This window comes from Lissotriton vulgaris, chromosome 9 (assembly GCF_964263255.1).
Source record: "Lissotriton vulgaris chromosome 9, aLisVul1.2, whole genome shotgun sequence".
Classification (NCBI taxonomy): domain Eukaryota; kingdom Metazoa; phylum Chordata; class Amphibia; order Caudata; family Salamandridae; genus Lissotriton; species Lissotriton vulgaris.
The window spans coordinates 991,857,371-991,929,459 of NC_141697.1; the positions used below are offsets into that span (position 1 = coordinate 991,857,371).

General features: G+C 44.8%; 1 protein-coding gene across 1 annotated transcript; it reads left to right on the forward strand.

The window, feature by feature from the left end:
- The first annotated feature begins 34,639 nt into the window (after positions 1–34,639).
- LOC147692691 (suppressor of cytokine signaling 5-like) lies at positions 34,640–58,340 on the forward strand. The gene is made up of 2 exons (XM_086938869.1): positions 34,640–34,775; positions 56,716–58,340. The coding sequence occupies exon 2, from the start codon at positions 56,820–56,822 to the stop codon at positions 58,188–58,190; it is 1,371 nt and encodes a 456-aa protein (XP_086794995.1). The 5' UTR covers positions 34,640–34,775; positions 56,716–56,819; the 3' UTR covers positions 58,191–58,340.
- The last annotated feature ends 13,749 nt before the right edge of the window (positions 58,341–72,089 follow it).

Sequence of the window (72,089 nt, forward strand, 5' to 3'; positions counted from 1 at the left end):
ATTCCGCTTAGGAAAACAACTAAAATGAGCCAGTATCCTTACACCAGAAAGGCTCGCTGTGCATCTTTAAATTCCATGCTTTGTAGGAATTGAGTGAAAGTTCATCAACACAACACAAACGATTACAGGTAAAGTGTAGAGCAGCCCGAGAAGTTCTTATGCGAGCCACAGTTCTAAAAGTTTAAAAGAGCATAGGGTCCCTCTACCAAGGTATCTCAGGCTAATACATGCATTGGTTAGTGTGACAATTCCTAGCTTGATAGTCCGCCTAATGTTCAAGTAACCGCCACGTGTAACTTAAAGTGAGCTCTGCTTAGGACTTGGATTTCAAGTACAAGGTGCCTCACCTTTATTTACCCTAGTGTGCAAAATCTGCCATGTGCTGGTGCAAATACGCCTGCTTATATAACTCTGTGCAAAATGCAATATTATGGAAGGCCATAGAGGGGGGCCGTGATCCTACAATGTTAAGGGTAGTTCTAAAACGCTGAGTGCTAATGCAACAGACAGAGATAAAATAGAAGTGTCAATGCAAGATATTTTAAAGATGCAGAGAGAGCATGCAAGCATACCCTGTTAACCAGACGTTGTGTTTATTCTAAAAAGCCACCTTCTACTTATAGAGTTTGGCCGTCCTGGTGCAAAGTGTCATGGTGTATATGACTGGGCAAAGCACACTAGCCTATTGTTCTAAAGCGCCATATGCTGATGCCTTAACGCAAATCAATATACTCAAGTAAAATGCCAAAGTACCCTGTTAACCATGCATAGTCACTGGACTATTGTGACCTTTTTTGAGTTTTGCAAACATGCAATCAGTCCATATCTTCCCCATTGCAGTAGACTCAGTGTTTGTGACTGGCGGCCCCCATTGTTAGACTGGCCTCTTGTAGTAGCCTGCCAGCTGCCGAAAATAACTTGTTAAACTGAGTTTATTCCTTTGGAACCACTGTGGTGTAGATTAGCATCAGAGCCTCTTAACTTGTTCTTGTCCCATGCTGCACCAAGATTGGCCTTTGGTACTTTCGCCTCTGTTGTAGCAGGCCTGTGCAGCAACATGCAATGTGAACAGCTGATTCAGAGTGTATTGGCCCTGCCACTGTTTCTTCCAGTGAGCCCTGTATTACCATTTAGGTGTTGTTAAAAGCCTGATTGCTAGTATGTCATTAAAGGCTTGTTTTCCAATGGCTGCTCTCGGATGTGGTTGGCAAAGGATAGCTTTGTGTGATGTCACAATCCCCTCCGCTCCTCTAATGTTTCTGCTTATTTTTATATCAAGTTGTCTTGATGCCTTCCTGCCATGTTCCTTTAGCTTTTTCTTTAATTGCACTGTAGTGATTGGGGGATCTGTCAAATATACCGAATCCAGATTTAGTGTAGTTCTGACCGAGCCAAGGTACTTTGCCCTATTGCTTTTTTTGTCCAAAAGAATTATGTCTAATGCACCTCGTAAGGACTCTGGATCCGCCCTGGATACCTGGAGGTAGAATTTGAATATGTATGTTTTGCACTCAATTTCCATGTTCACCGGACTAAACTCAAGACGGATCAATGTCCGCCGGGTGTTTTTTGGAATACCGAATATTTTCCTGCACGAGGCTATGTGGTTGTGCTCTAGTGGCTCAGTAAACCTGCCAGGAAAAGCAATGTGGCCGTAATTTATTGATGGTAATAGTTTTGCCCCTGTGACTCTTTGGATCGCCTCTGTCAAATGACTGCAAGCCTCAGTACAGTTGTCTTTCTATATTATGCCACTTACAGGCACAACTACAGCCAGCACATACATTCACCAGGGGTGCTCGGCAAAACACTACACCCTCCATGTACTGTACTTCTTGCAGGTTCAGATACACCCAGTATGTGCACTCACAATGCATGCACTGTGCAGCACTACATCTTTCATATAAGGTACTCATCAAAGATAAACATACACCCAGAACATGCACTCACCATGAGTGCACTGCACAGCCTCAGCACTGCACTGGCCCTGCAGTGTACCCTTCCCAGGTACACCTACATCCAGTGCATAGTCACCACTCCTGCCTGACCTGCACAGCACTTCAAATCTAAATGATGTAGGGCAGGGGTGAGTTAAGCACACAACAGCAGAACTTTAAAAAGTGAGTGAGCCTGTAAGCCTCACTCCTGTGACACAGGTTAAAAAGGACCTGTCCCCTCCTACTGATCACTACACAGTGTGCTACTACCACCACACTCATGCTGCCTAGCTCCTGGTTAAAGTAGTAAGCTCCCTACCATTATGAGGGTAGGGCTTTGGGAGCCCCTTCGGTCCAACAAGACTGTAGTCCAAGAGAAAGGCCTATGTCATGGAGCAGATTAAAGATCTGTGTTTACATATGACAGCAAACATTTGCACTAGGGATCCAGACAACAGTACACTTGGGCCCCCAGGGCAGGGGTACACGTTCATTACCATGCAAAGGACTTGTCTGTCCCAACACCTTAATTCACACTGACCCTAGAGGAGACTCAGTTAACAGTACACACTATAAAAGAGTAAAATCTTGCATGAAAACAATACGGAAACAATACATCCTCGAAAAAGCAAATTGTTGTATATTGTTCTGATGATATCCTTAGATGTCCTTGTAACCAGTGATGTCACAATGACAGAGGGGGTTGTTAAGATTAAATGGGTGACACTTAGCTAAGAAATGCTGTGGTTGAGGTTACATTAAAGGGTATACTTTACCTTCGACTGTGTGTCTGCATCTTTGTCACAGTTGCGATGAGGGAAATTTGGAATTGTTTGCAGCCTCAACACGACGGAGAAGATCTACAGCTCACTACCTGATTCGTGTTGGCCAGCTGTTTCATCACTGTGTTATTTGCTCATATCCTTGTGGTACAGTAGCTGGCTGGAACATCCCTCTGGCCTGCCTACTTGGGGCGGATGCTTTAAAATAAATATTTTTATAACCACATTTTATTGGTTTTAATTTGAGCATGTACATCAACACAACATGATAACATCACATCCATACCACACCAGGAATAGAATATGTACAGTACAAAACCTTCTTGTGTTTTATTTAATAAACTATAATAGTGTTCCAAAATATAAAACATCCAAGGCTATACACAAGGTGCACCTGACAAATGACTTCCCTATTGGTTCACTAATAGCATTCTTTTTAGAATGGGGACGGCATGAAAGTTTCCAAGATCATGTTTGAAAACTATTACTGCTAATAAATGCCTATCAATGCAGTGACAATCTGATTTACTGAGGTAATACTCTCATGCATGTTAATAAAATACACTTGTTTGCAAAGAGTTTCAAACTAAAGGTGTACTTAAAACTAAAGGTGCTCCGAAAGATAAATTGTCGTGGGCACTTACTTTTCTTCCTTAGGGTTACTTTATATGCCCATTTGTTTTGCAGCTCTCTGAATTTTCCTGCTCTGTTAAGTGAACAGCAGCTCAGTGCTACTGTTCACTAGGTGGCCGCAATATAAGGTCAGGAGAGCTGCATGCGGTGCCGTGCCGTACTTTGAGTATCGCAGACTATAGTGTCTAGACTTCTAGTCTATTTGTCAGGGCATTGAAGAAAATGTTTATGTTAGTATTAATCAAGAAAATGGGGCAATACGATGCACTGTTATTCTCTGGATAACAAGCCTTGGGGGGGGCATCATTATGGTGGCTAGATATGATTCGAGGGGAAGAAGCCTTTCCATACTGCCTCCATAAATAAATTGCGCAGGTGCAGGGCAATATTGTCACAAAATTCACAGTAATGTTCGAGATCGAATCTGTCAGACCTGCCATCCTTAGGGTGGTCTTCCCCCAAACCCTTTGCCTGCTTATCCCCTCATTTTGCTGTATCGTTTTGTCGGCCCTAGGACTCTGAGCTCTTTACCACTGTTAGCCAGTGTTAAAGTGCATGTACTTCTCCTCTAAACATGGTGACATCAGTGTATACTCAATTAACATATTTAATTTACTTGCAAATTCCTTGTAAAGTGGTATACCATATTCCCAGGGCCTGTAACCTAAATGCTACTAGTGGGCCTGCAGCACAGGTTGTGCCACCCACACGAGTAGCCTTTCAAACCTGTCTCGGCCTGCCATTGCAAGTATACTGCCATTTTGACTTGGCATTTAAAATCACTTGCCAAGCCTTAAACTCCCCTTTTATTACACATAAGTCATCTCTAAGGTAGGTCCTAGGTAGCCCTAAGGGTGGGGTGCTGTGTAACTAAAAGGTAGGATATGCGCTTTTAAGTTTCACCTGTCCTGGTAGTGACAAACACCCAAATTAGTTTTTCACTACTGTGAGGAATACTTCTCCAATAGGCTAGCATTGGGAATTCCTTAATACACTTTTAAGATGTAATTCCTGATTAGAAAGGAGTAGCTACATCATGTTTCATATCTTTGAAATGGTAATTATAAATCCTCTTTACTGGTAAAGCTAAAATTAACATTACTATGACTCTTTCAGAAAGTGGACATTTCTCTACTGTTACTGCTCTGTGTGCCTTGAAGCCTGTCTCCCATACATGTCTGGGGTGGGTAACAGCTATACTTTGTGCATTCCCCTCTAGACAGCCAGAAACATAGGAAGTGTGGGTGTAACAAAGAACTCATCTGCATTCTGAGAGTTCTTCCTAGGCAGGAAGAGAGGAGGGGAGCGGACACACCTGAATAGCCAGTGTTCTGTTTCCCACACAGACAGCTGATTATCCCCTACTGATGGTCTGGTGCCAGGGCTGGAAGGAAATGGGGACCTGTGCACTTCAATGGCATGCTTTGAAGGCACTTGCTCTACAAAGGCACAACTGGGTATAAGCACTGGGCCTCTGACCCTACCAAGACAGTACACAACTGGACCTGTGCAGAACTCTGCCAGGAGTAAAGACTGCTTTGCTACAACAATTGCCACTCTGCCTGATTGCTGCTCTGGAAGAACTGTTTTCATGCTTTGCTGTGCTGCTCTGTTGATCTCTGCCCTACTGAGGACAAGGACTCATCCCACTTGCCGCCATGTTCTGAAGTCTCAGGGCCATTAAAGACCTCTTTCAACCCTGAAACAGCTACTGGACTCTGACATCTGTGAGTCCTGCCCTGCAAAGTAGTCCTAACCAGTCCAGGGCCTTTGAAAGGTGACTTCTACTACCCAGAACCATCAAAATCGACGCAGTGACGACTTTGCGCCAATCGGACCAGACACATTGCCCTTGATACAGGAGGCGATCGAAGACATTGCTTCAACAGCCTGCGTGGCTCAACAACCATGGACTGAGTGGCTCGATGAGAACACAGTGCCTCCATCGTAAAGGGGTTCATCGACGAAGCCTTTATCACCGTACGTTTGTTATGTCTTTATTGTGGCAGCTAGAACTGTAAATAAAATACGGTGGTGTGACCTGGATTAAATAATCTCCTACTCCACACGCATCATGCGTGTGGAGTAGGAGATTATTTAATCCCGGTCACGCCACCGTATTTTATTTACAGTTCTAGCTGCCACAATAAAGACATAACAAACGTATGAATCATACTGAAAAGGAAAAACCTTTTTTATCATATAGGAGAGAATACAAAATAATCATCAAAGTAATCAGGAACACATAATAATTCTGGTGAGGCAGTAATTCTAGCTGTCTGAAAGTCTATTATAGCAGTGGCGCAATATTACCTAGCATGGTGAAGATCATAAGAACACCCACATACAAGGTCAACGACCTGTATCAACCTTGATGGTTGGAACATCCTTAAAACAAGCCTGAAGGAGGTTAGACCTGTGTTAACCCTCCGAAACGCGTTGCTCTTTGGCCCATGTATAATATGTTCCTATGAAATTGCTTGTGCAGTATATGATTTCTTGTCATTGTTAAGGAATATATTTATTGTTATTCTATGAATTTTTTAAATCAAAGATAAAATAATTTTTATACATACTGTTTTTAAGGTATAATATTGATGTGATAGTTTTCTGTGCAGAATCAAATTAATAAATTCCTTCAGGAATGAAATAATGTTTTTAATGATATTGTGAGAATTATTCTTCTGGCAACTCAATATACTGACCCACTGTGACTGGAGTGTTAGTAGCGTAAGAGTGAAATTTGTATGCGGTTTGTGAAATCGGTATGTTATAATCCCAAAGGGAATTGTTTTTAGACTTCAAGTCTTGTGTGGTGTCCTATCCCTTTGGGTTTTTGGACCCCTCTCTTTTTATTTGGAATTCCAATAGAAGCCCATGTTCATACCAGAACATGGACTTCTATTGGAATTCTCAAGGGCATATTATCAAGCCCATTATCGCCGCTTTAGCAGCAGTTTTCTGCCACTAAACCGGCGATAATTTTAACGCCATCCTTGATAATATGCCCCTTTGTGCCTTGATTGGTAAGGGCCCGATTCACAGAATGAACTTAAGACTCAATCCTAAACCTACAACTATATTGGTATTCACAGAATGCACTTACTACTTTTGTCATTCACAGAATGCACTTACTACTTTTGGTATTCACAGAATGAACTTACTACTTTTGGTATTCACAGAAGTTAGGATTTTGTCTTAAGTTTGTCTTAAGAGAAACTTAAGACAGACTTAGGACAAACTTAAGACAGACTTAAGTTAGGATTTTGTCTTAAATCTGTCTTAAATATGTCTTAAATCTGTCTTAAGTATGTCTTAAGTCTGTCTTAAGTTTGTCTTATGACAAATTTAAGACAAAATCCTGACTTCTGTGAATACCAAAAGTAGTAAATTCATTCTGTGAATGCCAAAAGTTTTAAGTGCATTCTGTGAATACCAAAATAGTAGTAAGTTTAGAATTAAGTCTTAAGTTCATTCTGTGAATCGGGCCCTTAGTGATGCTGGGGATTAGCTTGGAACCCATCTTCCCAGTGGCCAACCAGTAGAGGAGTTTCCCGCTATTGTCCCTATATTCACAGATGTGCTGAGTGTATTCCCACCAACATCGATGAGCTACATCTAACCCAATTTGTCGCAATGAAGCTATATCGAGTTTGAGTTGCTGACAGTGTTTTCGAGGTATCAGAGAGACGTTTTTTCTCTATCTCCAGGATGAGGTTCAAGTTTAGTTACCTGGCCGTGTTTACCTTTTTTGACTTGTTTGAGGCATTTTTGGCTACACCCCTAATCGTGGCCTTACAAGCTACCCACAGTTTACCTGCCGTTGCTATTGATCCCTCTTTCAGTTAAGTTCCGTGGCCAGGTGCTTTGTGAACTGGTCAACCACAAGGAACCAGGTGCTCAGGTGCCAAATCAGCCACTCATGGTGTGCGGGGGCCCCATGTGGTGGGTGAGTGACTGGTAAATTATCTGATATCCCTCTGGGGAGGATACTCGCTGCCGTCAAATGCATCATATCAGTGTCTGGAAGGAGCAGGAGGTCTATATGCAAAATATATGCCAGACACTCCACAGAAATGAGTCCATCCAGGTCAAGGGCCACTTAGATTTCTCCAAGCTATGTCCTGTGGGGGTGGGTCATAATGAGTTTAGGTCAAGGTTAGGCAAAGCGTTAAAGTTACCCCCAAGGATTGTGACCCCTGCAACAATACCTATTAGCTCACTTTGGGTTTGTATTGGCAGGTGGGGCAGTATGTAAATGCTAAAAATGTTATGTTTCCCTTCTAGCGGGCCCTCCATCTCCACATAGTGACCATGTGGCTCCTGGCGGATCCCACTTTACTACCAGTGAGAAGTGTCTCTGTAGGAGTATGGCCACTCCTCTGGTCCCTCTAGTGAAGCATGCATGGAAGATGCAGTCATTGCCAAATCTGTACAGGAAGGCACAGTTAGTAGTCACTAAGTTGGTTCCTTGTAACAGCAGCATGTATGGTATAAGCCTTTTGCCAAAACAAAGTACTGATTAGTACGTTTAATGCAGTCTAAGAGGCCTTTAATGTTTCAAGATATCACTTGAAAGTCAGCCGTAGGACTGTGGACTGGTGAGTCGTGAGGGCTCTCACAAGCAGAGACCATCAACCTGCAGAGCCGTGCAGAAGCATATACTGTGTGGTTGTGGGTGCGTGTGAAAACAATCAGGTACAATGAACTGTGACAAACAAGAACTTTAAACTGTTCGACTTCCCCCAAGCCCCCACCCCACACTTCAACACCAGTAACATGTTGCCCCTGAACCTCCAAGCAGTACTATATAATACATTTTAAGGCATTAGATGTGGACCTCCTCCTAAGCAGGATCATATGCCAATCCTCGTCAGAAGTCCTCTGTGAGGGATTTTTAAAATGAATTTGTTTCTAGTTCATGACCGTAGTTCCGAACCCTGATTAAGCAGCCTGTCTTCGGGTTTTATCCTAGGCTACGACCTCTTTTACCCTAGGGAGCCTTCCCCCACCAAGGTGGCAACATGGAAGTTCTTTTGGTCTACGCGAGGCTCCAGGTAATCCTGCATAAAGACCCGCCTCTCATGGGCGGCTGCGGTCAATGTAGGAGCAGTCTGGAGATCTTCTGCACTTTCTGCGACCCCTCCAGTTCTTCGGCCTCCTCTGTGGTTTAGGCATCAGGAAGAGGTTTGTTGTAAATGAATCTAGGACCCTAGTGTAATTTTCCCGATTCATGCCCTTATATAGGTATAAATTACCCAATCCTTATATAGGCATAGAAATCATTACCATACTTGGACTGAGCCTATGCAGCCCAAATACGGCATGGCTACTTCCACTAAGTTCTGAGAATCAACAACGATTTCTTAGAAAAACCCACCTTCAGCATCCAGGGACTTCCCCTCGCCTGAATACTAATTTATCTAGGAGGTCATGGAGTTTTCACAGAACTGGGTCTTTGAGTGACGTTATTAAGTCCAATCATACGTCAAACTCGGCACCTTCAAAGTATAAATATGCCTACATTTGCCCAGACAAACACACGGTGGTTTGGAGCAGATCGACTAACTACTTGCCCGACGCCCTGCAGCAGCAAGTGCCGAAGGAAGCCGACCCTCCAGCTGACGCACTGAGAGACTCTGTCTTTTCTCCTGCCAAGAAATCCAGCTCCAGTGTTTCCAGGCTACCCTTGCGGGTTGCTGGGAAATCGAGTCCTGAGAGAGAGATACAAGACCTCCTTCATTCTAAAACCAAGGTACGGAGCTCATTAGACCTTAGAGAATTCTTGGAATAGATTCTTGGCAAAGAATACTAAACTTAAGCTACACCTCACTTTCTTCTTCCCTTGTACTAGACTTAGGTTAGGTACACTGGGGTAGGTGTATTTTAGAAGCACCAATTGAGTACTTTTAGTCATTATTTTACTACTGTATTTATTTTTACTCGTTTTAGGCAACTAATGGCTTAGAAACCATATCATGCTTTTACAGTACTACTTTATAATACTTTTCGTATTATATACCTTGTACTTTATAACCAGTATTACGATGTAGCAGTACATTTCTTATGCTTGAGAAAGAAGACTGTTCAATAAATACTTTTTATTGAAAACGCCCGTCTCTCTATTTTCTCAGCACCTATGGTGAAACGAAGCATGCATGATTGACTGAGTAAAATAGTTATCTATTGTTTCTGCGACTCTAGAGAATGATTTCTTATTCTTGGGAAACAAAGTTGTCATGTTTATACAGTTGTCAGTAACTAATCCCTTCTTGTGAATTCGAGAAAGTTTCTAGTGACCTCTGAGCTAGCTGCCACTCACAATTAAGTTTAATATATACGATAGACCTAGTCGACCTCAGTCCTACGTCTAAACTATAGTATATGTTATTCCAATGCGCAGAGCCTATTGGGAATATAGGAACTACACTACAAGGTCAAGTGTCGGTGACGGGCCATCTCTAGTTCTGAAGCTCAAGGAGGTGGGTGAATGAACCCTATCTGCATAGGTTCACTAGATGGTTGTTGTGATCTATACCCTATGTTAACCTTCTCAAAAAATCGTCTTCTACCTTTCACCTCTGTTCTCACTCAATCTGTGATCAATCTTTAGAGTTAATTCAATTCATTTGTCACAATCTGTTGGTCTTTCCGGAACTTGAGCTAGCATATCTTTAAGTTCAACATTTAACCCTTGATAAAATAATGCAGCATGTTTCTCTGTAGGCCAAGAGGATTCTAGAACTAATCATTCAAAACTGGGTGAGGTATATTACTAAATCTTTCTTCCACTGTTTTAAATCTAATAATTCTGATACTACACTTTGTGTAAAATCTTGTCTATCAAATACACAGCGAAGCTCATCCTTAAACTTATCAACATTATGAAGTAAAAGATTATCTTGTTCCATCAATACCATAGACCACTGCGTCTTCTCTCAAATAAAACAGTATAAATGCTACCCTAGATTCTGGTGTGGGAAAGGCAGGCAGCTTACAAAGAAAATGCAAACTGCACTGATTAATAAACATATTTAACTTAGGAGGGTCTCCAGAGGAGTTGCAAGCAGAATTTGTATAGGCAACACAATGTGTGGACCTGACAGAGAACTAGGATCGATCAAGATTGTGGGAGTTGCACTTGCTGAAGCCTGACGAGGTGGTGGTGCTTGTGAAGGGCATATTTGGTTAATTCTTTGAGACAGTTGTATAACTTGCTGTTCAAGCCAATTATTTTCATTGCAAGCTTATAATGTCTCCTTCTGCAATTATGCTGTTGCTTGCCCTATGTCTTTTTAGGAAAAGATTTGGGGATTCATGGCATTGAGACAAGAAAGTCTCTGTGGGCTTCCCAAACTGACACAAATTCAGTAATACCGGTCTTGTTGGGATGCCACAACTGCCACAGTACTTTCCAACTTGCCTTACCAGAATCCACCGCTCAAAAGCAATTCACTATTGGCAAGGTGAAGCCCCAGTGGTGGTGGTGGGGGAGGGTGGGACTGGGGGTCACTTTGGGGAAGAGAAAAAAGACAGCGGCTCAGATGTATGTCTCACAGGAGTGCTGAGTTTCTAGTCTCTCTTCAGTGGTTCTCTAAAATAAAAGAATAGTATTTTACTGAGCGTATGATTGTAAATTGGATCATTCTCTTACTTGGAATAATGTTGTATCTCCTAATTGACATCTATTTTCTCAGCTATTTGATCTCTAATGTATTAATCATACATGGCAATCTGCAAACTAAACATATACTTGTAATGTGTGAACAGAATTGAATACACTCAAATTGTCAATAAGTGTTTACACCCACCTCTTTACTAAGGATACTTGAGAGAAAAGAAAGGCTAATAACACAAAATCTGTTAAACAAATAATTCTCCTCACACTGAAACTACTAAGAGTCAGCACAGAACATTTCTAAATAAATCTTCGAAGACTTTAAGTTAATTAGGTGTCCTTCCAAATGCCATGATTTACGGCTGACAATCCTTTCACTTCTAATCACAAATTAAACAAAGTGAACCTGTAAGTTTATACAGTCTTTCTCCGGATGTCAAGATAAATAGACTTCACTACCTCGTAAAACTAAACTTCCAACTAAATAATGTTCACAAAACAAATATGCACTTGCAGTTCTTTATCAAACTTACTTACACAGAACATGGAGTTTTAGGAAACTCGTAAAAGTGTTGTCCAGCTTCTTTCACTTTGGGACAGCTTAGTTCAAACAATTTCTATTTTAAACAAAGACCGAAATCTTTGATTTAAATGGATTGATCCAATGGCCAAAGGTTCACACATTTAAGTCTTTGGCAAAAATAATTCAAAACAATCCTACCACGCGTCTTGGGGTCAAGGTTACAAACCAAGAAAACATGAAATCGTATCTTCTGCTTGAAAGTACTCTTGAAGCACACACAGAAATGGCAGTCATAGGAAAGAGTAACATTTTGCGGCAAATGGTTCTCTTAATACAACTTTCAAACGGACTACTCCCTCCAACGTCTCTTGAGACAAATCTGACTTCCTGAAAAACTTGTCTAAAGATTGTATACCAATGTATTCAACTTTTGGGAGCCACGTTATTAAGAAAATCAACTTTAATTTTGTCAAATGTCACAGCACCTCTGATATTTTTACATAGACAATGTATGATCTGTTTAATGTGATTATTTCCTGTCACAATATGCAATTTTATTAACAATACTGACAGGTGTACTCATGAAGGCTCGCGTCCTAACCTCGGGCCCGGTCTCACGGCCGTGTAGGTACCTTTTGTGGAAATTTTTTCGGGCCGTGGACCTGGCAATAAGCAGGTTTATTTGCGGGGAGTCGCCGGGTGTCAGGTCCCCGATCGTGAAGAGTTTCCCCCAGCCGCGAGCCCATGCGACGCTGTAGAATCGGCACGCATACTTAAATCCCTCACATATAGGAGGAGAAACACTTGGACGTTCCAGTGTCCCGATTACACATAAGGTCGTAATCTTTTTTTAGATATTTTGTCTACCTCAGGTGGCAGTGAAGCCTTAGCGTGCTTTACCCATGTGAAGTAGTTATGTATGGTCCTGATGAACGCTGAGCCGAGTTTGGGCTCGTATTAGCAGAAACATGTCGACCTATATTGCTTTTTTGTTTAGGACTGGGTGGTTCAAACTAACATAACCACTTTCCTGTCCGACTTTTCTCACTAAGATTTTTAATGAAGTTAGAGCTACCCCCTTAATAAAATAAATTCCTTTCAGGGAGTAGTCCATACTTCTTTTAATTTTTCAATCACTACTTTCTGAAAAGGACCCATTGAAGACAAATGGCAACCGACTGTCTTGTTGGTGCCTGAGGGTTCTTCTTGTGGCACTCTGCATGCAACCCTTACTGTTTGACTGTTCTTTGTTTGGAATAACTTCTTTACTTGGTGGTAGCTATTGACTATCCCTTTACTCTTTTAGTCACTCTTCTGTTGATTTGTAATTATTTCCTGTCACAGTCACAATATGCAATTTTATTAACAATACTGACAGGTGTACTCATGAAGGCCCGCGTCCTAACCTCGGGCCCGGTCTCACGGCCGTGTAGGTACCTGTTGTGGAAAATGACACCACTTACTCATCAGAGGGTGAGTTCTTAAGATATTGCAGTTTATAAGCAGAAAAAGCAAACCCATCAGCTTGCTTGCATCCATGCAGTTCAGCTTCAACCATCAACTGTCGTTCAGCAGAATTGCCGAGTTGGAATGCACATATGCAATTAGATGTAGGAACACTTGCAATAGAACATTCTTATAAAAGTATAAGCACTGCTCACTTCTTTGATGTGCGGGCCACTTCAGCTGCCTCCTGATGTCAAGCAGCCACGTCGGTGGAGCACACCATAGGAGTCTCAGTGTGGTGTGACGGGCATTGGTAGCAGACTGATTAATGATGGAGGAGGTCCAGGAGCATTACTAGAATGCGTCTGCCATCTTGGTCTCCTTGCAATGTGCAATTTCACACAAGTATTGAAGGTTAGTCACATCTTTTGAAATCTGAAAAACACTTTATATGAAATTGACCTACCTGACTTCAGTGGGTTAAAAGGAGTTTTGGAGCGCATGCCTTTTTCTCTCAACATCAATTTTCACTGCTGGAATGGCATATGCGCGAGCCTCAAGGCAAAACTCGTCTAACATCCACAGGAAGTTTAAAACACAACTTCTGTGTTCCACTGATGAGGCCACAAACTCTTGTTTATGAGAAAGTGCGCTTTCCTGAATGTGGCGTCACGCAGTGAGTCAGATTGAGTTTCTCACTCGTTTGCTTAGGAAGGGTCCAGTAAGCATGGAGAAGCATAATACTGCAGCCGCAATTGTCAGAAACAAAATATTTTGAAAGGTAAAAAATAGAACTGTCTTTTTTTTACCTGCTATATTACTAAAGGTGAGCCAGTGTCTGTATTCCTCTTTAACTGGATTGCAATCTGTTTTCAGCTGAAATTATCAGTGCTGTTACTCTGACATGAGGGCACTTCGGAAGATATTTCTTCATCCTTGTGGTACTCTAATAAACATAACGAATGAGGTGCTGACATTTAGTGAAGACGTCTGCTTATTACTCTATATGTACCCTACCATCTGAAGTGACTGAGAGCTGAGTTTAGCACTCTTCAGGGCATTGAGTTAGTACAAGTTTGTAAGTTTTTATTTCAGAAGTATTTTTCATAGGTAAGTCAATACTTGGTGGTTATTACTGGAGTGTTATTTATTGAGAATTTAAGTTTATTAGTAAACTTCATCTTTATCTTCAGGAATTATTTTTTTCTTTTTCTCTTCAAATTCAAAGGACTATGTCAAACGTCATTACATCTCCTTTTTTTCTCTCACATCCTGGTGAACCAACTTTGGTACGGAGAAAATGGAAACAAGTTTTTGCTATCTATTCAAGAGTTTGAGGTAATAATCTCACTGGACCAAGAAGATTTGTACTCTTGACCCACAGTTAAGGAGCTGAAGCACAAGAAGTTCTAGAGACCTTATGAGAACTGTCGTAAGAAGATGGGCATGGCCTCAATGAGTCTGAAGTTACCGTAAAAAACTGGACTTGCATTATCTACCCCATATCAGCACAATTTTAGAGAGGCCCCATTTAGATGTGTGCATGTAGACGTTATCTCTTTGGAGGAATATTGTACTGCATCACAGAAACTGACATCTTCATGGAAATGTGAAAGAGCAGATAAGAGACCAGAGTACATTGCAAGCTGGACAAAAAAAGGGAGGAGCTATGACTCTAGGATGAGTCTCATTGACAAAACGTGTGGAACGCATGTTGAATTGTGTGGAAGAGTTGCAGACAATGCTAGAAAAAAGGCTGACGTGAATGTGGCAGAAACAAAAGGGGAAAGAAAATACTATAATTTAAAGGAAACTGTTTCCGATGTAGTAAGGCTGGTCGCATGGTTAACTGGAGAGAGTTTCCGGCCTTAAAAAAGCAGTATCTAACAAGTGTGCCAGAAAAAGTAACGTTTTAAAATATTGAAAGAAGGGGCGTGGCTGACAGCCGACCAAGATGGCTGCTTAGCGCAGAAGCTCCGGGGAGTTTGCAGGCCTTCCTTGAATCCGTACATGAATCCGGACTCACACTAACCCCCAAGAGCCAGAGCCTGGACCCGCGGCCGGGCAGTGGCGGCTGAAGTGACTCCGGTAAAAATCTGCAGCCGGGAAGTCGGGGAATTATTGACTGCGGCGGAGCGGCCTACCTGCAGAGTGGAGACCGGGGGCTAGAGTGGCCAGCAACGCCGCCACAGGGTGCAAGTAGCCCGGTAGGCATACAAGGCCACCGCTAGGAGGGAAGGCGCGGCCCGTGGAGCGGCTGAGGGAGGCTTAGCAAGGTGCCGACAGCGAGCAGCGGCTGGCCTGCACCACCATGGAGAACGCAGCGCAGTGAAGCATCGCAATTTCAGACGCGGACCGAGGTCCGAGTTGGTCGCACGTCATCCATCGGAAGGGCTTGGGTCCCTACAGTGAATCCTCCCCCCCGAGACCAGTACTCGCACGCCTCTTTAACTACAGGAATAGAGACGTCATCCTGCAGGCCGCAAGGATCTCTCCGCCTATACAGATACAAAACTCAACAATAACCTTCTTTCCGGATTACACAGCAGCGGTATCCAGGCGCAGGAGGAACTTCCTGGAGGTTAAAAAAGTGCTGAGAGCAAGGGAATTGCCCTATTCAATGCTTTTCCCGGGAAAACTTAGAGTGGTGGCTGGCGGCAGGACGTGGTTCTTTGAGACACCAGAGACGGCGCAAGACTGGATAGAAGGATGGCGGCAAGTGGATAGCAGCAATCGGGGAAACAGACAAAACCACCGGCGCGGGGAAGAAGAGGAGCCAGCCACGCAAGCCACCAGAAACCCGGACCCGGGCCACTCGCCAGGACCAGAAGAAGAGGAGTAGGCAGCAGCACAAAAACGCTAAAGCAGGAGACTATCGGCAGATAGTATCATTGTAAAGAAATCTCGGCTGTGGCTGCTAGAGGAAGCGGACTATGGCCGGCCTTGGAGGGCAAGAGGGCCTGGGGACTCCACTGGTCCTTTTACCCCGGACACGCAAGTACTGTAATGTTGGGAGGGGGAAAGCGCTCTGCTAAGTTGGGGTGGCGGGAAGTTTCAATACCTCGCAGCAGGGAGGCAGGGAGGGTGGGGAGGTTTGGGGAAGGGGAAGTTACCAGTTTACACAAATGGTTTGCAAGTATTGACGGCAATGAAGACCTAGAAGAGCGACGAGCAGTAGATAGGTTTCTAGATCAAACACACACGGCACGCTTCGGATATGAATCTATCGTACTCACGAGGGATGGTCTATGTGCGATCTTGCGCACGGAAATAGCCCTCTATGTCCTCCTCATTAGTACAACATACTTATGGCTCACAACAGGCTGCCCAGTAACACTGACGTGACGGCACAAGAGACCTTGGTGACCCCCCTTAAAATCGTAACTTGGAATGTAAGAGGACTGGGCGACAAGATAAAGAGAGGATTAGTTCTGCAGGCGCTAAAGCGCTGCAACCCAGCGCTGGCGCTCCTACAAGAAACGCACCTCACATGGTCAGCATGTAAGGCAATGGACAGGTGGGGATACAAAATGGCCGCGCACTCAGAATTCTCTACGGGGTCTAGAGGTACTAGCATTCTAATTAAAAAGACTTCAACGTTCATAGTCCTGCAGACTAAAATAGATGATGAGGGTAGATTTGCAGCGGTGCAGGGCCAATGGGAGGGCAGGCTCTTGAACATCATATCAGTGTACATGACGCCGGCACTTCACACTGTGGCTCTTCCGGCGCTTGGCGAATTCCTACTGACACTGCCCGAGGAAGATCTCATCATAGGAGGGGACTTTAACACCACAATCGATGCAACACTAGATAGATTCCCCGCTCGAGCACAAACACCTGGACATTCCCTTTTCCGAGGGTTTCTAGAAGCTATGGGCCTCGTAGATGTATGGAGGCACACACACCCGGGGACTCAACAATACACGTACCATTCTACGGTCCACAACAGTCTGTCCCGCATAGACTATTTCTTAATGCTGGACTCTAGACTTCAAAACATTGAGGATGTAGACATAATGCCTAGAGGCATATTGGACCACTCCCCGATGTTACTCACACTCTCCTGTCGAGAAAAAACTCGCAGGCGCCTATACCCCATATTCCATGGGTACCTCACGATTCCACCTATCAAAAAGACACTCCGTAACACAACAAAACATTATTTCGAAGAAAATACAGCCTCAGTGGATTCAGCAATATTATTATGGGAAGTGGTATTTAGAGGGCAGGCAATAGCGACAATTACTGGGTACAAACGAGACCAACAAAAGGAACTGGCAGAGCTAGAGGTGGCACTTCTGGCGGCAGAAACAGCGCACTCTCAAAACCCAACCCAAGACACAGCGCACACCCTAAATTTATTCCAACAGCAATATCGAGACTACCTGAGAATGTGGATGGTTGGAAACATCGTGGCGACGAGCGATAAAACATATGACATAGGGGATAAAGCTGGTAAAATGTTGGCTTGGCTAGATAGGACAGGGGAGGGCGCAAGAGGAATACAGCAGCTACGATCAAGAGACGGGACACTAACCTCACACCCCGAAGTTATAGTCGGCATCCTCGCGGATCACTTTAGGGAGGTGTATACCCCCACTGTAGACCTAACAGAGACGGACATACAGGACTCTCTCAGGCACATTACAATGACCACCCTGACACCAGAAACGGCCCTGAAGTTGGAAGCGGAATACAGTCGGTGAAATCGGGGAAAGCACTGGGCCCAAAGGGAATACCCATAGAATGGTACAAACTAGAGGCAGAGACGGTGGGCCCGCCTCTCTTGGCAATGTACAAGGAGAGTTTAGAGATGGCCGAACTTCCATTAGACCAACGTATTGCGACAATAGTGGCGATCCCAAAACCTGGCAAACCTCCAACGGAGTGTACATCATATCGCCCGATCTCGTTGTTAAACGCGGAGGGCAAAATCTTAGCCAAAATGTTGGCAAACAGAATGATAGCCCATCTTCCACAGCTGATACACCCAGACCAATCAGGCTTCATGCCCCACAGGAACACAGCCCTTAATCTTAGGCGAGTGCAAGGAGCAATAGCACAGGCCTCAGATCTGACAGAACCGGCTGTGATATTGTCATTGGACACAAAAATGGTGTTCGATATGGTGGAATGGTAATATTTATTTGGAGTCTTGACACGTGTGGGTTTTGGCCCTAAGTTCTGTGCATGGGTAAGACTCCTATATTCTAATCCGGTCGCTCGAGTGACGGCGAATGGCCACATCTCAGAGGAGATAGCCCTGGCACGGGGAACAAGCCAAGGCTGCCCCCTGTCGCCGCTGCTGTTCGCGCTAGCGCTGGAACCCTTGGCGACACTAATTAGAGAAACCCCTTTGCTAAAGGGGATTACTTGGAAGGTGGGGTGGGAAGACCGTATCTTACTCTACGCGGATGACATGTTGGTCTATCTTACAGAGCCGGAGAGCGGTATACCGGAACTGCTTAATATATGTGACACCCATGGTAGGTTCTCAGGTTATACAATAAACTGGTCTAAATCGGTTATGTACATCCTGAAGGGTCCGAAGCCAATACTTCCTGCTGAATGTCCACTGCTGGCTACGGAAGATTTGTTTAAATACTTAGGAATACACATCACTAAATCCACACCAGAGTTCTTCCTTAAAAATGTAATTCCCCACTGGAGCGACTGAAGCGGGATGTGACACACTGGGCAGCACTACCCCTCACACTAGAGCGGCATTGTACAAAATGAAAGCCCTCCCTAGATTCCTGTACGTCCTTGAGAATACGCCCGATTTGATCCCGCCCGATTCTTTAAGCAGGTGGAAGCACAAGTTTTGGTTCTTCTTTGGGGCAGCCGCCCGGCACGCATAGCTCAGGCGAAGCTACATAATAGCTGGTACGATGGAGGGGTGGCACTCCCAAATCTCCAGCTGTACTACTGGGCCGCACAATTCAAAGTCATAAATCACTGGATCCACATACCCCATGGCGTCCCAGCATACAGTGCAGATAGGGCACAACTAGGAACGAATAACATGTTAGCGATACTATATAACAGGGGTTTAGTTGCGAAATTAGTGGGACCTACTAAACATACAGCGCTGATTTGGTATGCGGCACAAACTCGGCTGGGGTAGAAGGGGTGATAACGAAACTTACCCTGCTCTGGGATGCCAAGGCATTAGGACAATTACAGCGGAGTAAGGGCTTTAAACAATGGGACAACATTGGCATCTCCACAGTGGGTGATCTATGGGACAAGGGAACAGTGATACCATTTACGCAGTTGCAACAGCAATACAATCTAGGTCCGAATGAAAAATTTAGATACATGCAAATACGACACGCCCTACTGACAGTAATCACACCAGAGACTGACGTCCCTGAGGCTTCCCCGTTGGAGGATCGGCTACTGACGGATCATATGCCCGAAAGTGCCACCTCTTTCACATATCGAAAACTGCTTAACAATGTGCCAGATCCCACAGGTAAATTGAAAGGGAAATGGATTGTAGAGGTAGGTGACATAGATGAGCCGGAATGGAGAGAGGCCTTGGCATCACCTAAGGAAGTAGGCATCTCTGCCAGGCTTAGACTAGTGCAACTTAAAATCCTGCACTAGAACAACCTTACACAAACTACAGAGAGCGCCGCACCCATTTTGTTTGAGAGGTTGTGGAGACGAGGGAACCTTTTTTCATACACAATGGGACTGCCCACTAATAGCAAATTATTGGAGACAGGTGCTACGCACTATATCACAGACAACAGAAACATCACTCCTACCAGAGCCGAGAAGATGCTTGCTAAATATGTGGTAACTCAACGATCTCACACGCTACGGGCAAATATGGACTACACTGGGTCTGATAATCGCTAAGAGGGACATTGCATAGAAATGGGGGGCGGCGGAGGTGCCGACACTGTCTGCATGGAGTAGAAACATGGACCTCACGATGATCACTGAACGTACAGTATATGCCACCAGAAAGTGCCCGCGGAAATGGAATAAGATCTGGGCGGCATGGAATGCCTACAGAGGGGACATGTGCGATCCATTGCCAGAATCAGATGGGGAAGCTCAGATGAGGAGTCAGGAGGGGAATAGTAGGGGGTTAGACATAGGATAAGCACTGACATAACAGCAAGATACAGGTAGATTTAACGAACTGACTCATTATAGGAGAATTGGGATCTAAGCCACTAATAGAATGTAATTGATTAATGTCTGCTTTGCCAATCTTAATGATGTTGAAACAATAAAAAAGTTTTCCCCCAAAAAAATGTTGAAAGAGAGCAAAATAGAAAGCAAAGCAAGAGCATGGTGAGAGATGTGTAATGAAGTCATTTTACAGGTAGGTGGCTTAAATTCGAGCAAAAGTTAGGCACAGTTAACATTTTCATGCACAAATGAATACTTGTTTTCATTAACGTTTTCATTTTATTGATCAGCCGTACCAGCATACACAGTTTCATGTGTTATAGACAATGCAGGTGGAGACCCTGCAATGATATAATTATAAGTATACATCACCCAAACGAACATCATAAACATTACCTCTAGTTCTCTGAAATCAGATTCAATAATGTTTATTTATTTATTCATTTATTACTGGCATTTATAGAGCGCAACCAAATACCCTTGGGTGTCTCGGCGCTAGACTGCAGTAATGTCTCTCCTTAGAAGTAGGAACAGTGGGCTGAGTGATGTGTTACTGGTCGAATAACCACGTTTTCAATTTTTTCCTAAACTGTAGGAGTGAGGGGCAGGATTTAACGTAATGAGGTAGGGTGTTCCAGATCTTGGAAGCTGTGACAAGGAAGCGACGGTCGCCCCATGTAACTGTCCTACTACGTGGAGTGATTAGTTGATTCAGTACAGAGGAGCGGAGTGCTCTGGCTGGTTTGTAAGGTTTTAATTGCTCTTTAAGGAAACGAGGCCCCTGATCCTGCATTACCTTGTAGACTATACACATGGCTTTAAACTTTATCCTATTTTGGATAGAAAGCCAGTGATAAGTTCTCAGAGTGTCTGAGATGGGAGCGAATTTGGGAGTTTTGGATAGCAGGCGTGCGGCCGCGTTTTGTACCGTCTGAAGCTTTTTTGTGACTCTTTTTTGAGCGTTCAGGAAGAGTCCGTTGCAATAGTCTAGGGTGGTAAGGACCAGTGATGTGACCAGGGTCTTAGCGGCCGTGTCAGGTAGCAAAGGCAGGATTTTCCTAATCATCCTGAGTTTAAAATGGGCCGTGGAAGCTACCTTATTGGCATGGGCCATAAAGTTGAGCTGGTCATCAAACACAACTCCCAGATTTCTGACCTTGGAGGTAGGACCAGGTGGAGTGCCAAAAGTTGATGGCCACCAAGATGTCGGCCAGGATGGTGAAAGATTGCCGAAGATGACTACCTCCGTTTTGTCGGAGTTTAGCTTCAGGCAGTTACCTGCCATCCACTCACCTATGGCAGTCATGCCAGATTGGAACCGTTCGGCTACCTCCTGACCGTCGTCCTTAATAGCCAGCACCAGCTGCGTGTCGTCAGCGTAAGAGGTTAGGCTCATCCCATGTGCTTTGATGACACTAGCAAGGTCCGACACATAGATGTTGAAAAGTGTCGGACTTAGGGATGAGCCTTGAGGAACCCCGCAAGGTAACGACCGACTGGCAGATTGGAATGGGCCTAGTGTGACAGCCTGGGTTCTGTTAGCCAGGAAGGAGGCCAGCAGATTTCTCGCAGTAGACTGGATACCCATTTTTTCGACACGGTTGACTAAGGTCTTGTGGTCAACCGTGTCGAATGCTGCGGAAAGATCTAAGAGTACCAGCAGGGCTGTCCCTCCTTGGTCCCGGATGGCTCTTATATCATCCGCTGCTTTAATAAGAGCGGTTTCCGTCCCGTGATATTTACGGAACCCAAACTGGGTGTCATCGAGCAGATTATATCTCTCTATGTAATCTGACAGCTGTTGGTTCATAGCTTTCTCCGTAATTTTCGCTAAAAATGGGAGACTTGCTATAGGTAGATATGTATTTTTCCATGTTCAAAGATTGTTCCTTGATGTATGAATTGGTGTTAGATAACAGCAGGTTCAAGAAAGAGCACAAAAATTTCCTAGGGAAGCAGATCTTAGACAAAAAGAAAAGTGTGAAAGCAGGGAAAGTATGGATTGGTGATTGGGTCACGATATGGGCTACAGTTGGGGCAAGAGTGTGGTCCAAGTTTACTGAACCAAGCAAAACGAGTCGGAAATGCTGTTAAAAAAAACAGTGATGAGGGTATCTAGAACTTGAATTGAGTAGAAATAACAGATAAAGTGCCCAAAGAGCCTCGTCCTAAACTCGCATCTAAAGAAATGTTAAACAATTAAGATTGTGTGGAAGAAAACACTATTTTGGTACACCTGTACAAAAACATTTGAGCTCCCAGGGACCAACAACAATGAACCACTGTACTACGAATTATCCTAAGCACTTGCAAGATTTGGTCAAATAAGCCTTTTTCCTGTTTTAACCAGTATCTTTCATATATGTTCTTTGTGGATTTAGGCTCAGATCCTTATGGCAGTTTATTTTTTGTAGTTCATGTATTGTTGTCAGCCTCCTTATGTGGAATTTTCTTGGACTATTCTCATGTTGAAGCTGCTTGTTCGCAAAAGTGAAGATGTGTGCTATATTCTTCCCATTACATCCTATGACATCCATGGAAACATTATCTGATTCTGGGCAAATTACTTAATCTCCCCGTGTCTACCAAAAATGATGAATGAATCTTTGCACAACGTAGCTGGTGTTCAAGTAAAGCGCTCTAATACCTTCAGACCTCCCACACACGCTGATAGAACCGATGCAGCCCCCAATAAAAGTCAATAGGAGAAATACATTCTCCCGATTATTTTTTTTCATTCACCCCCTTTCCTCTTCTAAAATGTTGTCTTGTATGTGATAAGATTCCATTTTTCTTTTCTTTAAACATAGTTTATTGATTTTTTGCAGCAGAACATATTTATCACATTAAATTAGTATACATTCTAAGATGTCATAAGTGCATTGTGGATACCATACAACATTGTCTTTTCCGAGTTGACATTGCATTCCTGACTTGCATTACAGCTTGGACTGAATAAGGGGATAATGATAGTTTACCCCAACTACAGCACTGATACTGGTGAGGACATTATTGGTCAGTAGCTTATTCGAACGGACAGGCGATTATCTGCACTTTGACGGAATGTATGCATAGCATTCACATGAATGAAATAGAAGAAAAAACATGTCCCCAACTCCCTCCATCCTCAACCCTGTGGTCCCATGTACCTGTACAGACTGAAATACTCTGTCAAGGATTTCCTTGTATAAAACATGCAGTGACACTTGTTTCTGTAACATATGTTGCAACACTCAGGGAATATGCACCCCTCTATATGGACAATCGTGCGATTCCGAGAGCTTAATTATTTACATCTACCAATTCAAGGGCTTCTAACATAGTATCCCATTGTAAAGCTATTGGATTCTTGCGTATGCCTTCGAGTTCCTCCCTTCGCAATGCAGCGCTCTCCGCACTACCCCAGCGTAGCATCTCACTATGTCAGATAGATATTGTGAGGGGTTTCCCCGACTTCCATCGCATAGTAATGGCTCGTATCGTCAGAATGAGCACCGGGTCTATAAATCTGTACTGCACTTTGTGTTTAGACACCTTCTTGTATACGCCCAATAAGCATTCCTCCACATTGTTTTGGATGGCCCGGTGTGTGATCCCCTCGATTACGCGCCTAACAGTGTCCCAGAACCTTTGTATCTTCGGGCAGATCCATAACATATGTAGTAGGTCTGCCCCCTCCAGTGAACATCTCGGACAGTAGTGCTGCGTCTGCGGGAATATCTTATCAAGTTTATGAGGCTAAGATATGCCAGGTAAAGAACCACGGTCTAGATAAATTTGAACTTCGCATTTCTCGAGGTTTGTTTAGGGTGTTCAAGAGCGCACACCCACTCTCTATCATCTAAGTCGCGGTTAATGTCACCATTCCATTTCGCCCACAGCTAGTCTGGAGCGACCTTTGTATGAGAGTGCAAACCAATGTATAGCCATTTAATAAGGTGTTTGCCCCTGCCCATATAATAAGCATCTTGACCAGATGGTGTGTGGGTGGTTCCTGCCTTTCCGGGCCCCAGTGCCTTTTTATGTATTGAAATAGAGCAGCGTGCAATAAATATAAGTGTGCAGGGATCCTGTTTCGTTAATAAAAGTATCATGGTCTAACAGCATCCCATCTCCAAATAGATCAGCCACAGTGCTGATCCCTACATCCAACCACGGTGTCAGTATACGTTTTGTGAGCCGGCCATCCGTCAGTGGTATACCCAGCAATGGAATGTTACCTGTGTAATCAGGGGGCGCTTGTGCATATTGTAGCGCTGCCTTCCAGCACTGTAGCGCTGTGCATAGCAGTGGGGGGGAGACCCTTCGGGATTCTACTCCCAGGCAATAACAAGGTGTGTAAGGTACCTCGGTCTAAGTCCGCCTCTGTGTATCCTATTTCCTGCAAGTTACGTCCCGCCGTCCAATATGATAACCACTGTAATTGGCAGGCGTAGTAGTACGAGCCTAAGTCAGAAACTTCCAGGCCTCCCCTCCACGTGTCTAGCTGTAGTTTATTAAGACTAATAAGTCTTCTGCCTGGGCCCCAGATAAGAGTTGAGAAAGAAAATAGCAAACCAATGATAATATTAATGCCCTTATTCCAACCTCATTTCAAATATTGTCTACATAGACAGTAATGATTCACTTAGACAATAATGTATGAAAAATATATGATTATTTTATTTTTCTTGTTATTTATTTACTTTTTATGTCTTTTTTCCATTTTGGACAGAAAAATTCTATATTTCTTTTAAATAGTGTATTGATTTAGTTCATAGAAAAACACTTATAATTCATTACAGTGACAATAAATAACATGCAATACTCATTGTGAACAGAAACAAGACAGTTTACATATAGATACAAAAGGTGCTGTACGATATGTTCGGTCGATGGAAAATTTATGAAGGCAAATGCGGTAGTATAGAACACAACGCGTTTCGGCCTGAGGCCTTCATCAGGTGACCGTCATTCGTTTTTTACACAAAGACTAGTGTACAACAAAAACCTATACAAACAGGGATAAAAAACATATAGAATACATACATAAGTATTTTGAAATCATTGATGTAAATATACTGTCTAAACATAAATTGCGAGGTTGAAAGAAAAAAGAAGGGAGTTTTGTTATAGCAACCTACTGATGATCTAAGGGTCAATAATTTTTTTTTAATTTATAGATATACACGGTCTCATGATACATTTCCAATTTATGTACAATGTGGACTAGCACAGTTGGTCCTATATCCTATGTTGTCCTAACAACGCTCATGTAATACAAACATTGATATATAACAAATTGTTACGAAACACTAAAAGTTAAGGTCTCCCTATTTTACCCATCTAGCCTATATGATCTAACTTAGGTTTTCAGTGTCTCTAATAAATATAGTTGTGAAAAAAAGTGGGGAGAGACTAAAGAGATATATGGAGAGAGGTAGGGTGCAGAATTAGATACCAGATGTTAGTGATATCTGAAAAAGGTCTCTGTGTTATTAATAATAAAAAACATAATAAATTCATAATAGAACACTAGGTAGGAGTATTAACCAAAGGAAAGTGGAAGGAAACAGGTGCTGGAAAGCTAATTAGCAACTACTTATTTACTCACTTTAATTTATTATCATGTGGAGTTGATTCCAGTTATCTCATATAGAGGAGATTGAGTTGTTTTTAATATTAGAAGGACTTCAACAGGAGCTATGTAGCACTGAGGAAATAGATATGCTCACAGTTATATACCAAGAAAAATGTATAAACAACCGTTTTATTATATGTAGGATCATTAGTTATCTAAAAGGTACCTGATATTTTCTGTTCCTACTTCTTATTGTTTGTCGGGTTTCTCCTGAGATATATACTTGGGTTGAAAATGCACGTTACGGGAGGTAGAGGTTCATAGGCTTTTGTTGACAACTTATTTTGCTCCAGATTAGATCCACATTGTGATCTACAAGATGAAACCGCTTTTAAACATGAAAGAGTCAGACAGAAATATATATTTTCAGACATATAAAGGCTATTTCCGTTACATGGTTAGTGCATAGAATGTTAATCTGCTCGAGGATTCTCTTCTTTAAAATTAGTTTGTTTGAGTGCTATATGGTAATTAACCTATTTTCTTGCCGAATATATGCTTAATAACGATAATGTATGACTTATCCCTTAGTGCTTCGCTTATCATATGGCATTTTAACAGGTATAGGGGAACTATACTGAAGGATTCTTACCTTAATATAGATAAATCGAAAGAAGGGTATTTTTTTATCGCAATGATTATGTCATCTTTATTTTTCTCTTCGCGAGAAACATTCCGATATTCCTTATATATTTTAGTGGAAAGGACGTATTTCTTTTTTTCCTGAAAAGTTATTGGAAAAGCGAAATTATAGTCTATAGTTTTTTTAAAAGATATATGGTCTAAGTTTTTCTATTGTGTTCTTTTTATTCTAAAAATACCTTATTGTAAGGTGCAGAGAGGTCTGGTCTTACGCGATAGTCTCTTCCAAAGTTTGGGATCTGGAATAATAAGCGGGACACAAGAGTATAGGATTAGTCCATCTCTTGTTTGAAAATGTCATTAAATAGGTGGGTTCTATACTGAAGCCTAACCTGCTGTAAATGAGCATACCTCGTAACTGTGAGCGCTTCTCCGCAACGAAGGGGTCTGCTGGTATGCACTTCCGAGCGTGCCGGCGTGAAACTGGAGAGAAAATCGCCCAGTATTTATAGGTCGAAAAAAGCTTTAAATGGTATCAGCTGCGTTACTAATTACCTTGTTTTGATTCGGTGACGTATTTTAAAACCGACAAGTTGCCTGTGGTTATGTATAGATAGAAAGTGAAGACGGCTGAAGTGTAGTTCCCCCGGTGACTTGGAAACTACAATAGAGCGCAAAAATAGACTGGCCGGGTGATGTTATCCCGGATTTATTTAAGCGAAGGAAGAGAAACCCCTTTACCTTGCCGTAGTTAGACAATATGGCACATATGCTTTACTTTGCGATGAAGGCATAAAATTTGTCCGTATATTTCAAAATTGCAGAATTTTATTTCCCTTGGTCGGAAAGCGATTTTTTAATCAACATATTCTTCATATGGGGAGAATAATTTGCTGAAACAGAGAGTATAATATTGAAAAAAGCATGGATATATAATTTGAAGAGTGAATGTGATCATACACTCCTATGAAAAAAGTGAGACAGAAAATTAGAAAAAATGGTGGGGAAGGGACTTAGTCTATTTTCATTACTCAAGAAGGGGTCTAGTGTGCAACAGACTGTACTATAGGGTATGGTGGTGTCTCACCTTTCTATGAGGGGACAGATGACATCACATGTCATCTAGCTAAGATTTTGCTCTGTTCAGGATTATTTTCAAGTTAAGTAATATTTATCTCCAGATTAGAGATGGTAATGGACAATACAGTCAGTTTAATTGATATAGGCTATCCTATAGGTGGCTGAAAAATATATAAGGAATATCGGAATGTTTCTTGCGAAGAGAAAAATAAAGATGACAATCATTGCGATAAAAAAATACCCTTCTTTCGATTTATCTATATTAAGGTAAGAATCCTTCAGTATAGTTCCCCTATACCTGTTAAAATGCCATATGATAAGCGAAGCACTAAGGGATAAGTCATACATTATCGTTATTAAGCATATATTCGGCAAGAAAATAGGTTAATTACCATATAGCATATAGCACTCAAACAAACTAATTTTAAAGAAGAGAATCCTCGAGCAGATTAACATTCTATGCACTAACCATGTAACGGAAATAGCCTTTATATGTCTGAAAATATATATTTCTGTCTGACTCTTTCATGTTTAAAAGCGGTTTCATCTTGTAGATCACAATGTGGATCTAATCTGGAGCAAAATAAGTTGTCAACAAAAGACTATGAACCTCTACCTCCCGTAACGTGCATTTTCAACCCAAGTATATATCTCAGGAGAAACCCGACAAACAATAAGAAGTAGGAACAGAAAATATCAGGTACCTTTTAGATAACTAATCATCCTACATATAATAAAACGGTTGTTTATACATTTTTCTTGGTATATAACTGTGAGCATATCTATTTCCTCAGTGCTACATAGCTCCTGTTGAAGTCCTTCTCATATTAAAAACAACTCAATCTCCTCTATATGAGATAACTGGAATCAACTCCACATGATAATAAATTAAAGTGAGTAAATAAGTAGTTTCTAATTAGCTTTCCAGCACCTGTTTCCTTCCACTTTCCTTTGGTTAATACTCCTACCTAGTGTTCTATTATGAATTTATTATTTTTTTCATTATTAATAACACAGAGACCTTTTTCAGATATCACTAACATCTGGTATCTAATTCTGCACCCTACCTCTCTCCATATATCTCTTTAGTCTCTCCCCACTTTTTTTCACAACTATATTTATTAGAGACACTGAAAACCTAAGTTAGATCATATAGGCTAGATGGGTAAAATAGGGAGACCTTAACTTTTAGTGTTTCGTAACAATTTGTTATATATCAATGTTTGTATTACATGAGCGTTGTTAGGACAACATAGGATATAGGACCAACTGTGCTAGTCCACATTGTACATAAATTGGAAATGTATCATGAGACCGTGTATGTCTATAAATTTAAAAAAAATAATTGACCCTTAGATCATCAGTAGGTTGCTATAACAAAACTCCCTTCTTTTTTCTTTCAACCTCGCAATTTATGTTTAGACAGTATATTTACATCAATGATTTCAAAATACTTATGTATGTATTCTATATGTTTTTTATCCCTGTTTGTATAGGTTTTTGTTGTACACCAGTCTTTGTGTAAAAAACGAATGACGGTCACCTGATGAAGGCCTCAGGCCGAAACGCGTTGTGTTCTATTCTACTGCATTTGCCTTCATAAATTTTCCATCGACCGAACATATCGTACAGCACCTTTTGTATCTATATGTAAACTGTCTTGTTTCTGTTCACAATGAGTATTGCATGTTATTTATTGTCACTGTAATGAATTATAAGTGTTTTTCTATGAACTAAATCAATACACTATTTAAAAGAAATATAGAATTTTTCTGTCCAAAATGGAAAAAAGACATAAAAAGTAAATAAATAACAAGAAAAATAAAATAATCATATATTTTTCATACATTATTGTCTAAGTGAATCATTACTGTCTATGTAGACAATATTTGAAATGAGGTTGGAATAAGGGCATTAATATTATCATTGGTTTGCTATTTTCTTTCTCAACTTATGTCTATGTATTCCCTACGATTAGCAAACTAACTAGTATGTAGGGGTCCCCTTTCTTTCCAAATTGTGGGCTCCAGATAAGGTCAATGAGTAGGGTGTTCATCAGTTTAAATTTACTGTGTGGGATCATAAGTGGTAAGTTGGTGAAGTAATACAGTAGTAGCGGTAGGACCACAATTTTCGTTAAAGCTGTTCTACCCATAACGGACAGTGGCAGCGTGGTCCAGAACGCGACACTGGAGCGCAGGGCTCTAATCGCTCTGTGCAAATTCCCATCCAGCATGACCGCATGTGTTCGATATATCTGGATACCTAGGTATTTAAATGTTTGTTGTGCTACCTGGAGCCTGGTGTTCCCAAATGCAATGTCCGTAACCCATGCATGGTCTTTGAAGAAAAAAGTGTGCGACTTCGCAACGTTAATGGCCAAGCCTTAAATCGCTTCAAAGTGGTGAAATACCTCGTATATCGGATCTAGTGGCACTCAGAGATCTTGAAGGTACAGAATAATATTGTCAGCTTATGCAGAAAAAAGATGTGCTGTGTTACTCAGCGGTATGCCCCTATCCAGAAGATCCCTACGCGCCCGTATTGCCAACGGTTCCAGGGCTAGTATGAAGACAAGGGGAGATAGCGGGCAGCCCTGTCTGGTTCCTCTGTGTATGGAGTATTCCTCCAAGATTTTATTACTTGTGCGGGCGCGCGCTGTAGGTGCGCTATAGAAGAGGCGTAACCATGCAATATAGCCCTCAGGAATTCCAAATTGTCCCAGCGCTCAAAAGATATACCCCCATTGAAGAGAACCAAATGCTTGCCTTAAATCTAAAGATATACAACCCATATGAGTATAACTATTCAAGGCGTCCGTCATTATGTAGTGGAGCTTTCTGATGCTCAGGGATGTGCTACGGGCAGGTAAGAAGCCCGTCTGGTCTTTGTGTATGAGTTTAGACAGAGAGGGCAGCAGTCTATTAGCGAATATCTTACTCAGTATTTTGTACTCTGTAGTTAGCAAGGACAAAGGGTGATAACTGGCCATATCTGTGGGATCTCTACCCGCTTTCAGGAGCGATATTACCAATGCTTGTGCCAAGGTGAGTGGTAAAGTGCCTTTCTCCAACGCTGTGTTGTATAGTACTTCCAAGTGAGGTACCAAGGATTCTGCATATGTAGTGTAGAATTCAAGTGGCAGTCCATCTAAGCCAGGGGTTTTGTTGCGTGGTAGTCCCTTAATGCCTAAACTAATCTCAGACTGCGTGACGGTCCTATTAAATCCATTTGGGCTGCTGGCGTGAACTGAGGGAATGTGAGGGTGGAAAAGAAAGCCTCCATTTGGGCCTCCGTGCCATTATCAGATGCCCCATATAACAAGGCATAGTATTGGCGGAAGTCAGTATTAATATCCCCCGGAGTAATGGCTCTATCCCCACCCAGGGTGGTGACCTCATTTATGACAATCGCTGGAGGGGTATCCAGGATCAGCCGGGCAAGCAGTCCCAGATTTATCTGCCTCAGAGCGATTCCGTTGCGAGTGTGCCTGGTAATCAACTGCCTGCAGCGATTCCAGGAGTTCCGTATGTTTACTCTGGCCTCCTGCAGTGGGGCTCTTTTGTCTTCGTCTGTTATTGCTTCCTGTTCCAGGCTCCCATAGTATGCTCTACTTCTACTAGTAAAACACACAAGATGATGGACGGAATGTTGCACAATGGCAAAACATTCACCCCCCGTCACAGATCTGGGTTTAATCCATCGTAATTTTGCTCACCAAGCCACCCCAGTTTAGACATGGCCATATGCAAATTAGTCTTGACCCTGTGCCTCATGGGAACAGTCCAGCCCGACTGCCAAACCATGTCTTCCCTGGACCGGAATCAAGCATCCTAGGACCGGTTTATGGCTATCAGCCGTCTTCAGCCAGGATAGCTTGACTCCAGTGGCGTAGTGAGCACGGGTCCCACGTCTGGGCATACCCTTCCCACATAGGGTGAACAGCAAAACACACAAGATGATGGACGGAATGTTGCTGAGAAGTGCTGTGGCTGATGTTGCTTAAAGGGTTTATTTTACTTTCAACTATGTGGCGGTATCTTTATCACACTAACACTGTTAGGGAATGCAATATTACACATGCCAACAAACCCTCTCTTCCAAGCACCTTATGCTGCAACGGCCAGAGGTGCTGACTTTGAAACTGGGGAACTATATTTGAGAATTAGCGTTGGCTCGACATCCTGTAATTCTGGGCAAATCACTAAATTTCACAGTGGCTAAATAAACATGAATCTGGCCTTGTGTAATGTAACAGGTGAGCAAGTAAAGTGCTTCAGGTTGACTTTGATCATCTCAACCATGCTTTTCAAAATCTACATGAAATCATTACCAGTAGCAATCAATCAATTTCACCTCACGTGCTATAACTTTGCAGATGACATGCAAATAAACCTTTAACTGGAATGCCTCAAAGACATTGGAAACTCGACAATTTCCAGTTGTCCCAGAGTCGTGGATGTTGCGGAGCCATCTCAAATTGATTGCTTCCAAAACGGAAATACTCACGTGTGGCGATTAGAAACATTATGACCCGTTCGTCACCTGGCCTGATGAACTGGGATTACCGCCTAAAGTATTGAAGGAAGCAAGAAACCTCAGAATGACCATGGACTCCAAGCTATCAATGAATGCCCAAGTGGACAAACTAGCAAGCTCAAGCTTTGTTACTACAAAAACTCTGCAACATATCTTACCCCATTTGGGATTTCCACACAAGGTCCAAGCTACCATCTCCCTTGTTCTGTCCAAACTTGATTACGCCAATAGCCTCTACCATGGATCATCATTAATGACCATAAAAAGACTACAGCAGTTTCAGAACTCGTCTGCCAGTCTACTCCAACATATCAAACCGTGAGACCACATCTCCCATGCATTGGTTACCGGTTGCCAGAAGATCCACGTTCAAGCTGCTTTGTATCACCCACAAAGCGATACATGGAACTGTACCGCTCTTCATCAGGAAATAAAATCACCAAACACATTCGACATTGGAACCTCTGCCCTAGAGTGGTACCTCGCCTCAAAATCCCAAGATACAAGGAAAAAACTGTAGGTGGCACATCCTTCTCTGTTCAAGCAGCCAAACTATGGAACTCCTTACCCCCCAACATAAGATCCATGGACAACCACCTTATCTTCAGAAAACTGCTCAAGAATTGGCTCTTCCCCGCATAGGCACCACACACACAAACAGAAATATACAGCATATCCCTCTGTATATATCCATTTATTTGTAATATAGATATGTACCTATATATGTGTATTGCTTTGTATAAGCGTGTAGAATAATTACGTTTTAAAACAAATTGATAAAATTATTTTTGAAGTACAACACTTAGAAGCTGGTATTTATTTAATGCATCTTTCTTTCACATATACTTACTTCCTTTATGCATCTATATACCTTCCATTTACTTAGATCTATATATGTACTACCTTTCTGCTCATTCAGCATATCCAATGCACTTCCCTATTTCTCACCCTATACCTCTATCAATATATTCTTTACCTCAACTCTCTGCCTCATCTCAAACCTTTCTACTGCTCTTTCCAATGCACTATCCTATTTATCACCCTATACCTCTATCTATATAATCTACATATACTAATTTTCTTTATGCATCTATATACTTTCCATGTACTTATGGATCTATATATTTATTACTTTCCTTCTAATTCAGCACGTTCAATGCACAACCCTATTTCTCACGCTATACTTCTCTCAATAAATCTACCTCGGCTCTGACTCTTCTCAAACCTTTCTACCACTCTTTCCAATGCACTACCCTACAACTATCAATTTTTCTTCTACCTTCACTCCCTCATTCATTCCAAACCCCACACCATTTCTACGATCCCTAAAATAACCCTTTCTAGACTCTTCCCTACTTGCATCATCTCATACCTCTTTTACTATACCGATCCCCCAAAACAAGCCTATCTAAACCCTTCCCTCCGACTCTTCCCCTCCACATCCCTAGCCTCCTACTACGACATCCAAAACAATCAAACAAATAAGTCTCAATCCTTCCCTCTTCTATTTCTCCACTATCATTTTCAATCGAAATAACAGACTAACATGTCCACTCATTTTTCACTATACTACCCTTTGGAGGTTCCAGTGTAGCGTGCAACTCGCCAAAAAGGCGCTTCAACATCTCATCAGTGGTAGCAAGCGCTATATAAGTGCAAACCTTTTCCCTCTTCTATCCTTCTCAATCCAAATATCTGACTAACATATCCACCACTCAAATTACTTTCATATCTCACTATACTAAATCGCCACTAATGCTTTAGGAGTTCCAGAGTAGCTTGCTACTTGCCCAAAAAAATGCTTCAAAACCCCATCAGAGGTACCAAGCACTATATAAATGCAAACCCTTTTTCCCTCTTCTGTCCATCCAAATAACTAATATTCACCACTCAAAGTACTTTCATATTTCACTATACTAATTCAACACTGATCCTTTATGGGTTCCGGAGTAGCATCCTGCTCCCCAAAAAAGCGCTTCAACACCCCATCAGGGGTAACAAGCACTATATAAATGCAAACATGAAACCCTCTTCTATCCCTCCCCTATCATTCAGAATCCAAATAACCAACATATCCACCACTCAAATTACTTTCCTATTTCACTATACTAATTCAACACTAATCCTTCATGGGTTCAGGAGTAGCGTGCTACTTGCCGAAAAAGTGCTTTGACGCCCAACCAGGAGTAGTAAGTGCTATATAATGCAATACAATATAAAATTGTAAATTAAAAAAAAATCAACAAAAAGGTGGAAGACTCCCGATTTATTGAAGATTTAGGGACTCTGTAGAGCCTAACAGGAGCTGTTTCGATTACCAACAGATCTGAAACACGAAGAACTCGTCCTACTTAAAGCTAAACTCACTGGCATCACCGGAGACTACTCCGCACTGCCCTTCCTCCAACCTCCAATAAAGAACGGCTGGTGGTGTTAGAACCAGACTAGCATAACGAAGTCTGCCCGGTTCGAAACATACTGTCAACACCCAACGCTCAGTCCGAGCCTATAAACCCACCGCTTGGAAACAACGACTAAATCCGCCTTACGCCAAGCCGGGCGGTTCCCGCCGACTTTAAGAGTAACGATCGGCCAAAGGCTCATGAGATTGCACAGCCAATCAGCACTTCGGTAGTCTGTATGACGCACTGGGATTGGCTAACGGTGTCCTCAATGCTCCAATTCTAGGTCACCTGACACATTTGCAGAACCTTCCACTCCCTGAATGACCCTCAGAATATGTTCAACAGAGGGATTGGTTGTTATGCGATCCGGAAGAGCTACCATTACGAACAAATTACATCCGTTGGAAGAGCAGCAAAGGAGTACGGACATGAGTCTGAATTCGGGGACGGTCTGTGTAAGTACGGGCAGATGGTCACCGTTCTTGCTTAAGTGACCGTTTATAGTAATAGTGATCGGTAAGCAGCGACCACGATCAGCCTCTGACACCCTGAGCACCTCGCAGATGTCATGACTAGTGGGAACACATTTTAGACATATATTGTTTACTGTTGGGTGATAACGGACAGTTCATGTTTTGAGCGCTGGGCACTCTGTTATTTGTGATTTTGTGTCATTACCTTAGGAAAAATGCACAAAAGGGTTGGATCTAAGCACGGCGACCACGAACAGTAAAGTGCCTCAGATTTTCAGTCTCCTTCTGTCCTATACTTCACAAATGTGCGAGCATATTTGTTTCCTAAAATAATAGGACTGAAACATTCGTCGTATCCTTGAAAACTTGGTTTTAAGTTCAAGCCAGGACTCGCATAACCCCGAAGTAAGCTACTCATCTGCCAGGTGTTGACGACTCTCAGCATTACATCCTTTATATTTTTAGGGGAGGACTTAGGACAGAATTATGGAATACTGGAGTTGCCTTGATGATAAATGTGTTTGATTCTGAGATCCAGTCCCCTTACTTCAACGAACAGTTGAAAGTACGAGGTAGGGTAATCATGAGAACCAGAATGATCCACGCCAAAAGAGTTTCAGATCATGGGATACATAGCCACGGTGGACGACTGTTTTACAGCTAGGTCCAGGGGATTTTATATTGGCTTTAAGTCCTGAGCATGAATATCTCAATGGGAGGAAGAGGACTAAACGGTGTAGCTCAACTATCTAGAAGATGCAGAAAAGTCAGACTATTTGGACATCTCTATTCTAAACTTAGAGCCACTGCTTGTAACAAATTGAACAAAACAACACTGTACAAACATCCAGAATGTAGATGCCCTTTCTTCATCCGAGGATGAATTGGCAATAAAAGTAGACCTGCATATTTTATGTTATGCAGATTTGTAGAGCACACTGTCACCCGGGAAGGTATCCTGGCTCAGAGCTGGTGTGAATCTAGGCACATCTAGGGCCTGGTAGCACTACTCGAAAAGCCAGGTCTTCAGCTTCTTGCAGAATTGAAGGAGTGCGGAGGAGGATCTTATGTGTAGTGGCAAGTCTTCCCATGCTTTAGAAGAAATGTAGAAAAAGTCTGGACTGCCTGATCTGCTTTTTCATATGCATGGGATTTGTGTAAGTAGGAGTCTGGACATGGGATGTGTCCGGAATGTTTGTGAAAGCTGATGCGATTGTTGAGGTAGGCTGGACCAGTGTTATGTAGTGCCTCGAAAGTGTGGCTGAGGAGTCTGAATTATGCTGATTTGTGAATGGGAAGCCAGTGGAGCTTCTACAGGTGTGGTGTGAGTGTGGCATGGGTGTTTGAGAGTGAATCCAGCTGGCGAGTTCTGAATGGTCTAAAGCATTCTGGTGAGTTTTTTTCTTGATCCAGGCATAGAGGGTGTTCCCATACTCCAGCTTTCTTGTGAAAGGGGTTTGCGTGATGGTGTTCCGGGTACTTGATCGGAGCCATTTGAAAATCTTCCTCAGCATCTTCAGAGTACGGAAACATGAGGCGGTGACAGCATTGACTTGGGCAGTCATGTCTAGTTTACTGTCCATGATTCAGATTTTCTTGGCATGGGTGGTGGGGGTCCACCAGGTTGAGTCCCACTGTGATTTGCTCTTCCCGATGATCATGATTTCAGTCTTGTCGGTGTTTAGCTTTACCAGTTGGTCTTCTTCCAGTGAGTAATTTCAGTCGTGCAGGCATTGAACTTGATCTGGGTGTCTTCTCCGTGAGGGAGAGAATGAGTTGTGGATCGTTGGCATCGGAGAGGACGTTGATATTGTGATAGCGGTTGTTGCTGGCTTAAGGAATCATGTATACTTTGAAGAGTATTTGGCTCTGGGAGGATCAGTGTGTAATGCATCATTTTGTAGTTCCAATCTATCCAATGAGTCTATAATCCTGGGTTAGTGCAATATGTTTCTTTATTTTTCAGATCTTTAGGGTTCCAAAGTCGGAACCAAAGTGCATATAGGATACAGCAACACATGTTTCGCCCCCTCTTGGCACGCAGGCCTGGTACTTTCTCAAGGCGTGGGGAGTAATAGTTGGGCTAGGCTCCCATGGAATGGCTTGTGTGTAATGCCTGTAATGGTAGAGATCCGTCTTGGCAAAGAGCCGTGGTGTCAGCAAAATTCTAGTAATCTTGTAGCTGGTTTGATGAAGTCAAAGCGCAGTATGCAGCAGAACGAAGAAATCGGCGGTCTGGTGATAATCAATGCTGACTGACTAGGTCCATACCCCCAGGAAGGAGCAGATTCGTTGGAGTGCGTGTCCTTAGATTTCGATGTTGTGTAGGTGTTGGATGAGGTTAGGGTCGAAGGCTGTGTCAAATGCTGCAGAGAGTTTCAGGAGGAGAGAGTCCTCAGTCCAGAGTCATACGTGTGCCATCATGGTAGTGACAAAGCAGTTTCCATGCTGTGGTTGGGTCTGAAACAATACTGAGTGGTGTCAAGTAGTTGGTGGTCATTGAGATTTTAGATGAGGTGTCTGTTGATGATTTTCTCTAAGACCTTGGCCAGGAATGGTAGGTAGCAGGGATAACAGTCTGTAGTTGTGAGCATTGATAGTTGGCGAGCATTGAAGAGTCTGCAGAGGGTTTCTTCAGCATTGGGAGGACAGTTGCATGTTTCCAAACATCTGGGAAAGTCGCTCAAGAGGTGGAAGCATTTTAGAATGGGTGTGAGCATGGTGCCGATAGGTTGATGTTCTCTGGAGTAGGCGTGGTAGGGGCATGGGTTCGATGGGGGTCCCTGAGTGGCTGGACTTCATGGTGGCTGTAGTTTCTTCTGGGGTGATGATGGGCCAATGCGCTTAGCATTGATTCTTTGTAAAAGATCATGAGGCGCTTGAAGAGGTCTGTTGGGTTTGGTTTTGTCAAGCATGATTGAGAAAGGGTGATTTGGGCCTACTTCGCATCTACATAATCTTAAACATCACAATCATTGAGTCCTTCATGAGTTCCTTTGTATACCAGCACACACTAGAGGAATTGTGAGATCATCTGTCCATCAGCTAAAGTGGATTTTGCAGCACAATAATCACCAGGGCCACTGTAATTATGAGATTGAGAGGACACCGCAATTTCGCATAATTATAGTTTTGCCACATAATCCATCAGCTGCCACATGATCTGCAGATTTTAATAAAAAATGTTTTCTTTCTAGCTCAAACTGTTCAAAATTTACTAAATATACAGCGGCACGTGTTGTTGCACAATTGAATACCATTTGCAAACCTTGACTGCTCAACTTTGTGTTGCTTATTGCAATATTTTGATATTAAACTGGTACCAATGAGGTTCATCCAATGCCCAGACAGTGTTACGAAGTTTAAAGATGACAAAATAATGAAGTAATACTATTGCAAAATGTGCTGCATTATGCCGCATAATGTGGCTTTCCTTGCTGAATAATTTGGCCCTCTCCTGACGCATAGTTCCATTGGCCCTTATAATGACCCAAAACATACATTATTCATGATTGAATGGCTGAAAAAGCTAATTATAATTTTGGAATTGCCACGTTAAAGTCTAGCTTTCTAACCCACAGCGATAATTTTGGGAGATCCAAAGAGAGCTGTGCATCATCTGTTATCCTTAAGCATTTTAGAGGTTCGACACTTTAAGTGTGCCAGAATTCTCCCAGTTTATCTGAGAGACTGATAAATTCTAGAAGATAGGAAATGTTTATTTGAAGTTATTGCTGCTAAATGGACTCGCAGAGTTCTCTTTTTTTTTCAGACAAGGGTGCTGAATGCAGGCACATTTGTTTATTAAGTAATGAAAAAGTAACATTTGTGTCACATGAAATTAGATGTATCTACTGTTGATTTGGTGAGGATTAAATAAAGTTCAGGTACATCTTAATATGGCAAACCAAAGCTTCTTACGTGGTTCAACTTTTCTTTTTCACATCACTATATCTTCAAATGATAGAGCCTGAAGTTATTTGATTTAATGGATTTTTGTAATTAGGCCTGGGCTTCGCATACCGGAATAGAATATTAGCCAGTCAAGTTTTCAGGATATTTACAATACTAGTACTTATATGGACTTTCATTGGATATTGATCATTTGGAACATGTTTACTGTCACTTGCTTGAGTGACCTAAGTTCCTGGTACAATGGCTACACAGAAGGTTTGTTTTCATATCACTAATTTGAAGTTAATGGTGGCCATAGGCACATACGGCTTACGGATCAGAATTGTCAATCCAGGATTCCAATTTTATACTTCATGAGATGAACATATGTTGAAAAACGTAAGCATTTTTCAAGTGTCCCTGAACTCTCTTGTTTTTTAATAAAGTTTTACTGGATTGTAATAGTAAATATATTTATATAGTACTTCCAAACCCTGCGATGCATTTAAGCATTTTTTTGGGCGATTGGTACACTACTGCAAAACCCACTTTTAGTAGTTAGGATTTTTTGTTTTCTTCTGCATTAGTTGGGTTAAGTTTGGGCTCTTGATGCATGTCTAGTAGAGTTTGGAGTAAGGATAGAATGCTAGGAATGGATAAAAAAGGGTGAGTAGTTGGAATAGGGATAGAATGATAGTAATGGAATTGAAATGGGGAAGTTGTACGTTTTTTTTTTTTTTTTTGTAAGTAGTGGTCATGTGTGCTTCTCCTCAAAGCAGAAGGCATAGTTCAAAGTGCAATGATGTGTCCTTGTTTAATGACAACTCTAAACCATACTGTGAAAAGTGGTTTGTCATGTCTGAGTATACTGTTGTGTATTCTAGAGTTGTAAATATAGTCGTCATGTGGGAAAGAGCCAGCTCTTGACTATTCTTCTGTAGTTGAGATGGATGTCTGTGGATCTTATGTTTGAGGATAGAGAATTCCTAGTTTGGTTGCTTGAACAGAGAAAGATGTTATTCCCATTTTTTTTTTTCTTGTATGTAGGAATTATGAGGGAGGAGCCATTCTTGAGCGTAGGTTCCTTTTGTTTTGTGTATTTGTCAGTTTTGATCCCGATGAAGAGTGGTCCTTTGCCATTTATTGCCTAGTGTGTGATACAAAGCAGATTAAAAGAGGATCTTCTTGCAATGGGTAACCACTGTAGCACACTCAAAATCACGAGAGATGTGTACTTGTAACTTTACATGTAGTAGGAGCCTGGGGGCAGCTTTCTGAGTTCTTAGTATTCTCATCGTTGACAAAGTTTAGCCATGAAAAATACCATTAGCGTAGTCCCGGACAAGAGAGATGGTAGCTTTAGATTTAACCATGTGTGGGAATCCTAGGTGTGTTGCATTGATTTTCACCATTAGAGAAAGATGTTATTCCCGTGTTTATTTCTCGTATGTAGGAATTATGAGGAGAGGAGCCATTCTTGAGCGTAGGTTCCTTTTGTTTTATGTATTTGTCAGTTTTCTTCCTGATGAGGAGTGGTCCTTTTCCATTTATTGCTTAGTGTGTGATAAGAAGCAGATTACAAGAGGATCTTCTTGCAATGGGTAACCATTGTAGCACCCTCAAAATCATGAGAGATGTGTACTTGTGACTTTACATGTAGGAGGAGCCTGGGGGCAGCTTTCTGAATTCTTAGTATTCTCATAGTTGACAACGTTTAGTCATGAAAAACATAATTAGCGTAGTCCAGGACAAGATAGATGGTAGCTTTAACTATGTGTGGGAACTCTAGGTGTGTTGCATTGCTTTTCATTAAAAGTCTCGCAAAGTTATGTACTCATGGCAAAAGTCCTCCAGCCTAATTTGTGTTCAAGTTAATATATTCTTACTCTAAATCTCTTTAACCATGGTCACAATGTCATATACTCATGGTATTCTAAATTTGGCCTGAATGCCATGGTCCTTTAATCTTGGTTTCCTGGTCTTCCGACTGCCCGTTCTAATCAGGCCTGACTGTATTCTCTCATTGTATTCTGAATTTAGGGCTACTTCCTTTCCATTGTGGCCTTAATCACTTCTAATCCATGGCTCTAATGCCTCATCGTTTGGATCTCAAAAGCAGTTTATTTTCCCTAAGGAGTAGGCGAATGCTCCAAAAGGTGGATGTTCTAGAATTTTCTGACACTGCCCACATCCTGTTCAATCCTGTGCTTCCTTCATCACCAATTTTATTATTTCCATAGATGAATAAGGGGAGCTTGAGGCAAACATTTAATGTTGGGGGTAACATTTGCCAAATATTTACTACACATGGCAAACATTTCTAACCCCTGGGGACTGAACTGTACTCTCATAGTACCATCCTGTTGCATTGGCACCAAAGTAGGTCCATATAAACCATCATGTTGCTTGGTCTAGGGTGGGCAGTCTCTTTGTCTCAGAATAATTGGATGCATTTGGATTTGTTCCTGGGAAACACATCTTAGTACATGACTAGCACTACCCCGCAGGTTTCTGCACCACCACATCATGGCTGTAGGATCCGCCTCCGCGCAAAATATTGTTTCTTTGAGGACTTGCCCCAACTTATTTATGAAGATGTCAATAACACCGATCGTTGATAATAAAAAATTATATATATACACTATATAGATTCTCCATGAAGAAACACATTCACAAATAGGTCAGATTCTCTAAGAATGGGTAATGTGTGCAACTGTATTTTTTAGGGTATATACGTTGTGGGGTGTGGGATTCGGCGGGCCGGAATAACAGGCGGGGAGGCCAGATATAGTGCGCTATGTTGAGCGAGTTTTATTGTAGATACAGGTAGGGATGGCATATAAGTCTGAACAAAAGGTAATCGATGGAGTTCTCCTGGGGTAATCAGAGGTAGAGAAGTCTTCCGGTCGGTGGGGAAAAGGAAGGGCTCCGGCTGCTCGTCTGATGTCCTCCGGGTAGGGTAAAGCTTCCCTCTTCGTAATGTCATGGGTCTTTGACTTCTGCAGGTGAGCCTCGGAGGTTTGGGGCGAGAGAAAAGATAATAGAGGACCGTTAGTCTTTCACTCCTCTCGGTCTGTACAACTATCACCGACACCAGGAGGTGGAGACACAGAAAGTGGAAAGTGAGGGACGGGTATGACGGGGAGGTGAAAGAGGCCGAAGAATAGAAGGGAAGACCAAGGGTTGACAGGGTGCTCGAAGTGTAGGAAGGTGGGGGCCTATCTATAACTATATATACAGTGCTCTCGTGTTCTAGTAGGTGCAGCGCTATATTATTTACACTTAATTACAACTATCTACAAACGGCACACGGAGATGGATGACGGTTACTCACGTGGCCCGCCGCAACTCCCTGGTGAGTTGCGGCCGCTCTCCAGCAACCTCCTGAGGACTCCACCAGTCCTCAGACCACACGTCGCCGTCGCCGTCCTCCTCCACGTCTTCCGGTTGGAGCTCCGGCTCCTCGTCTCTCTCTCTCAGCTCCGGTTCCTTCCTTGCTGCCTCCTGCCACAAGTCCGCGGGTTGGAACGCCCTTCGTTGAGGTTCGTTGGTTTTTATACCTTCCGGGATGTAGTCGGGGGCGGGACTTCCGGGTTCAGGTTGAACTGCATCCGGGTGTCGGTCTTCCGGTTTCGGGTTTCGGCAACCCTGCAGTGGGAGAGATAGAGAAGAAGTCCTATGGAGAGGGAACAAGGCATCATCGATGTTAGACGGACCCCTCCCCGCGCGAGGATGCCGCTTAGCTACGGGAGGTACGGTGTCCTTTCCACATCCCCTTTCCCTAGCTGTCTTTCTTGTAGGGGTGGAAGAACAGGGAAAGCGAGAGAGGTAATCCGCATTCCCCTGTTCCGCCCCTTTCCTATGTTCGGTTGTGAACCTATAGGGCTGAAGGGAAAGGAACCACCTAAGGACCCTGTCGTTGTGGCCTCGGTTGCGGGCCATCCACGCCAGAGGGGCATGGTCCGTGTAGAGCACGAATTCCCTCCCCTCTAGATAATAACGGAGACTGTCCACTGCCCACTTTATAGCTAGTGCCTCCTTCTCTACACAGGCATAGTTCATTTCTCTGGGGTAGAGCTTCCTGCTTATATACAGAATGGGCCTTTCATTCCCACTGGGATCTCTCTGGGACAGGACGGCCCCCAACCCCTGATCGGAGGCGTCTGTTTGGAGGATGAATGGTTGGCTATAGTCAGGGCTTACAAGGACTGGTCTGGATACTAAGGCCTGTTTTAATGCTTCGAAGGCCTGCAGCAAGGGTACTGAGGGATGTCTTAAGGCCTCATCCGTCTTGGTACTTTTCTTCAGCAGATCTGTCAGGGGGACAGCTGTTTGAGAAAAGTTCGGTATGAACCGTCTGTAATACCCCAGAAGCCCCAGAAAGGCCCTGAGTTCTGTTTTGGTCTGAGGGAAGGGTATGGAACGGATGGCCTCTATCTTGTTGTCTTGGGGTCGGATGAGACCTTCCCCTAAAAGATAGCCCAGGTATTTGACACTTTGGGCGGCCAAGGTGGTTTTGGCCGGGTTTATAGTAAACCCACTGTTGCCAAGAGCGGCCACCACCGCTCGGAGGTGCCCCAAATGTTGGTCCCAGGTATTGCTGTGGATCACTATATCATCCAAATAAGCCCCAGCATAGAGGGAGTGAGGCTGTAGGACCATGTTCATGGCCCTCTGAAAAGTGGCGGGGGCTCCGTGTAGGCCGAAAGGCATCACTCTGAACTGGAACAAGCCCTCAGGGGTAGAGAAGGCAGTCTTTCTTTTGTCATCCTCCTTCAGGGGTATCTGCCAGTATCCCTTGCATAAGTCGAGCGTGCTGATGTATTTTGCGGCTCCTATTCTTTCCACCATCTCATCAACCCGTGGAAGGGGGTAGGAATCAAATCGCGAGACTTTGTTTACTGCTCGAAAGTCTATACAGAACCGTACCGAGCCGTCGGGTTTGGGGACCAGTACTATTGGTGAGTTCCAGCTGCTAACCGACGGCTCGATAATGCCCATCTGCAACATCTGTTCTGTTTCCTTCTTTATGACGTTTCTGCGTGCTTCCGGGACCCGATAGGGCCGTTGTCTTACAGTTACCCCTGGATCGGTTTGGATGGCGTGTTCCACTAGGGTTGTACGTCCTGGCAGGGAGGAGAAGACATTCTGTACCGGGGACAACATGGTCTTTAGTTCTTCTGTCAATGACGGGGGTAGATCCGGGTCTATGCAACCCTCAAAGGACAAGGGGTTACGCACCGGTTCACTAGATAAGGCAGGTCGGGGCCCCTCCCACTTCTTTAAGAGATTGATGTGGTAGATCTGCCTAACTCCTCTGGTGGGCTCGGTCTCTACTTCGTAGGTGACGGGGGTCACCTGACGAAGGACGGTGAATGGACCCTGCCATTGCCCTAGGAGCTTGTGGTCAGAGGAGGGCAGTAGCAACAACACCAGATCGCCAACAGCCAAGACCCTCTTCTTGGCTCCCTTATCGTACTGTTGTTTTTGGGACGTTTGGGCCTTTTCCATGTGTTGCTTTTCCACGTACTCGGGAAGGGGCCGGGTACGATCCGGTTCTGCCTCCCACGCCTCGCGGGCCATATCCAGGAGGGTTCTGGGAGGTCTTCCATACAATAGTTCATATGGGGAATATCCGGTGCTACTTTGGGTTTTGCACCGGATAGCGAACAGTGCCAGGGGCAACATCTCTTCCCACCGCTTGCTTTCCAATTCCAACAGCTTTTTCAGAGTAGCTTTCAGGGTGGCGTTGTAGCGTTCCACTAACCCATCCGTCTGTGGGTGGTACGCTGAGGTTCTCAGCTGCTTGATACCTAGCTGGGAGCATACCTGACGCATCAAGGCGGACACGAACGGGGTTCCTTGGTCCGTTAAAATTTCTCGGGGAAATCCTACCCGAGAAAAGATAGATACCAGGGCTTTCGCTATGTTCTGGGTGGTGGGATGTTTCAGAGGGACAGCTTCCGGGAAGCGGGTGGCATAGTCCACCACCACCAAAGCATATCTACAGCCGCTCCTGGAGGGCAACATGGGCCCGATAAGGTCCATTCCTACCCTGCAAAAGGGTATGTCGATGAGAGGGAGGGGCCGGAGGGGTGCTCTTGGGGGTCTGTAGCGGCTATTCCTTTGACAGATGGCACACTCCTTGCAATATTGTTTGATTTGGCTATATACTCCCGGCCAGTAGAATTTTTCGAGTATTGCCTGTCCTGTCTTCTCTTCCCCGAAGTGGCCACCCAGGAGATGGCTATGCGCAAGGAACAATACCTTATCCCGGAATGGAACCGGAATAACCAACTGTGAAGGTTTCTGGGGGTCTGTTTTTCGATACAATAGGCCCCTAGAACGGAAGAAGTAGGGACCTACATGTAGCGGATCCTCGTTGTCAAGCGCCTGCCCCCAGGCGTGTTGCAGGATGGGATCTTCTTGCTGTGCAGCTCTAAATTCACGGTCCGTTTCCCAGGGATGCAGTGCCTCTTGGACTGGATAGGCTTCTGTGTACCTCCTTCTTTCCTTTTTCTTTTGGTTTTTGGTTTTGGTCTGCTTCTCGGGGGAGGGACTTAAGGGGTGGTTTTGGGAAAAAGGGGCTTCCTTCCACCATTTTTCCAAGGAGTCGGTAGTGTCTTTTAGGAGAAGGGGGAGACCACTATAATCACTACCCAGAGTGGCTTGTTCTGGCAAGTTAGGGATCAGTCCTACATTCAGGGTTCTTCCGTGGTCAGTACTGGTTTGTACCGTGACTCGGGCTGTGGGATAGCTTTTGGTATCTCCATGTACGCACTTGATGGCTACTGATCCTGTGAAAGGGCCGATGGGTTTCGGCATGTCTTGAGGTCGTACTACGCTGTGTCTACATCCGGTGTCGGCCAACGCCATAAGGGGTTGGTTGTTGATTTTCACAGGACACCTAAACGGTGGAGGAGAGGTTCCCGCGGTGAGACACACATAATTCCGAGTCACCCCGATTTCCATAGGCTCCTCCTTCTGGGGGCAGTGACGGGCAATGTGTCCAAAACCACCGCAGTGGTAACATTGGGGTCCAGGTGGGTTTGGTCGAGGCATCATCGGATAGGGAACGAAAGGAGCAGGTTCTGCTTTTCGGGGAGCGGGTGGTCGAGGGGGTCGGATGTGGCTTCCATGCGAGCTCCGAGGGAGGTGTTCTTCTTTGGTCTTCTGAACTTCTTGGGCTTTGCTGTAGGCACTGGCTATCTCGACTGCTCGTTCGAGCGTCAGGTGAGCATGCTGCCGCACCCATTTTTGGGTGCTCGGATGAAGGGAGGCGAGGAATTGTTCTAGGTTTATTTTAGAGACTATCTCCTCCTTAGTTGACGTAGTAGTTTTCAGCCACCGGGATGTCAGGTCCTGAATGCGATATGAGAGTGCCCGAGGAGTTTCTTGGGGCCCCTCTCGTACTTGCCGCAGATTGTAACTCCCCGGTCAGCAACGGACCCAAGTAATGACCCCAGCGATCTTCAGGCCAGTTGGCGGCTTGAGCCAGTCTTTCGAAATTTGTGAAAAAAAAGTCGGGGTCCTCCCCCGCGACATATTTCTGGAGAACGACCGATGGTAATGGGGCCAGAGGCCTCTGCTGTCCCATCGCCTCCGTGAGCTTCCCTAGAGCCTGGTCCTGTGCAGTCCCTTGCCCTTTCAGGACGTCGTGTAGTTGGCCCCGGTCGTCCTCAGCGGTCTTCAGGAAGCGTTCCATCATTTGTCCGAGCTGCTCCTGGCTTTCGGCCAGCTTCTTGACTGCGGCCTCCATGCCTCCGGGAAACCCCACTTCTGACACCACTTGTGGGGTGTGGGATTCGGCGGGCCGGAATAACAGGCGGGGAGGCCAGATATAGTGCGCTATGTTGAGCGAGTTTTATTGTAGATACAGGTAGGGATGGCATATAAGTCTCTGAACAAAAGGTAATCGATGGAGTTCTCCTGGGGTAATCAGAGGTAGAGAAGTCTTCCGGTCGGTGGGGAAAAGGAAGGGCTCCGGCTGCTCGTCTGATGTCCTCCGGGTAGGGTAAAGCTTCCCTCTTCGTAATGTCGTGGGTCTTTGACTTCTGCAGGTGAGCCTCGGAGGTTTGGGGCGAGAGAAAAGATAATAGAGGACCGTTAGTCTTTCACTCCTCTCGGTCTGTACAACTATCACCGACACCAGGAGGTGGAGACACAGAAAGTGGAAAGTGAGGGACGGGTATGACGGGGAGGTGAAAGAGGCCGAAGAATAGAAGGGAAGACCAAGGGTTGACAGGGTGCTCGAAGTGTAGGAAGGTGGGGGCCTATCTATAACTATATATACAGTGCTCTCGTGTTCTAGTAGGTGCAGCGCTATATTATTTACACTTAATTACAACTATCTACAAACGGCACACGGAGATGGATGACGGTTACTCACGTGGCCCGCCGCAACTCCCTGGTGAGTTGCGGCCGCTCTCCAGCAACCTCCTGAGGACTCCACCAGTCCTCAGACCACACGTCGCCGTCGGCGTCCTCCTCCCGTCTTCCGGTTGGAGCTCCGGCTCCTCGTCTCTCTCTCTCAGCTCCGGTTCCTTCCTTGCTGCCTCCTGCCACAAGTCCGCGGGTTGGAACGCCCTTCGTTGAGGTTCGTTGGTTTTTATACCTTCCGGGATGTAGTCGGGGGCGGGACTTCCGGGTTCAGGTTGAACTGCATCCGGGTGTCGGTCTTCCGGTTTCGGGTTTCGGCAACCCTGCAGTGGGAGAGATAGAGAAGAAGTCCTATGGAGAGGGAACAAGGCATCATCGATGTTAGACGGACCCCTCCCCGCGCGAGGATGCCGCTTAGCTACGGGAGGTACGGTGTCCTTTCCACATACGTACTTGGAGCTTTTCCAGAACCTAAAAGAACTACAAACCCGATTCCCGCAATGATAAATAATGAAACCGTGCAGGGCTTCAACCATGTTTGAGGCTTTTTGCCTGCTTTATTGATGTACAAGGATGACTGTGGAGTCATGCATTCTGACCAACTACTCGGGGTCAGAAATGTGATTCCTGTTTACAAGGGTAAAAATCTGGGAGTGCAGATTAGCTCAGGACTGACTAAGAGGGAGCAACTAAAAGCAGTGACAAAGACCTGTTTCCTTCAACTTCAGCTTTTGCAAAGGATCTTGTATCTTCCTAACATTTGGCAACGGACACATAATGAAAATGGTCATATCACCCAGACCAAATTACTGTAACTCAGTTTAGCTGGGTTTACCAGGTAAAGTGGTAATCAAATTAACAATTGGTAAAGAATGTGAGCGCTAGATTATACTGAACATGAGAAAGTTTGAGTCTCCCCTTATGCCAAAGAAACGTGATTCTTTTTGGATATATTTGCCTCGACCCAGTGTAACTAATCAGTATTTTTTTTAAAATTCTAGACCATTATCTAATAAAACTCACCACAGAAATCTATTGTATAGTTTTTAATGCAGACTTTTTAGGTAAAACGAACCGACAGCCAGATCATTCATATATTCTGGTAATGTTTTTGCCTGTCGAGCATGAAGCCTGACACAGTACTTATTTCACACAATCTATAACACACAGTATTATCGCACGAATAGAAACGCCCTTCTATACTCTTCAGATCAGAATAAGTAAATTCTGTATTTCACAATGCCATTTTTACAGAGTTTAGCACACCAGGGCACATGCACAACACATAACAGTAGCTAGCAGCAATACTGTACTAGACACGTTATCCAAGCACGACAGTTATGCAGTGTGTCTTTACATTCGGGTTGTTACAACACAGTTGTTACAACGACCGCGTTGTTACCATGCAAGTCATTACATCGACGTGCAGTAGATGGCACGCTAACATAAGGAATAGTATAGTTTACTATTCCAACACCCTCCCTGCTGTTGCGTAGGCTGGAGTTGGAACAGTAAATTATACATTCCTAATGTTAGCGCGCCACCTACTGCAAGTCGATGTAATGACTTGCGTAGTAATGGCATTGCGTGGTAACACCCCGTTGTGAAGGCACGCGATGTAATGACTCGCATTGCGTGGTAACACCCCGTTGTGAAGGCACGCGATGTAATGACTCGCATAGTAATGAGTCATATGCATTTTCGGAAAATGCCTCTGAAATAAAGCACTGCACTAAGAAATGCAGCATATGTCCATATTTTAAGATTGAATATTAGAGCTTAATGTTGAATACCCTATTTACTTTTTGACTGTCTACTCTATATTTTTCAAAAAGAAGTCTGTCTCTAATAGACTAGCTAAACTCCATTGGCTTCCGGATTACATTTAAGTCAGTATGTCTCATAGATAAAGCACTGTATGAAAGTAAGTGTAACACAATAAATAAATGTTTTTTGCTGTATGGCCCAAGATGAAGTTACGCGCACATAGAAAATGAAATTGATGCTTCTGCCCAGTTTTCCAGAAGTACTCTGGGCGGTACATCAATTTTCTTTTCGGTGGCTGCAGCAAGGTGATAGAATAGCCTACCAATAGACCTTTGATTGGAAAAATCTTTGAATGTTAGGAAGCTGCTAAATGCATGGCTCTTTCCCAAGTGCTAATCCTGAAATGGTGCCTCAGCGGTTGAAAGAAACATCTTCTCTGAGCTCCAAGGTACCCACGGGTGACTGTTAGCGCTTTAGACCTTAAGCAGCATCTGCCTCACTATTAAATCGGGATCCCCTAGAGACCCTGCCCCACCTAAGATCATGGGAGAGAGCCTGGAGATTCTGGAGCCGTATATCGGGCACCTTTTGGATACTTCCTTTGAATCACAGACGCTACCGGCAAGCTGGAAGAGAGCAGTGGTCCTGCCCATTAGAAAAAAACCTACCATTAGTCATGATGTTTTAGAGAACTTAAGACCCATCTCACTTCTGCCATACATGGCTAAGGTAGCGGAGAAAGTGGTCAACAAGCAGCTAATGGCATTTCTGAACGAGGCCAGCCTCCTACACCCCTCTCAATCTGGTTTTCGGGCGGGATATTCTACAGAAACCGCCCTATTAAGGGCCATGGAGACCATTAGACAGGGGGTGGACTCGGGACACACCATGGCGCTGATTATGTTAAACCTCAGCGCAACGTTCAACCCTGTAGCACATTACACCTTGCTACAGTGTCTGAGCAGGGGTGGTGTCTCGGGTTCTGCTCTTGGCTGGCTGAAATCCTTCTTGACGGGGCGCAGTTTCCAGTTTCGAAGAGGAACATTTCAGTCCAGGGACTTCGCACTGGAACAGGGGGTGCCTCAGGGCTCTGCCCTGAGCCCCACCTTGTTCAACTTGTATATGGCTCCATTGGCTGAGGTGGTACAGGCGTTTGGCGTGGAGCTAGTCTCCTACGCAGACGATATCCAGATGCTGATCTCCCTATCCCAGGCATCCTCGGTCGAGGCATCCAACTTTAAGACATGCATGCAGCAATTGGCCTGCTGGATGAACAAGAACTACCTAAAGTTGAATGGTGGCAAGACCGAGGTGCTGGTGGTAGGTGGAGACAGATCTAGCTGGACCTCAGACTGGTGGCCAAAGTGTTTAGGCCGCACCCCGACGCCTTGAACGGAAGCTAAGAATCTAGTGGTATGGGTGGACCCCGCCCTCTTTTATGATGGCCAGATCCGCCGTGCTGTGGGTAAATGTTTTGGCGTATTAAAAACCTTGCGCAAGACCTTAGACCTGCTCCCGCTGGAACCTAGCCAGACGCTGACACATGCCCTTATTACATTGCGTATTGATTACGCAAACGTACTGTATCTGGGTGTGTCTGTAAAGAATTTAGGACGCTTGCAGGTTCCTACAGAACGCCGCAGCATGGCTAATCTTGAGGCTGCCACGAAGGGCGGCGTTTAAACCGGCCCTTGACCCTCTTCATTGGCTACCAGTAAAAAAAAGAGTTTTGTTCAAAGCCCTACTTATCTGCCATCGTATTCTCTGGGATAAGGCGCCTGCATATCTGAGGAATCTGGTTACCAGATATCAACCAGGAAGGGCCCTGAGATCCGGGGGAACTGGGCAGCTGTCAGTACCTAAGATTAGGAAAGCTAGAATGGGCAGTCGTTCATTCCGCTTCTTAGTCGCTCAAAACTGGAATAAACTTCCGGTCGGCCTCAGGCTGGAGAGGTCGGAACCCAAGTTCAGACGACTGCTTAAAACTCATCTATTTAACAACTAGTTTTGATGGCGGCCTCTGGCGGTGGCTCATATCTGACAGTCCTTTCTCCACAGCGCGGGGACACGCTGGGAAGGCGTAACCATGCGCTCTACAAATGTCATTATTATTATTATTATTATTATTATTATTATTATTATGTGTTGGATAGGTTAGTCAGTCATTTGGATTTGGAATGATAGCAGAAGGAGAGAGGAGGAAAAAGGTTTGTATTTATAGAACGCTTGTTGACCCACGCTATTCAGCAAGCCCATAAAGGATAAGTGGTAAATTAATATGGTGAAATATGAAGTAACTTCAGTGGTGGATATTTAGTCAGATTATTTAGAGTGAGAAGGATAGCGGAGTGATAAAAGGGGAAGAAAGGTTTGCATTCATATAGCACTTTGTTACCACTGATGTTATGTTATGTTAAAAATATTTATACCGCGCACGATCACCAGACGGTTTCATGGCGCTCACAGACAATTGCAGGGAAACAGAACAGCAGGGTTATTCATAAGCTAATTGAAAGAGATGGGTTTCAAGTAGTTTGCGGAAGCAAGTATAACTGGGGCAGAGTCTGAGTGAAATCGGGAGGGAATTCCACAGTGTGGGGGCCAGAAAAGAGAAACATAAGCCTCCATGCTTTTTGCGTTTGTACCTTGGGACAGTTAGCAAGTTGTGAAAGGTGGACCGGAGATCTCTTGAGGGAATGTGACGCTTGAGGCTAGAAGTGATGAAAGCAGGGGCAAGATCGATGAGAGCCTTAAAAACAGTGCAGCCCAGTTTAAACATGCAACGAGATGCCACTGGGAGCCAGTGCAATCTCCTCAACAGGGGCGAGACGCGTTGGTGTTTGGGCTGATGGAAGACCAGTCTGGCCGCCTGATTTTGTACCAGCTGCAGCCGGTGGAGATGGTAAGCAGGTATCCCAACATAGAGGGAGTTAGCGTAGTCAATACGGGAGGTGACAAGAGCCATGATGACAAGAATGAGAGCTTCAGTAGTAAGGAACCTACGAATTTTGCAGATCCTGCGTAGATTAAAAAAGCAGGAAGATGTAACAGCATTAATTTGAGGCCTCATAGACAGATCGCTGCATATAATTACGCCTAGGCTCTTCACCGAATTGACAGGGCAAGGTGGGGTCCGAGGGAGGGGGGCCAGAAGCTGGAGTTCCAGGGGTTGGCTAACCCTCCTATCAACACTAACTCCGTCTTGTTGGGATTAAGCTTCAGCTGACTAAAATGCATCCACTCAGAGATGGCAAGCATTGTGGATTGGAAATTGGCACAGGAGGAGGGAGAGGGATCAACAGGGAAAATCAACTGTAAATCGTCCGCATAATTAAAGATAGTAACCGCGGTGTGACAGAGGGAAGCTATAAGAGGTTGCATGTAAAGATTAAATAAAAGAGGCGAAAGAGCAGAGCCCTGAGGGACTCCACAAGAAAGAGAGGAATAAGGGGCAGAGAAAGTGGACAGATGAACTGACTGGGAGCGCTGGTGCAAAAAAGATCTGATCCAAGTTAGAGCCATGCCCTGAATACCCGCATTATTGACACGGTCGATCAAAATAGCATGATCGACCGTGTCAAAGGCGGCTGACAAATCTAGTAGAACAAGTGCCTGGGCAATGTTCTTATCGGTGCCTTGCCTTAGCACATCCATCACGGCCACGATGACTGCTTCGGTAGAATGAGCTGGTCTGAAGCCCGCTTGCTGGTTATCCAAAAAGGAAGAACCCTCAATGAATGCGCTGAGGCAGCGAGTGACATAGGTCTCCAAAATTTTCCCCAGATAGGGGAGGAGGGAGATCGGCCGATAATTACTCAGGACAGAAGGATCCGCACCAGGCTTTTTTAGTATAGGAACTACAACCGCCTGTTTAAAAGAATCAGGGACTGTGCCTGTGGCGAGCGAGTTGTTAAGAAGTGCCAGCGGGGGGGTCAGGACAGGCCAGGAAGACTGCTTTAAGGTTTTGAGGGGGAAAGCAGTCATTAGGGGAACCAGAGCTCACCGTGTGTAGCAAGGAGATAAACTCCATCGAGGAAATGGGAGGTAGGACATCAAAACGACAGGGGTTCATAGGGGGTAAGAAAGGAGGAGTGGGAGAAGAAGGAAGAGGGATGTTGTTTTTAATGGTGATAATTTTGTCGATGAAAAATGAGTTGAGGGAATCACAGAGGGCTTGGGTGGGTTGGGGTTGGACAGTAACGCGGTCTAGCAAGGTAAGTTCCTCAACAATTGAAAAAATGTCCTTAGTCTTAGAGGCAGAATCCAGAATTTTCTGAGAAAAGTAAGAGGTTTTGGCCAGTAAGATAGATTTTTTTTATACTGTTTTAATAGGTCAACATATGCAATTTTTGATGCAGGGTCGTAGTTACGCCTCCAACGGCGCTCAGCTTGGCGGAGGGCAAGTTTGTCCAATTTCAGTTCTTAAGTGAACCACCGCTGAGCGTCATGAGGGCGTTTGGTTTTAATGGTTCTTAACGGAGCCACTATATTGCTAGCATGTACCAGCCACTGCTCAAGGGCATCAGCCTGGGCAGACGCCGAGGTCAGGTCCCTGGGGGCTGTCATGGCTAGGATGGAATGGAATTCTGCGAGGTCAGCTCGTTTCCAGTTACTCGCGATAAAATTGGTAGTAAGAGTAGGGTGAATGGGCGGAGTGAAATTGAGGGAAAAGAAATAAAAAAATGGTCAGACCAAGAGCAGGGATACACTGAAGGAAGGGAAATGTCAAGATTGGCAGTCCAAACTTGATCAAGGGTATGGCCTTTGCTATGAGTGGCCATTGTAATATACTGATTGCAATTCAGACAGAGTAAGAGATCAGTGAATTCTTCAGAGAGACTGCTTTCACGAGGATCTGACGGCCAATAATTAAAATCGCCAATGATGAGAATTTTGCCGGAATTAATAGTTAGCCGAGAGACAAAGTCGCCAAACTGCTGGGAGAAAAGGGGCATATAGTCAGGAGGTCTATAGACAAGGACACAAATAAAAGAAGACCGAGAAGAGGTAAATTTCAAAGTGAGAATGTCAGTTTTAGGGAGAGTAAAAGTTTCAAGGGTAGTAAACTTATGCTGAGAGCGAATAATAGCTGCAAACCCCCTCCTGCTCTCCTGAGTGCCCTATTAGATTGTAGGATATAGTAGCCTGTGGGAATAGCAGCGAGGATGTCCGGGGTAGAGTCATCAGTTAACCAAGTCTCCGAAAGGAGAAGGATATCTACTTTATTATCGTCCAACAGCTGAAATATCTCAATCCGATGCTTCACCAGCGAGCGAGTATTGAGGTAGACTATTGCCAGAGAGTGTGGTTCAGGGGGCCTAACGACTGGTGAAGTAGTAGAAAGATCACTGCAATTCGTGGAAGTACAAAGCAAGTGTACCTAAAGAGGGGCCCTGAGAGGTCAAAATACCACATTTCCGGGCGGCACCAGTAGCACGGGAATGGAGGGGCCCAGAGTGTTGAAGGGCATGGAGATCCGCGGAGGAATACATGATCCGATGGGCATAATGGGTGGCCGCTGGTCGCGGACGGGCGCAGATGGCTTAACTTTGGCGCAACTTCGGCGCGCCCACTGCGCTCGTCCGCTGCGCTTCCGCCAAGTCTCCATCTTAAATACCCCAAAGAGAGGGAACAACTAGCACGCTAACCTGCGTGGAGAGCGTGGCAGGCAGGAAGTGGTGTGGGGCGTGTTGCTCGTGAAGAGACCTTCCGCTCGATCGGCACACAGCTGCGGCGGAACGGCGTCAGGAGCAAGAAGAGTAGCAAGTAAGTAGCGTTTAAACAAGTTAAAATTAGCATCAAGTGTCTTAAAATCACACCAAAGCAATAAACAAAGTAAACATGAACCCGGAGGAGGCTAGTGCTATGTGAGCTTCAAGCAGCCTGACTCGCCGCTATTGTCACAGGGAGCACAGTGCCCACCTCTAGATGGGTGTTGAAGCGCTTTTCTGGCGAGTAGCACACCACTTTGGAACCCATGAAGGATTAGTGTTGAAAATTAGTATAGTAAAATATGAAGTAATTTGAGGAGTGGGTATGTTATTCAGTTATTTGGGTAGAGAAGGGGGTGGCAGGATAGAAGAGGGAAAGAGGTTTTTATTTATATAGCGCTTGCTAACCCTGATGGGGTTTTGAAGCGCAAGTAGCACACTACTCTGGAACCCATCCGGATTAGTGTTGAATTAGTACGAAGAAACATGAGAGTAATTTTAGTGGTGGATATGTTCGTCAGTTATTTGGATTGAGAAGGGTTGGGGAGGGGTAGAAAAGGAAAAAGGTTTGCATTTATATAGCACTTGTAACCCTGATGGGGTGTTGAGACTCTTTATTAGCGAGTAGCACTCTACTCTGGAACCCTATAAAGGATTCGTGGGGAATTAGTATAGTTGAATATGGAATTTGAGAAGGGAACATGTTAGTCTGTTAATCTTGATTAAAAAGGATAGTGGAGGGATAAAAGAGTGTAGGATTTTTTGGGGGGAGAGAGTCTAAAAAAAGAGTTATTTTGGCGATCACAGTAGTGGTATGGGGTTTGGGATAAATGAGAGTGGATGTAGAGGATATATTGATAGATGTATAGGATGAGAGCTAGGGTAATGCATTGGAAATAGTAGTTAAAAGAAGTTTGAGATGAGTCAGAAGCTTGGGCTAGAAGATATAATGAACGAAGTATAGGATGAGAAATTGGGTAATGCATTGGAAATGCTAAATTAGAAGAAAGTGATAAATATATAGATTCATAAGTACATTGAAAGTATATAGATGCATAAAGGAGGTAACTATATGTAGATTAAAGATATTGAGAGGAGCCACAGGATGAGAAATAGGGTAGTGCATTGGAGAGGCTTTTTCAGGAGAAAAGTAACAGACACACAGATCCAGAACATGGAAGGCACATAGATGCACAATGGAAGTAGGTACATGTAGACCAAAGATGATATTTATTTATTATTGTTATTTTTCTCTCAACAACATAATTATTTTACATGTTTATACAAAGTAGTACACAAAGATACGTACATATCTATAGTGAAAACAAATGCTTATGTACAGAGCGATATGCTGTAGATTTCTGTTTGCGTATGGTGCTTAGGTGGTTCGGGCTCGCTCGCCGCACTGCCTTACTTTCTCCCAAAACTATTATATCCAAAAAGTGTGTCACCAACATGAAAAGTTTGGATAGCTGTGCCCTAGAGGGTGCCTTAAGTGGATCCGGGGATGGGGGGGGGGGGGGGCACGAGACGCTGGCCAAAAACAGCATTATGCTGACAACAGTGCTTTGTTTTCAGTGGGGAAAAATGAGCGGCAGTAAGCCGCTCTGTAATAGGACATCACTAACATCTTTTGCCATTTATATCCTGGCTGGAAGAAGGTGTCAAAAGGGAAGGGACTCCAAATAATCTGCAAACTGTCCACCCCTATTTCTGATAATCACACTGGGAATACTTTTACATGTTAGTAAGGCCTGCCTGATCAGAAAAATATGTTTGCCACTCATGTATTTTATTGCATTTTAAAAACGGTACAAAACTTAACTGCAATGTTTAAATAAGTCTAGACATATTTAAACATTACCACTGTAATAGAGTAATTCTAAAAAATGTTGAGGGGGCCCCAATGATTTTTTCACCCGGGGTGAGTGGGTGTTGGAGGAGGGGGGTGGCATTAAAAAGTATGATGACCACTGCCGTAGAGCAATAGCAAAAATGTAACAATGGCTAAAATGTAGGGAATGAAGTGGATCTACTACAAGCTTCGGCTTATATATTTAACTTCATCTTCAACTGAACTGTCTTCACGTTATTAGTTGTGGGAGGGAGCCGGGTAGTTCTTTAGAGACATGCCATGTTTTCAAACAGTGTTGATATTTGTTTGTTTCTAGGGACTGCTGGCATGGAGAGCTCCTGCAGACGGTAGATGATGCCAAAACGAAGCCGCTCCTGAGGGCTCTAGAGGATGCCAGCTGTTCAGGGATGGCGCTGACTAATGTTCCAAACTGCTTCTGACATTCTGCTCCCCGCCCTGCCTGCATCACCAGGTGACGCTGCCTTCCCTAGACTTTATTACCAGGCTGGCTGCCAAGAGATGTCCCAACCGAGCGGGGCTGGCGATCAAGACAAAGACAACAGAGGGGCGAGACCTAAAATCAGGCAGAGCCGGTCTGAAGAGAGGAAGGAGGAGGGCAGCAGGCATAGCAAGAAGAACAAGACTCCAAGAAAGGGTGCTGAGAAGGGCAGGGATCTCTCAGCGAGGGACCGACAGCCTTTTAGAGAAGAAAGCAGAGGTTCACTGCAGGAGCTTGACTCTGAGCTTCCCAGCAGGTCACTGAGGCAGAAGATACAGGATGCAGTGGGTCAGTGCTTTCCCATCAAGAGCAGCAGCAATGGCCCCTCTCCTGATCTATCGTCCTCTCACCGCAAGATCCACCTGAGTGAGCTGATGCTGGATAAATGTCCCTTTGCTGCTGGCTCAGACTTAGCACAGAAGTGGCACCTAATAAAGCAGCACACCGTGCCAGTATCGCAAGCAGGAGCTGTGACGGAGAGCCCCACTCTGGTGGAAGATGAAGAGGACAGGCTGAGGGAGAGGAGGAGGATTAGCATTGAGCAGGGTGTGGACCCACCACCCGATGCACAGATCCACACTTTTGAGGTGACTGCTCAGATCAATCCTCTCTACAAACTGGGCCCTAAATTGGCGCACGGCATGAATGAACTGGCAGGAGACAATCGAGCCACTCTTCAGGCTGGCCAAGAGGAGTCTGCACCAGAGTCTAGCCCCCAGAGGCAGAGCTCCATGGAAAGGCAGGAGCCAAAGGATGGGCTGCGGGCGCACACCCAGGTTGACTACATCCACTGCTTGGTTCCTGACCTGCTGCAAATCACCAACCTGCCCTGCTACTGGGGGGTGATGGACCGCTACGAAGCTGAAGCCCTATTGGAAGGCAAGCCAGAGGGTACCTTCTTGCTGCGGGACTCAGCCCAGGAGGACTACCTCTTCTCAGTCAGCTTCCGCCGCTATGGCCGCTCTCTTCATGCCCGCATTGAGCAGTGGAACCACAACTTTAGCTTTGATGTCCATGACCCCAGCGTCTTCCACGCCCCTACTGTGACAGGCCTACTGGAGCACTACAAAGACCCAAATGCCTGCATGTTCTTCGAGCCGCTGCTGTCCAGCCCCAATGGCCGGACCTTTCCATTCAGCCTACAGCACCTCTGCCGAGCTGTAGTAGCAAGCCGCACCACTTACGATGGCATGGAGCGCCTGCCCATCCCTAGTGCTCTAAAGGCCTATCTGAAGGAATACCATTACAAGCAGAAGGTGCGAGTGAGGAGGCTTGATGCCCAATGGGACTAGTGGTGGGGTGAGAACGACCCTGCCAGTCAGGGATGTCATTGGCAGGTTCCTTCCCACAAATCTTGCTGCAGGTGAACATTGTCCGCTTGGCCATTCAGAGCACCAGGCAGATTTCTACTGGAAACATTTTGCGCGTCCTATTCCGAACACTACTCCTTTTCAGTTTTGCACATGAGGAACGCAACGTGACAAGCCGGATGAGGTGTTCGTGTTTTTGTTTTGTCTGTACACTTGTGGGCGAGGAACAGCTTATGTAATAACAGGGAAGCACCCTAACGTCACTCCACGCCTGGGCTCTGCGCAGCTGAAGCGCACGTGTCATGGGTGAGTGTGTGTGTGGGCCGCACATCAATGACTCGCTGCACTGGAACTCCAGGTCTAACCGGATCCTGTGGATTTTTTTTTCATTTGCCACATGGCCTTGCTGTTCATCCAAGTGACTTTTCATTAATTATCTGTAGAAATGCACAAGAGTTTAGATGCTCTCCGCTAGCAGGTGGGAGTGGACTTCTGGAGGAACAAGGTAATCTATGCGTTATTCCAAGCCCTGAGCCCCATAACCCGGAGCTGGTGCCAATGGGTGGACTAAGTGTGCCTGGGAGAAGTGGTTCTAATCTTCATTTCTCTCCTGGGGCCAGCAGGGCACACCTTCCTTGGTTTCCCCTCACTGTTAACTACAAGTCAGTGTTTGCACAACTACATTTTCAAAAATCGCCTGACTGTTTCAAGCTGTAGCCACAGGAAGCAGCCAGTATGGCTACCTCATTCCTGGGGGGTGGGTGGGTGGGTGGAATACATGGGATGGAGGGGAGGGTAGATATTGCTGAAAAACCAGAGTGAATAAACCAAAACACGTTGTATTTATGTTCTAATAAAGTAGTCCTTCACTGAGAGCAGTTACTGACTGCAAGCACAATTGTGCATTGTTCTAGTTATTTCATTGTTTTGATGTGGTTTGATGGCTAAAGTGATCTGCTCTAAAGTAAGGAGACCTCGATATTAATCCTGGCATCCCCATTTGCACAAAGTGTGCGAGCTCACCTTCTGCTTCCATTATCCGTCCTACACATTGGCAAGGCTTACAAACAGATTAAATATCAGTTGAAAGCAAGGATAGAAAACTTGGTATATTTATTTATGATCATCCTTCCCACAAGTGTTTACAGAGCATTCTTTTCTACAATCCTTAATGGCTAACAGAATTCCACTTTAAAAAGTAGACCCCTCTCGGCTCTCTTTAGGGAACATTTCACTCGCTCTTCTCTCTCTCTCGGCTGGCTCTCTCTGAACTGGCACACCACTGAGAATTTACCAAACAAATGGCTTGGGGGGGGGGGGGCATTATAATAATGAGATGAACAACCTTTGAAGAACCAACTCCTTTTGTGCTACCTCTAAATGTAAAAATGCAGGACATGCTACCTTATTTTGTTTGATAATTATTAGTGATTTTAATTTTGAGTTGACCCCTGTCTATTCATGTCACCGTGGACAGTGTGGGTTTTCTGCAGTCCACTTTTTCATATGTCTGCACTCAAATAGCGACATCACTTGTTTCTCTACTTTCTACCTCCCTTGCCAGATATTTGTTTCTGGTACTTGTCCTCTGGTATGTGACCAGAAAATATACTTCTTTTGTGCATATGTTTGTCCTTGGTTACCACGGGGCACACCCATACATGCACGTTCCTGTTCGATAAAAATCAATTCATTTTCATATGTATGTTTCCCTAGTTAGCGATGGCCACGACTTGCTACTTGGGCTGTCCTATTAATTAAAGGCAGCTTCTGTTATATGTACGTGTCCACAGTTAGTGAAAGGAACATCATGGCCAACTATGCTTGGTCAACAATACTTATCTATTGTTCACAAATCTGTGACTTCTATGTATTTCTCTCGTCCACAAACGCATATAGTTCATGAAACAAATCTCTTGGCTGCCTGTTTGTCACTGCGAAGCATTAGTGTCAGTTCAAGACACCCCATCCTCATAATAACCCCTCGTTATTTGAGATGATTTAAGCCACATACATGAGATTAAAGAGCTACCCATGGTTGGTACATCCTTTCCCCCACCTGTCCATAGAATGTTTAAAGCAGTTCTTGATAAGTGGTTATTGTGAGACCACTCAGCCCGTGTGTGTGAATAGAGGTTAACTCGTAGCATGTGTTTGCCAGTACAATACACCTCTGTTGTCCACGTGCGTCTATGGCTCTGTGGTCTATAGGCGACTGATGCCTGTGTAATTCTTGAGAGGCAGACCTTAAATCAGAAATGATCAGAATATTGTGCGAAGAAGCCTGGTCAGTACTGAAATAATGAAATAACTGCACCTCAGGGTAGCCAGCTTCTCTGCCTTCTAGATGCTTGGGATTTTAGTAACAGATGGTGCATTTTGCAGTACACTAGGCCAGTAATATTGGTTAAACAAGCATTGGAAATGCAATAGGTCTCGCATTAGAAGAGTTGGAGTTATTGGTCTTGTAAATGACATATTTTATTAATTTGTTGCTTTTTAAAATTGCTAAATTGATGGCTTTGTCATTTACAATGCCAATAGTTATAACTTTTGCGAATGTGACACCTATAGCATTTGGAATGCAACATGTTTTGTATTTACGTGACTTAGATGGCAGCTCTGGTCGTTAGGCCACATCTCTAGAGAGCAGGAGAGTGCAGCAGGGGAGAGAAGCACAGCAATGCAATAGGTCTCGCATTATGAAAGTTTGAGCTATTGGTATTGTAAAGGACACATTTTTTATTTATGTGCTTGTTTTGAAAATAGCGAATTAATAGCTTTGTTATTTACAATGCCAATATTGTTATCTTTCGCAAATGTGACACCTATTGTAACACAATATGTGTTGTGAGGGTGAGGGGTTGAGGGTGAGGGGTTGAGGGTGAGTGAGGGTGAGGGGCTGAGGGTGAGGGGGAGGGGTCGAGGGTGAGTGAGGGTGAGGGGTTGAGGGTGAGTGAGGGTGAGGGGTTGAGGGTGAGGGGTTGAGGGTGAGTGAGTGAGGGTGAGGGTTGAGGGTGAGTGAGGGTGAGGCTGAAGGTTTGAGGGTGAGGGTGAGGCTGAGGGGTTGAGGGTGAGTGAGAGTGAGGGTGAGTGAGGGGTTGAGGGTGAGGGGTTGAGGGTGAGTGAGGGTGAGGGGTTGAGGGTGAGGGTGGGTGAGGGGGTGAGGGGTTGAGGGTGAGTGAGGGTGAGGGGGGGTGAGGGGTTGAGGGTGGGTGAGGGGTTGAGGGTGAGTGAGGGTGAGGGTGAGTGGGGATGAGGGGTTGAGGGTGGGTGAGGGGTGAGTGAGGGTGAGGGCCAGTGGAGTAAACATGTCTCCTCTTCATACCTCGAGCGAGCAGAGGTGGCACGTGTAGCTGTCCTTGGGGCTGCTGGTAGGCGCCACCCAGTGGAGCCAGCACGCTCCTGCAGCTCGGGCCTGTGCAGTAAATATGCCCCCTGGCCTGTGAGCTGGAGGATGGGGTGGGGTGAGAGAGGCAGAGGTCAGAGTTGGTCAGGTCACAAACCCACAGATGTTTTCCCAATGAAACCAAGCTCCTCCCAGGGAAGTCACTGAGCTGCGGGAGGTGATAGATGGTGTTTTCATTTTTGTTACAAAAAGAGGTCAGCGTGGCATGGGGAGCCTGCGACAGTGGGGCAGGGAAATGTTAGTTCTAAAAGAAAATGTGTTTCATAGCCTGGGGAGAGGTTTCTTCGCACCATATATATAGATCGTGTCTGTTGGTGTGTAAAAATGTATTGTTCGCAGGAGGCTTCCGAAGACGAGCCCTTCGATCGGTTGCTTAGGCCCAGATATTAAACCCAATGTGGCAGTATTAGAGGTTTGCTTGCTTCGTATTGATTTCGAGTGCTCGGGGTGTAAAAGGCTGCATGTGACACTCCCTGTAGTTGAAATCCATTTCAGCTGAGCGGTGCTCTGTAACCAGGATTGACCCCCAGCATGAGACAATGCAGCACAGAGACCAGAATCCCATAGAATGTGTTTGTGGGCCGCATGAAATGCGACACAGCGGGCAGGGGAGGGGGCGGAGCGGGGAGAGGGAACAGACGGAGGGAAGGCAGATAAGGGGAGGAGAAATGCGACACGGCTGGCAGGGGAGGGGGCGGAGCGGGTAAAACAAGACGGAGTGAAGAGAGATAAGGGGAGGGAGGGAACTGATGTGCACGCGCTTTTAAGCTCAATGCGCATGCGCATTGAGCTTAAAAGTCACGGGCACTGCAAGGAATCGCCACGATTCCTTGCAAGTTGGTTCAAGAGTGGATAAGCCCCCATAGTCTCGCAAGCTCGATGCGCATGCGCATCGACAGGCGAGACCTAAAAAGTGAGATTTAAATACTATTTAAAACAGACTTGGGACATTTTACCATTATGAACCTCTTGGATATTTAGACCTTTGTTACGAGTGGCCTGGGTAATTCTGACCCTTGTTAGGGTAATCCTGACCCTTGTAATTACAAGATGTAATCAAATGTGCATGCCTTTTACAATATTGACATGGCAAAATTACCACCATTTAAAAGGGGAATAGACACCTTAATTACCAGAATGTGTGCTTTGCTAGATCTGCTAAACCCTTTATTAGATGCTATGTATTGCACTTGATGAATTCCAACCCCGGCAGTTGTGGATTTCATCAGGTGCAAGACCCTTCTCCAGACTACTCATAATGATGGTCTTAGTTGGAAATTATACATTTAAAGTATGTTGTGCCATGAACATTGTCAACTTGGAGGAGGTGGAAGGTTCTCCCAATGGACATCCCAATAATGTAGATGCAAACACTATTAACATTAGGCGAAATGTTGTAGGATACAAAGACCACTTTCTGGGGAAGGGAGAAGGGGTGCGTCGGAGAGAACTGTGTTCTCCCCAAGGTTACATGGCATATTATAGCACAGTAGTCTGGTAACTATGGGGGAAAAAATGAGACAAGCCCATTCACCCTGGGGTTTTAGCACACTGAAGGTTTTTGTAGTGCGCCTGTTGCCTCACTTAGCAAATTTCTGTGATGCACGTTTAGCACACTTTACTCTGACAGATTCCTCTACTTGTGTGAAGAAGTAGGATGCCACAACCTTCCCTTTTAACAAACAAAATAAACAACATGAGGTCATGATGTAAATTCAGTAGAGATGCCAGAAGCCCTGCGAAGATTTGTTGTACTGCAGTTCTTAGTGCCAGCAGCTGGAATTGAGATGAATTTCAGGTAGTCTTTTATGTATGTGTACCTGTTGAAGTGCCCAGAAGCTTATCCACTCATCACCAGTGTCAGTCCAAGAAAAGCACCCACAGCATGCAGAGATAAGGTTCAGCTGCTTCTTTATTAGGCTTCTCATACAACACCTTTCCAGGTAAATTGACCAATTCAAGAGTCCGCATAGAACTTGAACCTTGCACAGGAATGCCAAGTGATGGAACCCATGATAAGTTCTATTGTTTGCAGCATCAAGCAGGGTGCCACAAAATCCACTTGCTGGAACCACCAATTTTGAGCTTCAAATTAAGATGTAAACTACATTTAACTGTGCGAGTTGTGGCCTGAGCTGTCATACACCAGTGTATCTTGGTAATCGGCATGGCATTTTCCTTGAATTATGGGGGTAATATTCTACTCCACCTTTCCTGAACGAACTATACTTCACTGTTGCCTTAAAATGAGCTAGATATTAATTTGAAATTATTCCCCAGTGTCTTCCTGCGGCCCGACAAGCAGTTAAGCCAGTCGCGCAGTAGCAGGTGCTGTACTGGGCGAACCAAGGCACACATTTCTAAAAGAGCCCATATGACAGTGTTCTGCTTAGTAGGCCTCTGCCCATAGCTGGGGATCAAAATGAAAAAAAAAATTGGCGAAACAATATACCTGGAATGTCCTACTGTTTTAGTTAACCGTTTCTATAATGATTCAGTTAGCACACATGACTTTTTGGCGAAGCCCAGCTTGCACAGTTTGATAGATGGGAGATTTTTTTAAATAGCACTTCACATTTTTCCAAAATTCCACTGGCAGATCTCTGTGTAATCGTTCATAGTGCCATCACTCTGCATATACGCACTCTGCTAATTCAATAGTAGCCCACCTATTATACTAATAAGTGCTCTTTAGTGCCACGGGTAGCACATTTTTCCGTTTTCCATAAAGCTGCTAGTGTATTCTCCATGAAATCCATAGTGCTCTTTTAGGCATGGTCCTTGACACACTGGCTAAAATACTGTGGCCTAATAGGTACAGCCACTTCAATATGGGTCAGACCATTTGTGTTGTTTATCTAACACTGTATTCCACTGACCGGTCTACTTACAAAAGAGAAGGCATCCGCAATGGCTGGACAGAGGCAGTGTGACTGGTGCAATGCTAAAAGGTGGGAGGTAGCAGAAGCAGAGAAATTTGGTCTCTCTTTGTCCTAACATCACCTAAGATGGTCTGCTCATTAGCAGCAACTTGATGGTTCCTACTCTTGATTCCAGTGGGAACTTCAGCAGAAAACGTATTTTTTTCTTTTATAGATAGCAACCCACCATTAAGGATTATCTGGTTTTAATGTCTCTGGCCCCAAGATCTTGCAACTTTGTTCTTCTTTTAGACAACCCTCTAGGAAACCAGAGTCATGGATGTAGCCAGAGAGATGAGAACTATTCAGTGCAGCCTCTTCAGCATCCTTATTAAAAGCAAAGAAATGATTGCCCAGTGTAACGTTGACATATAGGCCTTCTTTGCAAAGATCACCAGTCGAAAAACGCTTATGGTGCTGTAAGTAAGTTTAAGCCTTGTTTGGTGGAACAGAAACTGTGAATAATGCTACCTTATATTTCTGTGGCAGGGCAGCTCAGTGTGCATCATTTGCATTGTTTTGGAAGTGATAAAATGTGTTAGACAAGTTTTGGCATCTTCTCCTGGGCCCTCTGGGGGAATCAATCTTGGCAGGCACGCCCATTGGAGCAGCTGCAAAATCCTGGGACATCAATAAGGTCTTTCTTATGCAAGGTCTAGTACCACCTTCTGCCAGTCTCAGAAGGATCTTGGTTAAGTCAAAGTTTAGGGAGAATAGAGATCGCCTGGGGTTAATTACTGCCAATTTCCAGTAGTATTCAATTGATGCTTAGAGTCCATCTTCCATGTATCAATCAATCAGCCAGGTACTTGTATAGCGCGGCTCGTCTAGGTCATGAGTTCTTTCCTCAAGTGGGTCAGCGCGAACGGGCAGGGTGTTACAGGCTTTGGCGGTGAGAAGCAGCAGTGGAGGATATGTGGTATCTGTTCATGGGCGAGGTGAGGGGAGATTCCTGGTAGGTCGGTGCAAAAGCAGGTGGTGATTCAAGTAGATGGGTCCTTGGTCATGGTGGGCTTTGTAGGCATGGGTCAGAAGCTTGAAATGTCTCTTCTGGACGGGGACCCAGTGGAGGTCCTTCATGTGTTGGGTGATACGGGTCCTCTTCGGCAGGTTGAGGATCAGTCTGGCAGCTGCGTTCTGGATCATCTGGAGTCTTTGCATGAGTTTGGTGGTGGCACCTACATAGAGTCCGTTACTGTAGACTAGTCAACTGGTGGTGAGGGCATGTGTCATCATTTTCCTGGTGCTAATGGGAAGCCACTGGAAGATTTTGCAGAGCATGCAATGTGCCTGGAAGTAGGCTGACGAGACAGTGTTGACTTGATGTTTCATTGAGAGTTCGCTGTCCAGGATGATGCCAAGGTTTTGGGCATGGGGTGGATCCAAGCTCTGCCGGCCACCAGGAGTCATTCCAGAGGGTGGTGTGTTTGGGGAAGATCAGAACTTCAGTTTTGTCCGTGTTGAGCTTCAGGCAGTTGTCCTTCATCGAGGCTAAGATATTCTTCATCCACTTGTGAAAGTTGGTCTTTGTCAAGGTGGCGTCCGCTGAGAGTGAGAGGATGAGCTGGGTATCGTCGGCGTAGATGATGTTGCCATGTGATCTGATGATGTCTGCGAGTGGTGTCATGCAGATGTGGAAGAGAGTTGGACTGAGGGTTGGACTTTGGGATGATCCTTGGGATGATCCTTGGGGTACACCGCAGATGGTGTGTTTGGGTTGAGAGATGAAGGATGGGAGGCAGACTCTCTGGGTGTGTTACATGAGGAAGGATCCATCCATCTTAATGCATTGTTTGTAATTCCAATCTGGTGTAGTCGTTCGAAGAGTTTCAGGTGGGAGACGGTGTCTAAGGCTACGGAGATGTCCAGAAGGACCAGGGCGTTTGATTCTTCTATGTCAAGTATGGTGAGGATGTCATCAGTGGCAGCGATCAGGGCTGTCTAGGTGCTGTGGTTGGCTCTGAAACCTGATTGGGAAGGGTTTAGCTGTACATGAGTTGGAGGTTGATGACCTTCTCCAGGACTTTGGAAGGGAATAGGAGCAGGGAGATGTGACGGTAATTCTGGAGCTCGCTGGGATCTTGTGAGGGTTTTTTGAGGAGGGGTTTGACTTCTGCGTGTTTCCAGGCATTGGGAAAGGTGCCTGTGGTTATGTAGGAGTTAAGGATGGTTGTGAGTGGGTGGCTGATCTCGTCTCTTCCGCGGTTGAAGAGTAGATGGGGGCATGGGTCAGTGGGTGCTCCTGAGTGGATAGAGTTCATGAGGATGGTTGTGTTCGGTTTGTTGAGTTACCATGTGGTGAGGGGGTATCAGCGGTGGTGGTCGATAAGAAGTTGAGGAGGTCGGAGAGTTGGGAATCGAAGTTTCTATAGATTATTGCTATCTTGTTGAGGAAGTGGTTGGTAAGTGTATCGCAGAGCTCCTGTGCGAAGGGGGTCGAGTTTTCGGTGGCTGACGGGTAGCTGAACTTTTTGACGATGGTGAAGAGTTCCTTGGTTCAGTGGTTGCTGGTCTCGGTTTGGTGGGTCAGGTCCTACTTTTTTGCATCTTTGAGTTTGTGGTGGTAGTTGTTGACAGCTGCTTTGAAGGTGGGTTAGTCGGTGTTGTTCCTGCTAGTAAGACATCTTCTTTCCAGTTTGCATCTGCGCGTCAACTTAGTTCCAGAGTGTACCAGCTGGCTCGTTTGGTGGGTCTGTATGTTTTGGTTGGTTTGGTGCAACTTGGTCTGTGGTGTTGGTGATCTAGGCATTAAAGTTCTCTTCTGTCTGGTCCAAGTTGGTGGTGAGGGGCTGTGTGTGGTCTCGTTGATGAAGGTCACGTCGGGGGTGAGAGTGTCCCAGAGTTCGACCGCACAGGACCATTACATGCTGATGAAAGACAGTATTGCCTTACAGCCATTCTAAAAGATTCTGGAAGGCTGTGGAAGCCAAATTTAGGCATCCAGTCGTCATTTTAAAACCCTTCTTTTGGCAGCTGGACCCACCCACATGATCACCCATCATAAACGTTGCCATTGATCTTACCATCCACCAGCTCTCTGCAGATTGCTTCCTGGGAACAAGGCAGTTGTAGTTCCTTGTAGTTCTTCATATATTATGACAAGCTCGGGTCTCAGTGGAACAGCAAGGCTAGTTGAGGTTGCAAGGAAATCTTTTTTAAGTCTCGTGCCTAGCGTTGCCGTGCACAGCACGGCACTGCGCGCGCAGCGCGAGACCTCTTGTACGGGGTTCTGACAGCTGTCCACGCGCTTGTGCGTGTGGTTTTGCTTTCGCCGGCAGCCATTGGCTTTAGCGTGCTTTTTAAAAAAAACTACATCCTGTCTTTGCTCCGCCCAGTCCCACCGGTGTCTGTTACGCGCATCAGCGCGGCACAGACAACAGGCTCCCTCTCCCCCGCTCCTATGGTGCGCGTGCACCACTGGTTTCGATTCCCGCCCCCGCTTCTCTGTGGTGCACGCACACCACTGATTTCGCTTCTGTGCTTGTTTGTTATTTTTTTGCTATGGTCACAAGCAAAGGCACCTTGCTGTAGCTCTGCTTGTGACATGTCGCACACAACAGATGGGTCACGTAGAGTGAAGGGTATTTACTCTGTCCAACAAATCTCTTAAGACCCGGAAAATGAGAACAGACTGGTGATTACTGTGAAGGCCAGCAGCGGCTTGGTTCCTTGCAGTATTAAAGTACTAGCACGAGGGATATGGAAAGCGGAGTTTTCCACTCAAGAATGATTCGGACGCTTTAGTGCAGGGCGGGAAAAAAGCGCAATGTTCGTTTGCGCAAATTCACAGTATATTCTGGCCATACGCAAAATGGGATGCTGTGTGCAATTTCTATTCTGCACGCCCGCTACTAAAGCTGTGACCTGGCGCGAGACTGACGCTCACAAGAGAGGCGCAGTGCACATACATACTGCGTCCGCAGGGGTTGGCTAGCGAGTTCAAAGAACGCCACATCCGGTTCCACTGTCTTCAGTGCAGACCTAAGGGGTTCTCTTATGAAGCACCAATAGGCCAGGACATTGTTTAATGTGGCAGTTCAGAAAAACTACATCACATAACAGTAAACAGTAATGTGTGTGGCCTTTACATAGGACTAATTGAAGGGCCTCGTTATAATTCAGCACCGCACTTGCACTCCTTAAGTGGGCATCTCATCCCATCCGCATGTAGATTAACATAACTGGTCATCCTATCCGCATGTAGATTCGCATAACTGGCCATCCCATCCGTAAGTAGATTCAAATAACTGTCCATCCAATCCACACGTAGATTAATTCGCATACGTGGTCATCTCTCTGTAAGTTGGTTCGCAAACAAGTGTGCTGTTCAAAGCTGACCGAATCACTATCTAGATTTTGCTTTATTTAAAAGTAAATGTAAATATAATTTTGCCAGCATATGCACTGCTTGGATATTTTAGAGCGGTACAAAAGGGGGTAGTGATGGACGGAGCACCTGAATCAATCAAACAGTCACACCCAGTCAAAAGATCTGGGTTTAATCCATCACCGTTCTTTAGCCCACTCTGCCACCCCAGTTCAGACATGGCTATATGCAAATCAGTCTGACCCTGTGCCTCATGGGAACAGTCCAGCCCGAACTGCCAAGCCATGTCTTCCCTGGACCGGAAACAAGCTTCCGAGGACCGGTTTCTGGCATTCCAGCCGTCTTCAGCCCGGCTTGCTTGAATCCAGTGGCAAAGTGAGCAAGGGACTCACGTCTGAGCATACCCTGCCACACTTATGGCGGCCAAAAGCGGTACAAAAGGGGGTAGTGATGGACGGAGAACCTAGCCCACTCTGCCACCCCAGTTCAGACATGGCTATATTCAATCAGTCTGACCCTGTGCCTCATGGGAACAGTCGAGCCCGAACTGCCAAGCCATGTCTTCCCTGGACCGGCAGGGTATGCTCAGACGTGAGTCCCTTGCTCAATTTGCCACTGGATTCAAGCAAGCCGGGCTGAAGAATCTAAATGCTTAGTGAAGTTTTGGTATATCCATTGGGTTTTCTTTGAGCGTAGCATAAGAATTCCTCTGTCACTGACTTGTGTCATTGTTCTGTTGGAGGTGCCGAAACAGCTTTGCGTTTCATCCTCCTATGCGAAAGGTCACTCCACGCGAGGAGGACATACCTTCTGTTCACTGTTCATAAGTTATAAGGAGGCCTTGTCACTTTGATACCTATCAGATACAAAAGCTGTGTGCTTATCTGTAGCTGTGTAAATATGTGTGTGTATGTATATATATATATATATATATATATATATGTATATATGTGTGTGTGTGTATATATATATATATATATATGTGTGTGTGTGTATATATATATATATATATATATATATATAACCTATTGGCGGTCACCAGTAGCTAGTTATAGTTAGGACATATTTTCCATAGGAAATTCGCAACATTCTATTCCCAATAACTTTGGCGCCGATTGACAAATCTTCACGACATTTTCAAAACTCGTGGGGCGCTCCGGTCCGCTCCTATCTTGAAAGTTTCGGGGTGATTTGTCAAGCGGGGGCCAAGAAAAAAGGGGCGTTCCAGAACGTGTTTTCCCAATGCAATTTCCCATAGGAAACTTTAGACATGGCTACAGCCCGAACTGCTGAACGGAATTACACCAAATTTGGCAAAAGAGATTAGATCTTGGTTCAGAAAGATCCCTTTTTGTTAAATGGTGTAAATCCGTTCAGTAGTTGCTGAGAAAATCAAAAGTAAAAAATGTTACATATCTATGGCCGTGCAGGATCCGCGTACCCTCCCGATCATAAGCTTTATGGTAATTGGCTGTCAACACTCCAAACCAGGAAGTGTTGGCAGCCATCTTGTGCCTCGGTAGAACCGAGGCACAAGAAAACAGTAAAAGAAATACGCGAAAAGGAAACAGTAAATGAAATACGCGAAAAGGGGGCAGGGTAGAAACACTCTGACCTCCTAGGCCTGCTTAGGGGGTCCCAGAAGGAAACCCAGGGCCCCAAAAAAATGTGTATTTATTTTTTTTTAAACTGCAAAATCCGTGGAGGATCCCCGGATCCGGCCGTAAAAAAAAAAAATAAGCGCAGGGGGCCAAGTCCCGGGTGCAATATTTTTTATGTAATGGGGGTCCTAGAGGGGCTCCCGCCCAGGGGACTACCACCCCGGGACTTTTCTAAAATATGTGCGGGGGGCTCACAGCCCCGGGGACCGCCACCCCCCCCCCCCCCCCCCCCCCCCCCGGGGGCTTTGAAAATACATGGGTGGGGGGGCTCAAAGCCCCCCCCCCAAGCCCCAGGGACCGCCATCCCGGGGCTTTAAGATATTTGCGGAGGGCTCACTGCCCCCCCGCTGCGTCAGGGACCGCCACCCCCTGGTGCTAGTGTTTTTTTTTTTAGAAAAAAAAAATAACCTGGGGGGGGGGGGGTCTCGAGCCTCTGAACACCTCTCTGCAACGCAGCTCTGGTGCATACTGGAGGTACCTAGTGGGCTAGTTGACCCCAACTTTAAACCCGCCACAGGGCATATTTGCAGACATGTCATCTCAGGCCCTGCCTCCTTCCTTCACCATTGTGCAAACACGTCTCCTGGCGAGTTGTAAGTTGGGGAATTAATTCCCCTTCCATACTGAGGGTCCCTGAGGGCCAACTACCCCACCAGGTACCTCCAGTATGCGCAAGGGAGCTGCGCTGCAGAGAGGTGTTCATAGGCCCGCCCCTTTTTACATCTCTCTGCAACGCAGCTCTGTGGCGCTTACTGGAGGTACCTAGTGGGCTACTTTGACTCTAGGGACCCTCAGGATACAAGGGGACTTAATCTCCCAACTTAAAACAGTCACAGGGTGCATTTACACAGTGGTGAAGGGAGGGGGCGGGGCCTGAGGTGACTTTTGCTAACACGCCCTGTGGCTCGTTTTAAGTTGGGGAATTAATTCCCCTTCAATCCTGAGGGCCCCTGGGGACAAAGTAGTCCATGAGGTGCTTCCAGTAAGCACCACTGCGCTGCTTTGCAGAGAGGTGGTCCAGGCCAAGCCCCTTTTTACACCTCTCTGCAACGCAGCTCTGTGGCTCTAACTGGAGATACCTGGGGGCTAGTTGGACACTCTGGATTCAAGTGGACTTAATCCACCAAATTAAAACAGCCACGGGCGTGTTTGCACACGTCAGCTCAGCCCCCCCCCCCCCTCCCTTCACCAGTATGCAAACGCGCCTATGGCCCGTTTTAAGAGGTAGTTTTAATCCCCCTGCCCTACAATCTTTTGTAAACAGTCACAGGGTGCATTTACACAGTGGTGAAGGGAGGGGGCGGGGCCTGAGGTGACTTTTGCTAACACGCCCTGTGGCTCGTTTTAAGTTGGGGAATTAATTCCCCTTCAATCCTGAGGGCCCCTGGGGACAAAGTAGTCCATGAGGTGCTTCCAGTAAGCACCACTGCGCTGCTTTGCAGAGAGGTGGTCCAGGCCAAGCCCCTTTTTACACCTCTCTGCAACGCAGCTCTGTGGCTCTAACTGGAGATACCTGGGGGCTAGTTGGACACTCTGGATTCAAGTGGACTTAATCCACCAAAT

Bases quoted from the DNA above. Each gene is read 5' to 3' on its own strand.
- LOC147692691 (XM_086938869.1), top strand. From the start codon at position 56,820: ATGTTCCAAACTGCTTCTGACATTCTGCTCCCCGCCCTGCCTGCATCA.